General features: G+C 34.6%; 8 protein-coding genes across 9 annotated transcripts in view; 2 read left to right on the forward strand and 6 right to left on the reverse strand.

Annotated features, from left to right (window-relative positions):
• Positions 1 to 4,287: 4,287 nt before the first annotated feature.
• Positions 4,288 to 5,532, reverse strand: LOC111915234 (uncharacterized). Its single transcript, XM_023910912.2, has one exon. It carries the CDS (start codon positions 5,530 to 5,532, stop codon positions 4,288 to 4,290), a length of 1,245 nt encoding a protein of 414 aa, XP_023766680.2.
• Positions 5,533 to 6,440: 908 nt separating this feature from the next.
• LOC111918022 (uncharacterized) lies at positions 6,441 to 9,237 on the reverse strand. 2 transcript variants are annotated; one of them, XM_023913672.3, is made up of 2 exons: positions 9,081 to 9,237; positions 6,441 to 8,486 (listed from the first exon to the last, which is right to left on the reverse strand). In XM_023913672.3, exon 2 carries the CDS (start codon positions 8,343 to 8,345, stop codon positions 6,654 to 6,656), a length of 1,692 nt encoding a protein of 563 aa, XP_023769440.2. In that variant the 5' UTR covers positions 8,346 to 8,486; positions 9,081 to 9,237; the 3' UTR covers positions 6,441 to 6,653. The 2 variants fall into 2 exon arrangements, with proteins under 2 accessions (XP_023769440.2, XP_023769441.2); XM_023913673.3 differs by lacking the exon at positions 9,081 to 9,237 and adding an exon at positions 8,610 to 8,848.
• A 1,609-nt stretch (positions 9,238 to 10,846) lies between these two features.
• On the forward strand, positions 10,847 to 25,273 carry LOC111918021 (uncharacterized). The gene is made up of 25 exons (XM_023913671.3): positions 10,847 to 11,014; positions 12,965 to 13,149; positions 13,250 to 14,812; positions 14,909 to 14,984; positions 15,073 to 15,195; positions 15,272 to 15,521; positions 15,624 to 16,028; positions 16,185 to 16,370; positions 16,446 to 16,724; positions 16,803 to 17,450; positions 18,495 to 18,873; positions 18,950 to 19,092; positions 19,293 to 19,460; positions 19,547 to 19,756; positions 19,838 to 20,410; positions 20,493 to 20,830; positions 20,946 to 21,369; positions 21,453 to 21,908; positions 21,997 to 22,113; positions 22,275 to 22,396; positions 22,489 to 23,125; positions 23,306 to 23,560; positions 23,634 to 23,816; positions 23,918 to 24,259; positions 24,321 to 25,273. The coding sequence occupies exons 2-25, from the start codon at positions 12,975 to 12,977 to the stop codon at positions 25,068 to 25,070; spliced, it is 8,802 nt and encodes a 2,933-aa protein (XP_023769439.1). The 5' UTR covers positions 10,847 to 11,014; positions 12,965 to 12,974; the 3' UTR covers positions 25,071 to 25,273.
• Positions 25,274 to 29,977: 4,704 nt separating this feature from the next.
• On the reverse strand, positions 29,978 to 30,983 carry LOC111918020 (hevamine-A). The gene has a single exon (XM_023913670.3). It carries the CDS (start codon positions 30,964 to 30,966, stop codon positions 30,052 to 30,054), a length of 915 nt encoding a protein of 304 aa, XP_023769438.1. The 5' UTR covers positions 30,967 to 30,983; the 3' UTR covers positions 29,978 to 30,051.
• Positions 30,984 to 49,135: 18,152 nt separating this feature from the next.
• On the reverse strand, positions 49,136 to 50,877 carry LOC111918018 (protein CURVATURE THYLAKOID 1A, chloroplastic). Its single transcript, XM_023913669.3, has 5 exons — positions 50,438 to 50,877; positions 49,915 to 50,012; positions 49,695 to 49,802; positions 49,496 to 49,567; positions 49,136 to 49,413 (listed from the first exon to the last, which is right to left on the reverse strand). The coding sequence occupies exons 1-5, from the start codon at positions 50,595 to 50,597 to the stop codon at positions 49,348 to 49,350; spliced, it is 504 nt and encodes a 167-aa protein (XP_023769437.1). The 5' UTR covers positions 50,598 to 50,877; the 3' UTR covers positions 49,136 to 49,347.
• Positions 50,878 to 53,299: 2,422 nt separating this feature from the next.
• LOC111918061 (uncharacterized) lies at positions 53,300 to 59,177 on the reverse strand. Its single transcript, XM_052767731.1, has 11 exons — positions 58,679 to 59,177; positions 55,745 to 58,523; positions 55,187 to 55,328; positions 54,852 to 55,113; positions 54,660 to 54,744; positions 54,459 to 54,592; positions 54,281 to 54,362; positions 54,120 to 54,210; positions 53,925 to 54,037; positions 53,418 to 53,806; positions 53,300 to 53,349 (listed from the first exon to the last, which is right to left on the reverse strand). Exons 1-11 carry the CDS (start codon positions 59,175 to 59,177, stop codon positions 53,300 to 53,302), a joined length of 4,626 nt encoding a protein of 1,541 aa, XP_052623691.1.
• A 5,116-nt stretch (positions 59,178 to 64,293) lies between these two features.
• On the forward strand, positions 64,294 to 65,306 carry LOC111918017 (uncharacterized). Its single transcript, XM_023913668.2, has 2 exons — positions 64,294 to 64,819; positions 65,099 to 65,306. Exons 1-2 carry the CDS (start codon positions 64,434 to 64,436, stop codon positions 65,202 to 65,204), a joined length of 492 nt encoding a protein of 163 aa, XP_023769436.1. The 5' UTR covers positions 64,294 to 64,433; the 3' UTR covers positions 65,205 to 65,306.
• A 4,356-nt stretch (positions 65,307 to 69,662) lies between these two features.
• Positions 69,663 to 71,310, reverse strand: part of LOC128129017 (uncharacterized) — a 2,940-nt gene continuing 1,292 nt past the window's right edge. Inside the window, exons 3-4 of the mRNA XM_052767732.1 lie at positions 69,976 to 70,257; positions 69,663 to 69,912 (exon numbers count right to left, since the gene is read on the reverse strand). Coding sequence (XP_052623692.1) covers positions 69,729 to 69,912; positions 69,976 to 70,257 — 466 coding nt within the window. The 3' untranslated portion in view covers positions 69,663 to 69,728. The remainder of the gene's footprint in view (positions 69,913 to 69,975; positions 70,258 to 71,310) is intronic.

Raw genomic sequence — 71,310 nt, forward strand, 5'->3', positions numbered from 1 at the left:
TATTACCTTATATAATCATAAATTACTAAACATTTGAGCATCTTATTTTTTAATTTAGAGTAAAATACAAAAGTGGTCCATATGATTAGTACAGCTTCACAATTTCAATGCACGTTTGAAAATTTTGGCACACTCAATCTTTATTGTAGTATATTCTTACATAGTTGGTAATTCAGTCTAGGGATGGAGATGAAGGTCTCGGTAAAAACCCAAATAAAGAAGACGAGCATGATCTATTGATACTTATTTTTCCTTGAGTTTGATCTTTTTGTTTTAGTTAATCGATGTTGATTAACGTTTTGTAGTTGGTTTAGTTCATCATCATGCTTTTCAGTTTAGTTCTTTTTCATGTATGTTGGTTTTTCTTATAAGTGTTCATTATGTCCATTCTTTTTAGGTTTCCATAAACTCCTTGGCACAATACAAGTTGTAAAATCGTAAAACTAATGAAGTCTAGCGATCAACAAAGTCCTTAAGGAAGAAGTAACACTTTCTCGAACTTGATGAAATTAACGAACATTCACCGAGTGAATGATCTTCAAATGTCGATTAAGGATGAACTTGATTATTTATCGCCTTGAATTCGGACTAAAATGAAATGAATGTGCATTAGGAAGTGTTTCCAGGGGTTTGGATGCCTCATAAACACAGGAAAAAGTTCTAAAATTTGAAAGTGGGAACCCTAAAAACGGATGTCCTAAGTCCTTATATATAAGGCAAAATTAGGCAATGTGGGATGCTAGACGTCTTTGGGGATGTCCTAGATGTGGTGAAGGATGCCTAGGCATCCTTGAGGGTGTTCTACAAGCTCTCTATCGTCTTTCATTTATACTGAAATGGATAAAGATGGATTTCTGTCCTTGAGGCGTCCTAGACGCATGAGGGATGTCCTACATGGTTTCTTATGTGTTTCATAAATGGTTGTTGCACGTCGAGACGAGGCTAAAACACTTGGGCGTCCTAGATGTTTGTGGGCTTCCTTGAGCGTTGAACTATCTTCTTATCTCTTTTGATGGTGCTACTATCAAAATTGGAAGAAGCGTAAAACATAAAAGTTGTGGAAAATGTTGTCTAGTTTTCGAAGCATCCGATTTACGTCAACCGAAGCACAATAAATTTGAGATATGATTAAAGACATTGGAGCATGGTCAACTTTCTAACAACATTTTTCTTCATAACTTTGTGTAGTCCATCCCACATGTTCTTTAGCCATTCTTTGTCTATTTTCCTTGTAGATTCATCCCACTTCAACTATATTTGATTACCTGCATATAATGTTTAACAATTCATCAAAGTATGGAAATTATTGGGCAAAATCACAATTCAACTCATTTAATAAAGTTTATTATGTTCTGAAAATTGTTCGAGTGTACATCTCTATGCCAAATAAGCACTGAAGTTGTCAGAAAAAAGATTAGGCTATCATGAATGGGAACTACATCTCAACTCCAAAAGTGTTGCCACCTCAGCTCCACCACCACACCACAAACCTTAAGTTATGATGTATGCCTCTAAGAGCATCCATAATGCTCAGTTTAGTTGTAGAGTTGAATGAGGTGGCACGTCTAGTTGTCATTAAATGGATAAAGTTTTATCATTATGAGATGTCATATTGACATTAAATGAATTTTGAGTTAATGGTCATTGAACTCTTCAATGAAAAAAAGAAAAGTTCTCTAATTCTTAAATAAATACTATAAATTAGCTTTTTGTAATTTTATATTGAACTTTGTAGAGTTTAATGTATTGTAGGAAAAAATTGTTAGAATTGTATAGAATGTTGAAAGATGATATAACAATGCATTGAACTCTATAGATTTCAATGCATTATAGATGTCCTAATGTACACTATGTTATGCTTTTGTGACATGTATTATAGCATGTGAACACCCCCCTATGTTATTCTGATGTGGAATGGAGGTGGGTTAAGCTGGTAATATGGTTTAACGTCATTTTCTTTCATTCTTTCTTTCTCTTATTCTCTTTTATATTATTTTTACATTAAAATGTTAGGAGAATTTGGGGTGGTTGAGTGGTAGCTAGGTATTTCTTAGGGTAAGTGGTTAGAAAGTGATGTTGATGTGCTATTGAGATGTGAAACTTTTTGTGTTATAGTGTTATGAGTACATCCGTTAGCCTTGGGAAATACTCATCATTAACATTTTATATAAAATAAAAAATTCCTAAAACTTAATAAAAACTTCATTAATAAAAAAAAAACTACTAGTAAAAGTATTTTTACACGTAACTTAAACACCACCTTAATCTAAAAGTAAAAAATACTTTAATAAAAGTAAATAAAATTACTAATCATCATATTTTCTTGAATTTTCCGTTTAAGCTTTAAAAACCTTAGGAGGTCTTCTGTGAAAGATCCGGTTGGGATCTTGTGTTCAAAATTTGCATATCAGGAAAAAAACATTTGTTGTTCCCGTCTCGCTTCAGGTTTTTTTTTTTTTTTTTTTTTTTTCTTTAGTAAAAGAATACGTTCATTGAACTTTTCCGAAAGTGATTGCATGACATTTCCTACGGATACATTTTTATGAAGATGATGTCGCCCGTTTTTCTTTGTCCCTTCCAATCGGTAGTTGAAGGGTGACTTATGGTGGATCCTTGTTGATGTCATTGATGAGTTCGATTCGTGTACCTGCATGCAAAATATTTGTGTAGTTGTTTGATTCAGTTTGTTGGAGCCAGTGGATTGCAAAAGACCTTCCGGATTAAGCATCCATTTTGGACCTTCTCGCATAACTAGCCATGCTTTTTGATGATCAAATGTTTTAACACTGTGGGTGCCTAATATTATTGAAGCGAGGTAACTAAAATGTTAAATTTGTTGGATCCACTTTTATGCATTTTTGTAAGATAGGTAAACATGTCGTTAAAGTTGATGCAACTAGCTCTTAAATCGCACAATTTTCCATTTATACATTTGAAAGTATGATATTCACAATTTCATATTTTGGCATGGAATTTCGCTAAAACACGGTTCCAAAAAGTCTTCGTAGATTGGTGGTTGCTGCTACGTTGGTCTTCAGATATAAATATCCAAACTCGTGTTAATGTCACTTCCTCTTCTTTGCTCCAACTCGCAGTACCTTTGTTTGTCTTTGTTTTATTTTTTTCTTCTTGGATGTTTTGGTTGCAATTCCGATACCAATTCGTCATCGTTGTGGGAAGGTTACGTCTGAGATGGTTAGGCCGGAGAAGGTTGAACTTGAGAATGTTGACAATAAGAAGGATGATTTGTTGTTGAAATTGTTGGGGGTAAGTGTTTGCTTGAAATTGATTTGGTTGTTAGAAGTAATTTTGTTGAAATGATGAGCATTGTAACATATCCATGAACACACCAATGGATGAACAATATAGATTTAAGAGTATAATAGTGGATGTGTATAAACCGCTCTTAAAAAAAGAATTGGTGGTTGTAGTGTAGAAATATGTATATAATTTCTTAGTATTTATAGTTAAAAATTAGATTTTTTTTTCTTTAATTTTAAACACTTGAACGGTCAAAAAATGGTTGTCTTTCCCTCTCTCCTTTGTGATGTGATGGCCCCTAGTAGACTCCACTCCACACCACCACCACAAGACACGAGGGCGGTGTTCATGCGTAGACATGCCCTCCATGTCATCCTTACGCGTCTTCCGTAGGATGCATGCCTTTGGTCTTATAGTTGGTAATATTGGTAGTTTTCGAACAAGAATGGTAAGTTTAAGGTCCTAGATGGGAAAAAACATATTGATAATCTAGAGTGAAGAAAAATGACACACTTCGCTACCGTGACATTAACATTTTGGTTGTTATAGCTGATTATCTGCTTCTGATTATTTACTTATTTAGTATTATATTCCCATTTTCCAAATACACGTCCAAACATCCATGCAATAAACAACAACTAGTAGTTATTACTTAGACCATCCGTTATACCCACCACATACCACATATGTGGTGGGTGCCACATCAGCACCACATTCCATTACCACTAACATGAGATACTTACCACTAACACACCACTCCACATCATTATTTTTATTTTTTTTTAATTCAAAAATACAATAAAATAACTTTTTTTTTTAAATCAAAAATACAATAACATTACTTTTTTTTAATCCAAAAATTAAAATAAAATTAGAATTTTTAAAAGTAAAAAGCATTTATTTTTTTAAAACTATTTTTTCATTAATTATAAAAATAAAATAACAATTTTAAACTACATTACTTAGTTAATCTAGAAAACAAACATTACATTAATAAGAAAACGAACAAATATACATATAAAAATCCTAATCGTCGTTCATGCTATGTGGGTACAAATGTTCCGCGACATCTTCTCGAAGATTGAAACACGTTTCACTGTTATGGATTTCGACAACTCGCTCCAAAAAAGCATTCGTTCCGGGTACGAACTCCTCAATTGGAACGACAACGTCGTTCGGATCATACGTGCAAATCGCTCGACCTTCATTTTCAATAATCATATTATGCATTATAATACATGCTAGGACCATTCGCTTAATTCTTTCTTTATCCCAAAGTCGTGTAGCATATTTCACTACATGCCATGTTTGCTTAAGGACTCCAAATGCCCTCTCGATATCCTTTCTTGCTGATTCCTGTTTTTTTGTAAACAATTTTGCTTTTTCATTTCGAGGAACTGAGTATGCCTTCATCAATGTAGAATAATCCGGGTATATCCCATCACCAAGGTAGTAACCATATTTGTACGCGTGCCCGTTTACCGTGAACGTCATATAAGGTGCTTTGCCGGTCCAAATATCGTTGAAAAGTGGAGACTGACCAAGAACATTAAGGTCGTTGTTGGACCCCGCTACTCCAAAAAAGGCATGCCATATCCACAAATCTTGAGATGCAACAGCTTCTAGGATGATAGTTGGTTCACCTATATCTCCTCGAGTGAACTGACCACGCCATGCAGTTGGATATTTTTCCCAAGCCACATGCGTACAATCTAGACTGCCAAGCATACCGGGAAATCCATGCCTCTCTTCATGAGCCGAATATAATCTCTCAATATCACGTTGAGTAGGTTTACGCAAATATTCTTTGTGAAAAACCTCATAAACACATGCAGAAAACCAATCTACACATTCAACCGCGGTCCTCTCGGATATTTTCAAGTATTCGTCAGATGCATCAAATGCTATACCGTATCCCAAATACCTAAGAGCAGCCGCACATTTTTGTATACTACTAAAACCCATTCTTCCTCTAGCGTCGGGTTTTTGTTTGAAAAAATCATAACGAGATTCTAAAGCATTACTAATACGTAAAAATATAGCCTTATTCAGATGAAAACGACGTTCGAACGAGTCGTCATTATAAAGACAATTATCGGCAAAGTAATCACGTACCAATAAGTCGTGTGCGGCTTGGCGATCACGATTGACGACCGTCCTTGTACGCGCTACATTCGAACTTTCTTCGGCGTGAACGTGTTGCACAACATTGAAGAATGTCTCGACGAATTCAACGTCGTCATCCGAGTCAAAACTTTTTAAAAATTCCATATTTATCGAGGGATCCATAGGTGTAATTGAGTGTAGAATGTATATGTATGTGTATGTGTTTTGGTATTGAGTTTTGTAATTGAGTTTTTATAATTGAGTTTGAAAAAAAAAAAAAAAAAGGAACGGCCACAAAATAGCCGTTCAACGGCTCAAAATATTCGATCAATAGCAATCCTCGTTTCATTTCGTTGTCCCGAGCACATTTTGCAACGACCACGGTCGACCTCGAACCACCGGGACGGTGTGCACGTCCGTGGTTCGTGGCCAACTAGACCACGGACGTTTACGTGATACCCACACCGGTTGGCCTTATTTGCAAGCAAAGCATGAACCAAACAGAGAATGTGGCTTTATGGGCTTCAAGTTCAACTACCATGGGTTTTATTCTTTCCAACTCTAGACTAGTTCTAGTCATTGACGAAGGGAGTTTATCACGCCGAACTTTGTCAAGAAGCCCATACCAATACTATTCACAATTTACATCCTTCTTTGCTATTAATTTTGACTATATATTTGCGTATTTAATTTTATTTTAATATAAAACAACTTTATAACAGGTATACAACGACCAACATAATGAATGGAATTATAACTCGCATAAATTTAACTTGAATCGAACCTTAGACTTGTTTGCAATTCTACTACCAAAAAATCAACTATGCTATCACCTTAAGATTATATTTGACGTACATAAACTATTTTATGTTTTGAGTTTATTGCAATAGAAGGGTTGGTAATACCACTAAAGTAATTTATTAACGAACCTTTTAAAAATATCAAGACATTAATACTTCTCCACAAGTTTTCCAATTAAAATATAGTTTATCTCTTATATCATTTTACATTTAGCATCCAGTTTATCATCTATATTTTACCAGATGCTATCACTTTAAGACAAAAAAAATAACTTTTTCCAATTCCAAATGATGAATATATTATGCACTTAAAGATTTTAACAGGAACAAACCTACCAAACATAACCAACTATTCACACTATGTTTACACCAAGTACACATGAACCACAGCCAATATCTAACACTAACCTGTATACATCACTCTAACCTTATGTTCAACAACACATTACAACTAAACCAAATGGAGGAGACTTCACAAGTTTCACTTTACAACCACCTACCACCATTAATAGGCTGACTTCCCCCCGGTTCCGATTGGCCACCGGTGCATCCTCTAAGCATAGCCATCAAACTGCCGCCATGAACCCTGCCTTCTGGTAGCACGTAGCCACCGTATTCCGCCATAACCGGCTGAGGTTGGTCCACCATGAGTCCAGGAATCCGGTCATCTTGAACCAACTGACTATGTGAAGCACAAAGACCGGTTTTCCCTCTAGCAAACTTGTCACAAGGAGTTGAGGTTTGACCACCGGATTGTTCCGGTTGGCCCCACGAACACCGCCTTCCGCCGCCATGTGCCTTACAGAAATCCGTTCGGCCTTGCGCGCTCTTCCCACACCCCTCATATTTACATCTTTTGCCACCACCATGACGAACACAAAAACTAGTCCGGCCTCTAGCACTTTTTGTACACTCAGCCACTGCGCACCGCTTTCCACCACCATGATTCACACAAAAAAGAGTCCCACCATGGACACTCTTCGTACAACCGCCTTCAAACGTGCACCGCTTCCCACCACCATGGCCTTTACAAAAATTCGTACTACCTTCCGCCCCTTTCGTACACCCTAAAAAAGTACACCGCTTCCCACCACCATGAGCTTTACAAAACATCGTGCTCCCCTGAGCACCTTTCGAGCACGCCGGAAATTGGCACCTCCGGCCACCACCATGGGAGATGCACAGACCGGTAACACCCTCGGCGCTTTTCGTACACCCTTCCGCTTTACACCGCTTCCCGCCACCATGGCGTATACATAACCCTGATTTTCCCCTGGCGGCATGGGTGCAGCCTTCGTGGCTGCATCGCCTGCCGCCACCGTGGCCGATACAGTAGTCTGTACGGCCTTCGGCGCTTTTGGTGCAGCCGAGAAACTCGCACCGGCGACCACCGCCGTGGGCTTTACAGAACACTGTTTTACCTTCGGCTCCTTTTTGACAGCCGCCTCGCTGGCACCGCCTGCCGCCGCCATGGGAGATGCAGAATCCGGAAGCTCCTCTTGCGCCACGTGTGCATCCGGTGAACCGGCAGTCTTTCACGTTACCTGTACGTCGATTTTGTTGTTGGGGTAATACAGAATCTAATGAAGGTGATGCGGTATGAATAACTAAATTTGGACCGTTATACCCTTGAATATTGAGAAGAAGCGGTGTAGGGTCTTTAGTAAGAAACGGGGGCAAAAGAGGTAATTTCCATTTGGATGACGTGGAGCCTTCATCAACAAGTTGAACTCCGGCAGAGGTCATGGTGCTGCTAGTATTCATGAACGGAAAAGATGGTTGACTAACAGCAGTTACATCAGATTCAATTGAACCACCTGCGAGACTTAATTCAAGATCAACTTCGGTTCTTTCAATTCTTGATGGTTTGACTTGGTCAACGTTCTGTGTGTTGAGGTTCATTGTAAGATCAAGATTGCCGGAAGAATTTTCTTCAGTTTCTTTGCCGGAAAACATGGTGAGACCGGAGGTTATAGAGCAACCCAGCCCAAGAGACAAGGAAGACGCAGCTTGCAAATCCAAATACCCGTCAATGAAGCTACGTTTTCTCTTGCTTTGAGTGGAGTCCAGTGAGTGAAAGCTTGAGGGGAAATTAATTCCGCCATTAACGACTTTTTGAATACATTTGCATGCGTTTGAAGGCGAGCTGGAAGGAAAATATGAAGGGGTGTCAGCCATTGGACTTTCTTCAATCAACACTTTGAACCGCTGCTAACAAATCCTGATGTGTCGCATCGATCCATTAAAGGAATTACGTGAAGACACTGATCATATATAAAAATGGAAGCTTTATTGATCAAATAACCTCCAATTAGCCTCCTGTACCATAAAAATAAGCTTATCAGGTGGTGATAATGTCGTATCAAAGCATTGAATGACTGACAGTTATGACATAAAAGAATCATTTAATGACAATTATGACGAATAATAGCAAAATCTCACCGAAATTAAGAATCGAAATCAGCTTCTCACAAAGAAAAAGAACAGACTGAAAAGGATGTTTCATAGAACTAAACTACTGAAAATCGGCAGCTTAATTGACCATATAACCAACAAAATAAACTTTTCACCCTTCAAGAATTGTAAGACGATTAGAAGAAACAGAAAATAATTTATATATCAATTCAGTAAAACAAACACTTGACGATTTTCAAACCAATTCATCAGTTCACGGATGCAATTTTCTGAGGGCAGCAACAAGAACATACCCAATTCATAGAGACAGTTATTTAGCCTAATTTCGTTATTGAGTGACACCAAATCGAATGAGTTGACAATAACACCATCAAAAGATCAGGAATTGCAGCAAGACGAAACCCGAGTCAATTACAACAACGAAGGAAGATAATCGGATTAAAAAAAACAGAGTACAAGAGTGTAAATGAACAAAAAGACAGAGAATTGCGAAAATACCTAAAAAAAGGTCGATGAAATTGATGGTGGGCGATGGCGAGTTAGGGTTTGGCGATTGGAAGGGATGGGAAGAGATTTGTGGGAGTGAGTTTGGTCTTTTGGAGGTGGAAATTATGAGGAAAAAGGAAATTAAGGAAGGACGCGCATGTTAAGAAAGAGGTGCACGGTGGTTTCCACGTGTGTTTTATCCTTGTGAGTTTCCTCGTGTCCCCACTCCCCTTCTATGCTCTCACGTGTTCCTACCTCCTCCTAGTAAAAATCTTCCACTCCAATTAAAATTTTTTTTGGCTAATAATATAAAAAGACAAAATTACATAAATAGTCCCTATAGTTTACTAAAGGTCCTAAAATCAGTCCTTACTAAATGTTCTACGAAAATTGTCCTCATGGGTTGCAAAACTTGCATGGAAGGTTATTTTAGCTCACGCTGTCCATTTTCAACCGTTAGGCATATTAGGTGCCTAACATGAAATGATATTTTGGTTTTTTCAAGTATAATATATAGATTGAATTCGTAACATTTGATAAACTATTAGAATCTTTTTTTTGTAATTTATCTAAAAACAGAAGAAATACAAGAAAATAAAGGGATAAAGATTCGAACTTGGGACCTCCTTCCCTCCTACACATCAGCCAACACCGTAACGTCTGGTTCTCGAGTTTAACAAAAAATAGAAATAAAAGAAGGGAAACATAAGGAGAGAAAAGAAGAGAAATAAAAAAAAAGAAATTTATATTTTGTGTTCTCGAGTTAAAGATAAATAAAAAAAAAATTAAATATTTTGTTTAAATCCTTCCAAATTGAAAGGAAAATTATTAGAGAAAATGATCATTTTGTTTCCTTCCACTTATTTTTTTTAATGAAACCCAAAAACACAATTTTTTTTCACTTTCTTCTCATTCCCATCTATTTCTTTTCTTTTCGTTCGTTAAGTTGAATTCGAGAACAAGATGTTTAGTTTATATTTCTGAAAACTAATTTATATTATGTAAAATCGTAAGAACGTAAATAATAAAAAAATCACAAAGAAACATATTTTTACATAAAACTTTTTTTAATAAGAAAATATACATTTACGTATTGTAAGAAAACATATATAAAAAAAATTTATATGTTTTTTTTTTACTTAAAATATTGTTTTATGTATTTTAAACTTTTTCATATAATATGTTATTATATTCCTATCATCCTAAAACATATTTTCAGGTTATATATATATATATATATATATATATATATATATATATATATTATTTTCAGTTATTCTTTTTATGTTATTATTTTATATAAAATATGTTTTTTTTTTATGTATTTATTATGATCAGTAAATAACTATGTTATTAAAGGTAAACAAAACCAAAAAAAACCAAAACCATCAATTTTGGGCTCGGATTTTAAAAACCAAAAAAAGTTAGTTTCAATTAATACTTTAGAAACCAACCTATTGAAAACCAAACCGACCCATAAAATACATTTTTGAAATATTTGATATGTTTGATATTTAATATACTATAATTGTGTTTGGCTAAACTTACAAAAAATCATAAACATTTAGTTTATAAGGTGGTAAGCTAGGAGTGTTTTACTTATGAATTTTGATTTATTACCAATATGACATGGATATAAGTATTTCTATAAAAACTTCAATTTTAGTTTATGTCATTGTAAAACCGGTAAGTTAAAAACTAGCTTTTGAGACGGTAATAAGTTAAAAAGCAACTTTTGAGAGTAACAGCCCCTTCAAAAAAAAAAAACCAAACCCAACCCTCTAATCCCCTTTTGTTTGCTATACGACGTCTGACTCTCAGCTTTTCCTTCTCATCGAAGAGACGAAGATCGAACCATAAGCGATGAAGCTCTATTGAATCAACGAAGTGAAGTGAGTCTCGTTTCTCTTAGGGATTTTGTCTCGGCAATCGGCATCACAGCGCAGGTGAGTCTCGTCTGCAACATCTCCATCTTGGTCTATTTTAGAGTAACGACGTTCATCTCCAATCCTACACAGTACACACACCACCATAACAGTTTATGACTTTATGTTGCTTCTTGCCGATTTAGGAACTCCGATTTGCTTAATCTGATTTTTCATTCTTGCTATTTGCTTATCCCAGTTTAATTGAGAGTTCATGTTTAATCTGAAATGTCAATTCTCATGCTACAGTTCTTATATTTAGATTTATAATTGGTTTACCTACTTCTCAAAGTGATTTATTGCATTATAAGCTGTTGGATGAAATTCCTGTTAGAACTGGTAATGAAATCGGCATGACCTGACCAAATTAGTTGGGCTCTTACTGGTGTTACTGCCTCTTTATAAGCAAAGACACAGTTTCAAGTAATTAATTGCTTGAAACTTATACAGATCAAGACTGTTAAGATGAATTGAAGTTATTAGTTCCAATATTTCTTTATTTGAACAAACAAAGTGGTATGGTGCTTACAATCATACAGATTTGAATACTGTTAATTAAAATCCAACTCAATAATAGACTGAGATTTTGATGATATTCATTTCTGCAACTTTGAATCCTAAATCATAATTTTTTCTCTTCAATTCTTTCTGTTTAACCTACATGCTTTTTCAAGCATTTTAAGGTTATGGGCTTATGGCATCTGCTTACATGGTTTCTTTTAGTTAAGATTCTATGTCTAACCTCCGACCACCCTCATCTTCACATTCATCCCTAGCTCTGATCACCACCATCGTCATCTGGTGTAACAGCCATTGTACATAAGCATATGCAATTCCTTCATATGTGACTGATGATCATTTATTCCTTCTTATTTTCTTAAGGTTTCTCTCATATGTGATGAAATTTTTTCCTGTTTCTTTCATTACTGTAATTTCACTAGAGTAAAGACTAAAGAGTTATTGATGAAACAATAATGCTGGTTCTGTTTCTTCCCTTTTTCCTCCTTTAGAAATAAATCTATTGTTAATCTGATATCATCTACTAGTGTACTGCACTTATTTTAGATCATCAATATTTGCTACTTATATCTTATATTCATATTTTCTATCTATATAGTGTCTTATTAAGTATTGTTTTAGTTGGTGATCATATATAATGCATTCTACTTCACTAGTGACTACTTGTACGCCTCACGTTTGTTGGCTTTGAGTGTGTGCAATAACATATTTCATTGCTAGGAAAATAGTGAATTTTGTCATATGTTTGATCAGTGATGAATCCTACAATATCTGGGAACCATATGAACTGTTTGCACATCCTTTTGTTGGTTTTGTCCCCAAACAACAATTGTGCAGACTTATGAATGCTGCTCTAACGACTTCTGGTTTAACACAATTTATACAAGTCTAAGAATAGATAGAATATTAGAAGGTCCCAACTCCTACATATAGCAGAACTAGTGGAAATGAAAGAAGCTAACAAATCTTTAACACATCCCCAAGCAGATGATTTGAAATTAAACCTAGTGATTCCCAAATATGTAAATGAAAAGGATATAATAGCAAGCTCATCACCATAACTCTTCTACTTGTCAAATTTCTTATAAGTTTAACATGTAAGAAATTTTACAAACAAGATGAATTAAACTTATGCAAATAATTAAATTACCATTTCAGTAGAACATTAGATTTGGTTTCTGTCAAGTATTCAACAACCCTGAGATTATAGCTTATCGGTTAGATAGTTTCATTTGTACAGTTAATGAGAGTATATTAATGCACAATATATGTTGGATTTATGTAATGAATATAACACAGAAATAATACCATCCTTACAAAAAACACAAACCTCATATAATTTCCAGATTTAACCACTTCAAGTTCTGCTGCATAATGGTCTTTAAGAAAATGTAAAAACCTGATTACATCCACTTCTCTTTTTAAGTTGATTTATGTTCTTTGCTTCTGTAGTATAAGCACCATGACTTATAGCTTTGGTGAAGAGGGCCCTGCCATTGTGCAGTTGCAAAAATGGGAATCTTCTCGATTGCAAGCAAACCTGACACAGTTCCGTGAAGCTTTCCTTTCCCCAACCAGGGAACTTATACTATTGCTTTCATATCACCATGAAGGGATACTTCTTCCTCTAGTCAAAGGTGAACATCCAATCTAACAATCTTGATTGCTTATGCTATGATCAAACCTGGTTTATGTTGATTTTAAGATGCGAGTTATTTATATGAATCTTCTGTGCAGGTGAAGCTGTAAGTAGTATTGTAAGCTATCCCATGCTTTCTGATATAAATTCACTTGCTTGGGGTATATGTGAAGATTCAAATAGTCAACATGAGGGGGCTTTATTTAGAGAACTTCTCTTTGTGGTTGGAGATCATGGGCTGACTGCTCATGCATTTTGTCAATCCATTGAGTGTAGTGAATCCCTTGAACCTATGCCAGATGTAAATAGTGGAGAATGGGTTGAATGGGGCCCATCTAATGATGCAATGCATATAAATAAACCGGAAAATGATGATGAACAAAGGAGATGGTTGAGAACTTTCCTTACTAAAGCCAAAACAGTCAAATCCGAAGGCAAGCTTTGTAGTAGATTCCCAGATAAGTCTCAATTCCCATCTTCCACTACAGTTGTTTCCTTCAACATTTTTGAGAATGATTCTACACTTCTGAGAGACCTATTTCATGGAGATGATTTGAACAACATTTCATACAAATGCTGTAGCGTGTTTGTTAATAATTCACATGACCTGATTGGGTTTTCCTTAATCTTTTCTCCTGTGAACACCAATGATGAATCTGAAAGGAAACAAAGAAAAAAAGTAGTAGTTGTTGGTAGGATAGTCAGCTGGGGCATACAGTGGGTTTGCTCAGTGAAGCTTGATGAAGATGTATATAAAGTTCCTGTGGATCAATGGGTGGACTTCAAATTTTCTGATAGATATCTTATATGCCTTAATTCTGCTGGTGTAATATTCTTTTTTGGTGATATAAATGGTGAATACATAGGATCTGTCAATCTGCTAGAGATATATAATGGAGGTGAAAGTGAAAGTAGGTCTTGTACAGTATCTACTGGTCAAAGTCAAACTAGTAGTAATTTTATTGGTCTTCTTGTTGCTTCACATACATCACTGATGGCTGCAGTTGATGAGCATGGTATAGTTTATGTAGTTCGTGGTAGTGACCATATTCCAGGCATAAATAACTCAGTTGAGAAGTCTCTTCCACAGTTTCAACAATTAAGGCACCAGACTTTGGTTGGGTGGGAGGTTGGTGGTGCTGATATCAGCCACCAGAGAAGCTTTTCCAAGGACAAAATGGGAAGTAAAGAGTTATTACCTACTTTGAGAAGTGTATTTCTTCCAACAGATAAATATAGTAAAGATGATATTATATGTCTTTCCCCATTTGGAATCACCAGGCTTAGTAAAAAATATAGTACAGTTGTCCATTTCAACTACCATGTAGACTCGGCTATGATTATGAATGATGGTGGTCAGGAAGAGGAAGTCACTGTAGGAGATGCAGTTGGATGTGTGTTTCATGGGTGTTTTTATCTGGTCACATCGGAGGGTATTTCTGTAATTCTACCCTCTATTTCATTGGAATTAGCTTCTGGTTGTATTCCTGTTGAAGCTATTGGATACCGACAGAATAATATCTGCTCTATGGATCAAACTGTGAACCTAATTGAAATAAAAGGATTGAAGCAGCCATGGCCAACTTGGAAAACTGAGGTTTTAGATAGAGTTCTTTTGTATGAAGGATATGAAGAAGCAGATCATTTATGCTTGGAAAACGGTAATTTTTTTTATAATTCTAAGTGGAATTAAGATAAACATATGATTAAAAATTTGTTTTTCCTTGTTAATGTTTAATGTTGATATCTATCTGTAGGGTGGGACCTGAAGGTTTCCCGGATTCGTCGGTTGCAATTGGCACTGGATTACTTGAACTTTCAGGAGATTGAGATGTAAGATTTATTATTTATAAACTTCAGTTTGATTGATACATAACCAAATATGACATTATCTCATGTTTTTTTTTTAATGGATAATTAGTTCGTTAGAGATGCTTGCTGGTGTGAGTTTGGCAGAAGAAGGCGTCCTGAGATTGGTCTTTGCTGCTGTTTATTTGTCATTGAATAAAGGTGGAAATGATAATGATGTATCATCTGCATCAAGGTATGATTCTTTTTATGCATCTTATATTTTTTTATATGGTGTATGTTCTTATAGAATATATATGTTTATGATTCAGGCTTCTGTCATTGGGCACCCATTTCTCTACAAAAATGATACGTAGATATGGATCATTGCAGCATATTCAAAATGGAAATGGATCATTTACAGACAACATGGAAAGTTCTCGTCCTTTGCTTTTAGCAGATAAAGAACATAATGAAACTGAAAATTCAAAAAGACTGGAGGAAATGGCCCGTTTGCTGGAAATCATACGAAACATGCAACGTCGTCTTGCTACCAAATTTAACAAATCTGTTACACGAATGGTTGGTTTTATTAAAATTCAATTCATGCAAATTTGATATAGCTGGCTTTTATATATTTGTATGAGTAATTAAATTGCGTATGTGTTGTGTGTTATGTAACAGGGGGAGAGTTTGAAGCCATTGGAATTTATGGATTCAGAGTTATCACACGATGATTCCACACATGTTTCTTCAATGGAACCAACAAATGAGCAGGAAACAACCAATGGTTTGATGTCGGTTGACTCAGTTGACTCTAGATTCTATTCAGAGTTGGAGAGATCTGTTTCTCAAGTAGAAACAAGAGCTATTCCATTTGAAAATCCTAAGGATATGATCGCACGTTGGGAACATTTGGACCAAAAAAATGTTGTGAAAGATGCCTTACTTTCTGGGCGTCTTCCATTAGCAGTTCTTAAATTGCATCTTCATAATCAAGAAGGTATGGATGGTAACAATGAGCCTCACAATACTTTTGAGAAAGTCCGTGATATTGGAAGGGCCATTGCTTATGACCTATTTCTAAAGGTAACCGGTTGCTCTTAACACATTCTAATAAATATATATATCAAGGGAAAAAAACAGCCATGTATCACTGTCCAGATTAAGCACTTCATTAAGTTAAAAGAAACATCCCCTCACTCTAATGCTATTATGCGATTTTCTGCCTATTATGATGAATAGGGTGAAACTGAAGTTGGTGTAGCCACACTGCAAAAGCTAGGAGAGGATGTGGAAAGTTGCCTAAGGCAGCTGGTTTTTGGCACTGTTAGGAGATCCCTTCGAAACCAAATAACTGAAGTGATGAGAAGTCAGGGGTATTTTGGACCATACGAGTCGAAGATATTGGAAGGGTTATCATTTGTTGAGGTACATGTGTTTTCTCAATCCTATTATCAACAGTTGCTATTGATTCTGATCCTGCAACTTATTGTTTTGTGATAGAGGGTCTACTCTTGCAGTAGTTTTCATGCAACATTTCTTTCCCGGCGAAAGGACTTAATTGTCAATTCACCAGAAGACATCAAGCTGCCTGTGTTGCATATACTATCTAACAACCTTACTATTGAATGTGGTGAAGTTGATGGAGCTGTTTTAGGTTTATGGAGAGATGTGAGCAAATATTCAGAGATTCCTGTGGTTGATGATGATGACACTCATGCTTGTTATTGGGCTTCTGCTGCAGTCTGGTCTGATGCTTGGGATCAGAGAACCATAGATCGTGTAAGTTTGTTTATATCTTATTTTTCAAACATGCTTGAAAAAAACTAAAAAGTAATTTATATGTTTGTCATTGTGCAGATAGTGTTAGACAGGCTTTCTCTTGTTGATTTTGATGTATCATGGGAGTCACAATTTGAGTACCACATAAGCCACAGTAATTGGGAGGAAGCTTCTAGACTCATTGACATAATTCCATCATACTCATCACAACATGGAAACCTTCGAATCAGTTTAGATGGTTTACCAAGTGCTTCTACTGAAGCCAAAACTGATTTCAACGATTATGGAAACTACATATATTCTATACAAGACTTAGATGCTGTATGCATGGATGTCCAAGATATAAAAATACTAAGGTTCCCATCGATTAATACATCCTCCATGTGGCTAAAATCACTTGTGGAATCACATCTTGCTAAAAAGTTCATATTTCTTAAAGAATTCTGGGATGGCACTGAGGAAATAGTATGTCTTCTCGCAAAGTCAAACTTTGTCACAAATTCCAGTGATGCAGCTTCTGTTGACCAGTCAACAGGAGGAGATTCAACAGATCTTTATTTCCCAAATATTGATAAAGACATGAGTGGTGGTTGTTTCCAGGGTCTTCATAAGCTTTTTCTGCATCATTGTATTCAACATAACTTGCCACACCTACTTGATCTTTACCTTGATCACCATAAGTTGGGTACAGATCGTGAACTTCTTTCTGCCTTGCTAGAAGCTGCTGTAAGTTCTCATTAATTTTTGTCATTGTTTCCAGTTGTTTTTCTTTATTTATGCATTTCTCATCAACATTAATTAACTTGTACTTTTATGAGCAGACTACAAGAGAACCACTATACTTTTGGCAGTCTTGTGGTTTAACCACTAATACTTTTTTTTTTTCCCAATCAAACCATAAAAGTTTCATTTTGATCTTTTATATTAGGTTTCACCATCAATTTTGCTTATGTGTCATTTTTATAAAAAGTGAAAATGGCATGCCATGTGTTATTAACAATAATATATACAGCAGTTTAAATCTTGTGGTTTAACATATTTTATTTTTTTTCAATCAAACCATGGAAGCCCCAGACATTAAAACAAATTAACCATTTGAACTGTTGTTATATCTGTTTTCACCTGTAATTTTGCTTATGAGGCATTTTAAAAAAGAAAAGAAAATGACATGTCAATTATTATTAGGGTAAATTACAGAAAAAAACATTGTATATTTAGCAGTTTTGCAGTTTACCCAGTACTTGAATTTTTTTTTTTTTTTTTTTTTTTTTTTTTTTTTTTTTTTTTTCAATCAAACCATTATATTTTTAGTATTAGTAGTTAAACCGCAGAACTGCCTATTTTTTTTTTTTTTTTTGTAATTTGCCCTAATATTAACTAACATGTCAATTTCTTTTATTTTTCTTAAAATGCCACATAAGCAAAAACCAAAAGTACTGGTGAAACATGAAATAACATAGCAGGTTAAAATGGTTTGATTGGAAAAAATAAAGTATTAGTGGTTAAATTAAACTGCACATCTGCCCAAAATGTAATGGTGATTTTATAACTTTTCCTAATAATAATAATTGACATTTCATTTTCTTCTCTTTTTTTAAAAAATGCCACATAAGCAAAGTAACCGGTGAAACCTATTTGGAAACATGTCTTAAACCTCTATGGTTTGACCAGAAAAAACAAAGTATTATTGGTTAGACTGCAATGTGATTCACCCCAACTTTAAGGTTATGAAGCAATTCTTAATTTAATTTTGGGAGAAATGATTCACAGGGAGATTGTCAATGGGCAAAATGGTTGGTGTTATCAAGGGTTAAAGGGAACGAATACGAGGCATCATTTTCAAATGCTAGGTCAATTGCATCACGTCCTGGGAATCTGGAAATAGAGGAGGATATAATTCATACAGTTGATGACATTGCTGAAGGAGCAGGAGAAATGGCAGCAATAGCAACATTGATATACGCACCTCTTCCTATTCAAGACTGTTTAAGCACTGGTAGTGTAAATAGAAACCGCAGCTCTTCAGCTCAGTGTACTTTAGAAAATCTAAGGCCAGCCATGCAACGATTTCCTACACTATGGCGCACGTTAGTTGCAGTGTGTTTCGGACAAGATCCAACTTCCAACTATTTTACCTCCAGATCAAAAGGCAAGTTTTATTTATTTATTTATTAAAATGTGTTAATTTTTGACATGATTGATTGTTTTTTTTGTTTTAAATACAGCATTCAGAAATTCTGCTTTATCAGACTATCTTAACTGGCGTGACAATATCTTTTACTCTGCTGGACATGATACTTCACTTGAACAAATGCTCCCTGGATGGTTCTCTAAGGCTGTCCGCAGACTTGTTCAGCTTTATGTGCAGGTTATATTTGATTGCATTTATTTTGATTTTGAAGGGTTATTGTTAAAATTAAAAAGCCCTTACTCTTTTCCAAAAAAGGCACCTTTTTCTTGTCAGTGGCTTTTGTGAAAAAAAATGTGGCCTTTTTTTGCAAAAAGAAAGAAAGTGGATTCTTTTTTGATCAGTTAGGAAAATCATAAGAGAGAATAAGTTTTTTGCAGGGTCCTCTTGGTGGGCAATCTGTACCGGGGTTACAAGTGGAAGAATCTTATCTTCTTAGAGATATTGATTATGAAGATAATGGTAATGAACAATCAAAGATCAGCACATTGTCTTGGGAAGCTGCTATCCATAGGCATGTAGAGGAATTATATGGGCCTTCAGCAGAGGTCAGTGACATGACATTTTTCATATTTAATCAGTTAGTGACATTTTCTCATATTTACCCTTACCCTTTCCAATGGAATGGTTTTAGGGATCAAGACTTGGACATGAGCATCACCTACACCGTGGACGCCCCTTGGCGGCTTTTATACATCTCCTATCTTTAAGACTAAAAAAATTGAAATTGGAATTTGAGACACGCAGAATGCAGTCAGATGTAAACGGGCAATCAAATATTCAATCTGATGTTCACACTCTACTTTCTCCAATAACACAAGAGGAAGAATCTCTTCTTTCATCTGTAAGATCAATCATATATACTCTTTTCACACTACCCTAACCTAATGTCTCAATCTTTCATGTTTGTACTGTATGCACCTAGGTTATGCCCCTTGCAGTCATGCATTTTGAAGATTCCGTATTAGTGGCTTCCTGTGCTTTTCTTTTGGAGCTCTGTGGCATATCTCCTACTATGCTTCAAGTGGACATTTCTGCCCTCAGGCGGATATCTTCCTTCTTTAAATCTATTGATCAAAATCTTGAAGGTGATATTAGTGGCTCTCTGGCCCGAGCATTGGCTGAATACTATTTGAAAAATTACAACACTGGCAGTGGCATTGTCAAGGAAAAAGATAATAATAGTAAACAAAAACAAGCCACTCGAGCACTTGTGATTGTCCTTCAGAATTTGGAAAAAGCAAGTCTTCCATCAATGGATACTACTGGAGATACATGTGGATCTTGGCTAATGACTGGAAATGGTGATGGAACAGAATTGAGATCACAACAGAAAGCTGCAAGTCAACACTGGAGTTTAGTTACTGAATTTTGTAGAATGCATCAGATATCCATCAGTACTAAATATCTTACTGTGTTAGCTAAAGACAATGACTGGGTTGGATTTTTGTCAGAGGCTCAGATCGAAGGGCAACCTTTTGACACCGTATTCCAAGTGGTACACTTTTTGTCCCTTGCTATGAATTTGTCTTTGTTTTAAAACATTTAATTATTATTATATATTTCTATTACATTTACAGGCTTCAAAGGAGTTCAGTGATCCATGTCTAAAGGTTCACATTTCAACAGTTCTTAAAGGAATGCAGTCAAAGAAAAACGCCCCTTCATCTTCAAACTTCAATAACCCGAACAAAAAGAACGAATCTTCTTCCTTCCTGGATGATAACATTAACAATTACATTCCTGTTGAACTTTTTGGTATAATAGCCGATTGTGAGAAGCAGAAAAACCCTGGAGAGACTCTCTTGTTAAAAGCAAAAGATTTGTGCTGGTCAGTTTTAGCAATGGTTGCTTCATGTTTTCCAGATGTATCTCCTTTATGCTGCCTCACTGTTTGGCTAGAGATAACAGCAGCAAGGTTAGTAAAATATATAGTATATTTTTAAAATATATACAGAACTTATTAGGAAAAAGAAGAAGCAACCCCTTAGAGATATGCTGGATAATTGTATACTGGTGGTTATCCTTCTCAGGGAGACAACATCCATTAAAGTGAACGACATTGCTTCCCAAATATCTACAAATGTTGCAGCAGCTGTGGAAGCTAACAATTTCTTACCAGTAACTGCTAGAGCCCAAACACTTCATTACAACCGCCGGAATCCCAAACGAAGGCGGCTTATGGATTCCATTCCGGTTGACACATTAACTTCAAAGGATTCTGATGTATCTACTGCTTCCAGTAGCATATTTCTTGATCAAGGAATTATTTTTGGAGGCGAAAACAAAGAAATGGCTGATGAAAATAAAGTTTCAACTGAATCTGATAAAGTACTCGATTCTTTATCTAAAATGGTGGCAGTGCTTTGTGAGCAACGTCTCTTTCTTCCTTTGCTAAGAGCTTTTGAAATGTTTCTCCCTTCATGTGCCCTACTTCCCTTCATCCGTGCTCTTCAGGTTTTTAATACAACTTTAACCTAATTATTTATAGGGGAAAAGAAAAAGTATTTTGTAAAAAATTAACCATCTCTGGTGTCCAGGCATTCTCTCAGATGCGTCTATCAGAAGCTTCTGTTCATCTAGGATCCTTTTCAGCCAGAATCAAAGAAGAACATTTGAACATGCAAAGAGACGGGTGTATGAACACTTCATGGGTGAGTTCAATTGCTGAGAAAGCTTCTGAATCCATGCTTATGACATGTCCATCGCCTTATGAAAAAAGATGCTTATTGCAACTATTATCCGCTACTGATTTTGGTGATGGGGGATCTGCCATGGCACACTACCGGAGGTTGTATTGGAAGATAAACTTAGCAGAGCCTTTGTTGCGAAAAGATGATGTGTTACATTTAGGAAATGAAACTTTGGATGATGCTTCACTTTTAACTGCACTAGAAGAAAATGGACACTGGGAACAGGCGCGTAATTGGACAAAACAGTTGGAGGCAACTGGTGGGCCATGGAAGTCAGCTGTACACCATGTCACTGAAACACAGGTAGGCATTGTTGACTACTTGACCAAAAAACCCTATCTTACATGTAGAGTTAATGGTATGTATCTAAAGGTAAATTTGTATTATATAGGCTGAATCAATGGTGGCAGAGTGGAAAGAGTTTCTTTGGGATGTTCCGGAAGAAAGGGTTGCATTGTGGGGTCACTGCCAGATGCTTTTTCTCAGATATTCTTTTCCTCCATTACAGGTAACTGTTACTTTTATGGTTTGTTTGGTATGATGGAATGGAATGAACAATGTAATGGAATGGATCATTACATTCCAGTGTCGTGTTTGGTTGGCTTGAAGGAATGGAATGATATATTATTAAATATAGATAACTTTTAAACAAGTTTTTTTGGTTTGTAGGCTGGATTATTCTTCCTGAAACATGCAGAAGCTGTAGACAAAGATCTTCCACCAAAGGAACTACATGAATTGTTGCTTCTTTCTCTCCAGTGGTTAAGTGGGACCATAACTCAAACTCCTCCGTATGTCCACTCATTTTTACAAATTCTTTAAATTTTACCACTTTTCGTAATTTAAATAAAAGTTTTTTTTATATTTGTTGTAATTTTTTCAGAGTTTATCCATTGCATCTTCTTCGGGAACTTGAAACAAGAGTTTGGCTTCTAGCAGTAGAATCAGAAGCTGAGGTCAAAACTGAAGGAGAGTTGACCCTAAATAGTCAAAGTAGGGAAACTGGATATGGAAATGGAAAGGGATCAAGTATTGTAGACCATACTGCAAGCATCGTGTCAAAAATGGACAATCATATTAACACAATCAAGACTAGAAATGACCTGTCACATCACAGGGGGGGCCCACAGGTCATAGATAAGTCAAAACGTAGAGCTAAAGGCATTGTGACATCAAGAAAGGCTTTTGTTGATGTTGAAAAGGCTGCTGAGGTTTCTTTGGACACAGAAGAAAATTTATCTTTTTCAAGATGGGAGGAAAGTATTGGACCCGCTGAGCTGGAAAGGGCGGTTTTGTCTTTGTTGGAATTTGGACAAATAACAGCTGCTCGACAGCTTCAACATAAGCTATCTCCTTCACATTTTCCTTCAGAATTTGTTCTTGTGGATGCAGCTTTGAAGCTTGCTGAGATCTCAACTCCTGGAAATAAAGTAGCAATTTCCATGTTGGATGATGATGTGCGTTCTGTAATTCAGTCGCATAATCTGCCAACTCACCATCAATTTATTGATCCTATTCAGGTATTGGTTCATAGTGTTTATCCTTATCAAAAATAAGATCATGTTAATAAGCTGTTTGACTGCTGATGGATGCGAAAATACTTTCCTGTGTTGTAACACTTGTCATTTCCTCATTTAAATGATTACCCCAGTTATGCGATTTGCTTTGATATTAATTTTTAAAAAAAAAATGATTTTTAGGTATTGGAGAGTTTGACAGGCTTCTTTGTAGATGGAAGAGGACGTGGGTTATGTAAAAGATTGGTCTCTGTTGTAAAAGCTGCAAATGTGTTGGGTGTTACATTTTCAGAGGCATTTGATAAACATCCAATTGAACTCCTACAACTTCTTTCTCTCAAAGCACAAGATTCTTTCGAGGAAGCTAGTCTTTTAATTCAAACTCATTCCATGCCAGCTGCTAGTATTGCTCAGATTCTTGCAGAATCCTTTTTAAAGGTACATTTTTTTTTTAACTATTATTATATATAAGATTAGCATATGTGGATGTTTATTTTGTTTTTCAATTCAGGGATTATTAGCTGCACATCGTGGTGGATATATGGATTCTCAAAAGGAGGAAGGTCCTGCTCCTTTGTTATGGAGATTTTCAGATTTTTTGAAATGGGCTGAGCTGTGTCCTTCAGAATCAGAAATTGGTCATGCTTTGATGCGTTTAGTGATTACAGGACAGGAAATACCACATGCCTGTGAGGTACTTTTATCAAGTCGAAAAGAAACACTCATGTTATGTGTTTGATGAAATGCCTGAGAGAGCTCTTCCGTTAAGATGTTATTATATAACTTATTTTTCAGGTTGAGCTGCTAATTCTGTCGCACCATTTCTACAAATCATCTGCTTGTCTGGATGGTGTTGATGTTCTTGTAGCCCTGGCAGCAACAAGAGTGGATGCTTACGTGTCAGAAGGCGACTTCGCATGTTTGGCTCGCCTAATAACCGGAGTTGGAAACTTCCATGCCCTTAATTTCATACTTGGAATCCTTATCGAAAACGGACAGCTGGAACTTCTTCTTCAAAAATACTCCGCCGCAGCCGACACTCACACCGGAACAGCCCAGGCCGTCCGCGGTTTCCGCATGGCCGTCCTTACATCACTCAAGCAATTTAACCCCAAAGATCTCGATTCTTTCGCTATGGTATGTCTCTGGTAAATAAACTAACTGATTCAGACTGTTTGATACCACAATTACTGCACAGGTGTACAATCACTTTGACATGAAGCATGAAACAGCATCACTCCTGGAATCACGTGCCGAACAGTCATACCAAATGTGGTTCCTACGTTACAACAAAGACCACACGGAAGACCTTCTGGAATCCATGCGGTACTTCATCGAAGCCGCGCAAGTCCACTCCTCCATAGACGCCGGAAACAAAACCCGCGCCGCTTGCGCCAGCGCATCACTCGTTTCCCTCCAAATCCGCATGCCCGATTTCCAATGGCTGACACTCTCCGCCACCAAAGCCCGCCGCGCCTTGGTGGACCAGTCCCGCTTCCAGGAAGCGTTAATTGTGGCGGAAGCCTACAACCTCAATCAGCCCGGCGAGTGGGCCCTCGTGCTCTGGAACCAAATGTTGAAACCGGAGCTAACCGAACAGTTTGTGGCGGAGTTTGTGGCGGTGTTGCCGCTCCACCCCACCATGCTGGCGGAGATCGCCAGGTTTTATAGGGCGGAGGTGGCGGCGCGTGGGGACCAGTCGCAGTTTTCGGTTTGGTTGACAGGTGGCGGGTTGCCGGCTGAGTGGGCCAAGTATTTGGAGAGGTCGTTTAGGTGTTTGTTGAAGAGGACTAGGGATTTGAGGTTGAGGTTACAGCTGGCGACGGTTGCCACCGGGTTTAGTGATGTCATTGATGGGTGTTTGAAAGCGTTGGATCGGGTTCCGGATAATGGTGGGCCCCTTGTCTTGAGGAAAGGCCATGGTGGGGCCTACCTTCCTCTAATGTAAACCTAAGTGTAATGTTTCTCATGATTGGTTTTTGTGTTGTTTTTGGCTTGAGGGGTTGTGTTTATTTATTATTTCTACTTATTTTTTTTGTAGCAAATGTAGATTTGAGAAATGAGATGTATAATGATATATATAGGCTGGGTGTAGAAACTTGAAAAGATACACAATTTTAGGGTTCCACATCAATATAGAAATGTTCAATATACCACTTTTTATTTTTCTTTTATCTGATACCTTTTCAAAATACTTGTACCTTATAAGACTCAATTTTGGTACTCGTATCAAATTCATCTAAACTTTGATGCTTTCAAACAAATTTGTTAACCAAAAAATTTTCAAAGTGAAAAACTGGATGAATTACTTGAAATCTTTTTTAAAGAATTTGTAAATCAATCTCACTATTAACTAACCTTTTGATCTTCAAACAGTAAAACCTCATTTTTTGACATGAAGAGATTAATCATTTGTTATCATACTGATGTATGAATAAATGAAGTACTTACGAATATATCAAAGTACTTGTTTGTTGATGTAATCTTTATGATCACTTTTTAGATTTGGCTTGATAACTTGTTAAAAATCGATATATAATTCTTCTTGAAATCGACTTTTTGAAGAGGGATATGAAGATCCGACAACTAATGTAAACTTTGATGTTTTGACGAGAGAGAAAATAGATCCTTAGTTTAGTTTTTAGTATAAATGAGAATCCTCCTTTATTTATGTGAGTTTGAATCCTGGATTTGCCACTGTTCCTAAGTATATCCACTGTTCCTAAGTAATTATTTTGTACCTGCTTTACTTGGATTATGGATATGGTGAATGTTTAATGTTTATATGGATTATGGATATGGTTAAGGTTAATATTAGTTGTAATTCAAACTTAGATTATACCATTGATTAATTTTGGATGTACTTTGAATTTGTCTTTTTAAATCAACATCTTTAGCTTTTTATTACGGAAAATAACTTATTAAGATAATTAACTTTTCGGTATGTTTATATCTGGGTGACTCTTTTTTTTTTGCACATCTAGGTAACAAACTTGTTGGAAGTGTTTACATATGACCATTATGAGTTATGACCTGCTATAGCAGGTTGAATCCTAGATGTGAACGCTTTCAACAAGTTCATTACATAGATGTGTACAAAAAAATAGTTATCCAAATATAAACAAAACGAAAAGTAAAAGTAAATTACACGAATGGTCCCTGTGGGTTGGGGAAATTTGTGTTTTTGGTCCCTAACTTAATTTTTTAACTTGGATGGTCCCTACTGTTTATTTTTGTTGCGTTTGGTCCCTGTATTACCTAAAAAGTCTATTGTGCCCTTATTAATTTATTTTTTAATTAATTTTCTTATTTATGTATTTATTTTTTATATGTTTAAAAAAATTAATAGACCTCGCATATTTGTATCTCCTCGAATGATCCATACTGTTTATTTTTTAAATTAATTTATTTTTTTAACTCGGATGATCCCTACTGTTTAATTTTGTTACGAGCTTTGGTCTCTGTCTTACCTAAAAACACTATTGTGCACTTATTAAAGTAATGATGTGCGTTTTCATAGATTAGCATACAAGTTCACATTTTTCCTAAGTAACCAGAGTGGGATTTTTTTATGTTCTAGTACTTTATGTTATACTTTTAACATGATTAATGTCATATCAGAACTCTTTCGGTCAATGCCAATTCACTACACAAAGAAAAGGTGACTGAAAAGGATACTTATTCAATGGTCATTTATAACATAGAACTTCTTTTATAACATAGTTTCATGAATGAGGCCTAGTCATGGTTTGACTGAAACATTATTAATCTTTTACATATAATATTATATACTCTTTTATATATATATATATATATATATATATATATATATATATATATATATATATATATATAATTTTTAAAAATACGAGGTTCGAATCCGATTAATTAATTTAAAATTTAAATTATTAACATTCAAATGATTAAGATTAATTATATTTTATGAATTTAAAATATCTTAATTAAACTATTAATTAAATAATATTAATTCCATATTTATCTCCCTTTGATTTTTGAATTAGGATTTATCTAGTTACATAATTAAAATTTCATATTTTAAGTGTTTAAAATAACTATTAAATATCAAGAAATTATCCTAAAAACGAAAAAGGCAAGAAAATCTCAGATCTGGCAGAATACAAAAGCGCGGGGCGCCAAGCAAAAGGGTCACATGGTGCTTGATAATCAGAAGGGATTTTCGGTTTTTCAGCTTTTGATTCCAGTTTCAGTTATGCACATATAATAGTTTCAGTTATGCACATATAGTAGAAAGAACCCTAAGCTCTAATACCACTAATGGGTTTCTAGGTTGCATTAAACTTAATTGCATAGTGAAAACATCATAAAATCTAACTATGAGTACATGCAACCTAAAGATCTATGTCTTTTCTCATTATAGAAACATACTTTTGAAACAATCATAAAACATATCCATAATCAAAATTGATAGATTATAATACATACCTTTAGTGTTACAATTGTATGTAGCACTCTTGAATCCTTATATCCGCTTCAAAATGCTAGCACCAAAAGTATGGCTTCCTCTAATATCTCAAACCCAATACCGTAGAACACTAGAAATCAAGATGATAGATGGGAGATAAAGAGAAATTTGTTCTCCACCTTGTGAGAGGTAAAAGCCATGAAATTTATGAGCTAAAGGGTCCTATTTATGGTTAGGGAATCACAAGGATAAACTCTAATTTGAATAATTAAATATTAGATTTAATCTATTCAATACAGTTATCCTTATCAACTATAAAAAGATTTCATAACGTTTCAAAAAAAATAAGAAGATTCCATAAACCCTAAAATGCTTCATAAGATCCTCCACAACCATGAAACTTCTAGAATTGCTTCTTTTGTTCAATTATTGAACAATTACAATTCAACCATTGCACCTTTAATTAATTCCAATTAATTCTGATTTAATTTCAGATTAATTTTGATTAATAATTAATTGAATCTAACAATTTATAATCTATTTATTAATCATATAAAAAATCAACAAATCATTTTATCTCTCTTTAAGTCATTTCTAGATATTTGTAGTTATTGAGGGCATCCCCAAAAGAACTTTACTTGTATTCCATAAATCTATACCAATTTAGTTTTGACTTTTGCCAATTTAGTTATGACCATGGACACCTATTCCAACAACTCCTTCGGTCAGTTCTCTTGCAACTCAGTCGTAAGTTTTCCATGACACATAATGGTGATCTAACCAACTTCTTAGGTATCTCTACCACTCGGTCATTATATGGTATTTTTCTTTCTCAAAGAAAGTAGGCTACTGACATCCTCAAGAGGGCCCACATGCTTCAATGCAATCCAGCTTGTACACCAATTGATACCACTCACAAGCGGCCACACCCTTGACGAAGCTTTACAATATCTCACATTTACTCTCCCCGACATTGCGTTTACTGTTCAGTAGATTTGGCTTTACATGCATGCTCCTAGAAAGCCTTATCTCCACACTTTGAAGCGCATTATGTGATACATTTGCGGGACTCTATATCATGGTCTTCAAATTCATGTCTCCTTTTCCTCTCTTCATCAGACCTTATTTCTTAGACCTTGTTTCTTATTCAGATGCCGATTGGGGAGGGTGTCCCGCGTCACAACACTACACCTCTGGTTACCATATTTTTTATTAGGAGGCAACCTCCTATACTGGTCCTCTAAATGTCAGTGAGTCATATCTCGTTTGAATGTCGAGGCTTAGTATCGGGGCATTGCATACACCTGCATTGAAATTTACTTCGTGAGCTACGTTGTCGGCCTGTCAAAGCCAAAATTGTTTATTGTGACAAAGTTGGTGCAATTTATATATCCTTTAACTCGGTTCAACACTAACGCACCAAACAAAACGAGATTAACATTCATTTTGTCCGAGATCAAGTTGCCATGGGTCTCATTCACGTTCTCCATGTTCTGTCTCCCGCTCAATACGCTTACATCTTCACTAAGGGCCTTTTGACACCACTCTTCAACGATTTCACATCCAGTTTGAAGGTTCAGAATTGTTCTCCCGATGAAAGTGCGAAAGCATGTTATTGGTGTATTTATTATATGGAAGATGTTAGCTGGTGTGTTTATTATCTTGTACAGTACATTTGTGTTGTCACTTATGTAGCCCATATATAGCTTTAATATGTATTGGCCCATGGCCCTATTGTATGTATTTATTCAAACTTAGAATGCAAAAACTATGTAGGAAAATATTAATTACCTTTACATAATTACCAAAAGGTTGCTTTACTATTTCCATTGGAATTTGATAATTCTACAAAAATCTAAAATCAGTAATAAAGCTTTTTCCGCTTTTAAGTAGTACCTTCTCATTTCAAATATTTCCAACATTATTTATCTCTTATCATGAGGAACAAAATTTGAAGGATGTTACATCTACAATCCAAAGAAAATCTATATATAATATTTCACAAACAATGATAGCAGTATTTGGGTTTGAAATCATTGTAAAATGGACTATAGTATCTTTTATAATGTAAATAAATTACGATTCAAAAAAGAAAATCATACAAATGTTACTATCACAAAGTATCAAAACTTTGTCACAGTAATTAAAAACATAGTTGTTTGATATCATGATATGCATGAATACCTAATGAGTTTAATTAAAGTAATAACTACAAACAAATATTTTTTGATGTAATTAATAAGTTGTGATTCAAACAGAAGATTGTCTGTGGGTGTTGCATATAGCATAGCAAATTAGCAATATTACATGTTCATTGTGAAATAATATATTTGAACAATTAATAAGTAACTAAAAACATATTAATTTATCCAACATTAAGAAACTTAAGGGAAAAAAAGAGAGAGAGAGAATGAAAAACGTATACAGAGGTAGTGTTATTGTTCCAAGTATACCTCTGATACAAAAGTAGTGTTATTCCAATTACTTATACACTTGATACAATTGCTGAGCTATATCCACTTTGGTCATCCCAAAACTTTGACCAAAACATTACTCCTCCATACTTAGGGGACTTCTTAATCACCGGAAGGATTTGAGACCTCAACACCTCCACCGGAATAAACCCACTTCCGGCTGCTTGTGTTGCCGCCGGTAGCCCTAAAAACAACTTTTTTATACTTGACGATTTTGACCAAACATTCCATGAGTTGATCAAATTTGTAATGTTACCATTATATTGGCATGGAGGGTTATTATAAAATTGTACCCATACATAGTCAAAAAGTCCGGTATTTAAAGCGGACCCCATTAGCCTATCCGGAAATGGGCATTGTGGGGCCCCAGTTATATACACTTTTTGACCTTTTCCACAATAAGATTTCAAATATCGAACCAGATCATCATAGAACTGTGATGATCCTAGTTCGATATCAAAATCAATGCCGTCCAATGCAGCATCGCCAAGTGGGCGAAACACAGATGGTGATTTGCCACCTAGGAAAGTGTTCCATAAGTACAAGGAAACATTTTTGGCGTCTAGCTTTGAAGATAGGGAATATCTACCGATGCCACCACCAATAGCTAACATGAGCTTAACACCTTGTTTTTGGCAACTACGGATGTCGCTGCTTAAAGATACGCATCCACCACTTGCTGGATCACAGTGTCCGGCGAGGTTAAGGCTTGGGGTTGACCCGTTACCGAATACATTAAGAAAGGCTAGGTTTACATAAGGGAATTTTCCGGTGGCACATGTTTGGGCTAGAGTTCCTTCATTGCCATTTTGGCCCCAGTAGATGGCGATGCCACCTTTTTTGCTGGCGGAGATTGGGGTGGTGTATAGGCTGAGGAGGAGGAGGAGGAGGATAAGGGGGATGAATTTAAGAGACTTTGAAGCCATTTTTGTTGCAAGAAAATGGATGGTGGTGGTGGTGTTTATATAATAGGATTAGAAAGTGGACACGTTGACTTCTTTAATGTAAATAAAAGAGGACCACCGCCGGCCGCCTGTGGGAACTGGGAAGTGCGTGTAATCACCATGCCAACATAAAGCTCATGCAATTGGTCGACGAGAAGTAGTCAATATTTGCTTCTTTTAACATATAAAAAACCACATATATAATAAGTAATAAGTGATATTAATATTTAAGTAATTAAGTATGGGATAGATACGAATAACAATTGTTTTTCTTAATACAAACTACATGTAAAATGAACATGCTTTAAGTTAAATTATATATTAGGAAAAGTATGTTCAAAATAATATTTAATAACTATATGTTATAAGTTTAGAATAAAATGAAAAGAACTCATTATATAGTTAATAATTACAGTACGAAATTAATTTATTGCAACTAGCTAAACAATAAGCTTGCCCTATATTTGTCAGCGAACTTATGCTAATAATGGTACGCATGTAATTTCTTTGGAAACTAATTGTTATATTGGTTACAATATTCAACTGAGAATGTCAGAACAGATTTTGAATGATTATTATATTAAAACTACAAATATTTTGACAAATTCTCTTAGTTTATTAATTATTAGGTTCGTGGTTTGAAGGAGTCGCCCATTTATATGTATAATAATATCAAATTTATGCTTTTTAGCCCATCATCTAAATGTATAGTCAACCATTAAGCAAGTTGCCATTTTTCTATATATAACTTTCTAGAATAATATATATATATATATATATATATATATATATATATATATATATATAATATTAATTTTTATCGTACAAAGTCATAATAATTTATTTTATATAAATTATTAATTTATAAATTTATGTTTTTTTATTTATGTAAATTAAAATTTTATTATTCAAATAAATATATGAAATTATTTTTCAAGATATATTGTTTAGCTAATGAAAAAAATAATAATATTGTATAATATAATGTTAAATTGATTATAAAAATAACTTTACAAAAATTCCAATCTAACCTTTTAAGTCATGGTCACGACATATATACTTCTTAAACTAACTAATGATCGGTTTTTGTTTTAATGAAATTAAGAAATATATTAGTCCTTAAATGAAGTATAATATATATTTCAATATAGTTAAATACATGGATTTTGAGATAAGTAAGTGGTTGATTGGCTACAGACAACTTTTACCAAGCATACCATCAATATAATTTCTAAAGAATCAAGATTTCACAAAAGTGCAAATTTCATATCAGATAAAGAAATACACCAAGCATGAAAACACAAAGGTGGTCCATTTCTCAGGTTGATATTGTATATAATATATAAAGGGTCTTGTCCAAAAACAATAACACTCACTGGTACCTTATTCATATAAAAAAATTAAAATCAAATAATATTTCCAAAATTCAAATGAACTAAACCCAAAAATATACATCATTTCTTAAAATTCTTGAAAGAATACTTACCACAAAGACATAAATTTGAGTTGCAGAATGAAGGGCATCACCCAAAGTTATATCCTACAGTTATGAAATATTAACACAATACATAATCAAAATAAAGGTGATTAATTTATGTGGTTTATATTTAATTCATAAACCTCTTGTGGGAAAACACTAAATTTCAAAAGATGGAAAAAAAGGAAAAAAGAATACCAGTTTGTTGTTGAAAGCATAGATGGTTGCTCCAGCATGCTCAACTGCATTTCCAACAATTCGTAGCACGACGATGCTAATAAAGCTCACTGATATGCCCCATAAAGTTGAGGCTTCCTATCAATCTAAATTATTATTTTATTAAACTAAATTATATGAATTTATGAAATTATAGTATCATTCCAAATGATGTTGCTGGTAGATGAGATGTTTTTAGTAATTCCAACCTTGAATCTCTCTTTGTGTTTCAGTAGATGGAGGCTGCAAATTTAAGCAGATATTAGTACAGGTAACCACCATTCTATAACCATCTCATGCAGAGTGATGGTCTGAAATGCAAATATGAATAGCATTTACTAATCAACAGATGTCAAATTGCTTTAGTTCCTTGCAAAAGACACTATTATAATGAATGAACATGATAATCAGTTAAAGAAAATGCTAACAGAACAATCACTATTGGAACTTGATTGTTTCTTACTTAGGTAACATGCTTAAAAAGAATGAAATTGTACTAAAGTAACCAGGTTTTTATATGCACGATCCTTTTAACTTGCAAAAGAGCAAACTATTTATGTAATTTAGTCAAAACATTTTTCAGTTTTACCATATTTTCAACTTCATATATTTAAAAAAAAATATGGTATTAAGCTGATGAAATGCACAATAATGTTAACATGCTAAAGACAAAGCATGTGTGCTTTATTTATTAGAAATGAGAATCATCAGAAATCAAAAAAATGATAATAATTAAACTATTGTCAAACAGTTAGAGTAAAATATAATTCAAATAGTTAGGAAAAATAGTAATATAACATAACTGAAGGGCATAGTTGGGAAAGGATAACAATTTTAGCAGATACATAAAAGACTTTCAGATTATCGATTAGTTGCACTTGTCCATTTGAAATGCACTTTGGTTGGGGATTTTTATCAAACACATGGTATGTATCCCGTGGCTCATGCCTACGACTTATGTTCCTATATCAACCAAATCATCCCACTCCAAAACCCTATCATTGTTGTTTCATCTTCACTTACATCATCGTCTTCATTCCCTAAATGATAAAAAACAAAATAGAAATATATTTTAGGGAATAACATACCTTATAAGCACCAACCTAGAATTCTTTACACAACATGTCTTCTACTAAAACAAAATTACATGCGATTTTTGGTACCTTCTCTGAAGCTGCTCTTGAATTAATGCTTTGAGTATTATACATGAAGTAGACGCAAGTTAAAAAAAATACAATGTTTTGATAGAACTAACCTTGGTATAATGAAAAACTCAAGAAATTGATGTCAATTACCTTCGTTGCAGATAAATTTGTAATCAATAATATGGTGTGTTTGGAGGTATATATGAATTCAACAGAATGCATAGGATATCAGATTCAAATTTGGAAAAGATTAGGTTCCTGATTTCTGGCTAGTTACTTTCTGATTTTTGAAGCAGTACATTCGTTATTCATTTATGAATAAAACGTATGCTTAACTTTTTTTATAGTTTGAGTATCGTTCATATATGAATATAACACGTAATAAAGTTTTCTTATTTCAAATATATTTTTTACATCATCTTTCGTTATATATTATATTTATATATGAATAAAACGTGTATTAGTTGTTGTCATATTTTATATTCATATATAAATAAAACATTTATCATATTTTTGTTACAGTTAATTTGTTATTCATATATGAATAAGTAGTATAAATGATACTTAAACTGTAAAAAAAGTTAGTCATATTTTTTTTATTCATAAGTGGATAACGAATGTACTGTAGTAAAAATCTGATAGATTTTTATTCACTTATGAATAACGATAGCTGAAACTATAAAAAATAAAATTTTAATTTATCTTAAAACTATATTAATGTGGATGTCTATTTATAGAGAATAAAAAAATTATGAATTTTGATATATTTAAAATTATTTTTCGATAAAAATAATTTCTTAAAAATTAAAAAACCATGTTTTTGTATATATTAAAGTAATGATTAGCATAGTTTAAGGAAACATGTTTTGTTGGAAAACACATATGTATTCTTTTCCTATTTCCACTGGTACGATGGAGGTTTTTGCGGCAAAAATAAATGAGTGGCTGAGAATGATTCCCCCGTATCTCAAATTTTTTTATTTTTTCAATTAAACTTATATATATATATATATATATATATATATATATATATATATATATATATATATATATATATATACTACTAATTTATGTTATTAAACTTATATATATATATATATATATATATATATATATATATATATTGAAATCAATACAATGCCATCACACAAGGCAATTCATTAAATTCCTTATAGTGTGGAATGTTAGAATATTTAGGGTTTGTGGTGGAGATATGGATACCAACTTGGATCGTGAGAACACTTTCCGAACTGATATTTTTACTCTATGTCTGGGTTGCAAGAAATTCAGCCTAGGATAATCCATGGGACACTTACGATTCTAGGCACAGAAATCGTAAGCCAATTTGCTAAAAAGATTATGTGAGAGTTTTGAAGTAAACGAGAGCTAATTTTCGGATTTAACTTCACAACAGGAAGAGTCGTTTATATAATAAACGAAATTAGGGTTTCATGAGGGTTGAGCCGTTATTAGTTGCTTTGGAGGCAAGTTAGGGTAATCCGGATTAATGGGGATTTAGGTTACCAAAACTAACGAGTTTCGTTAGTTTTACCATAATCACCCTCAAGAATCTGAATTTTCCACTATGTTCTCATATGTAAAATCCGGTGAGGTTTTGGGGCGCTGCCCTCGACCTCGCCAATGGGACGCCGCTCCTTTGGAAACCTCGGACCCAGGGACGCTGGCCCCGGACCCCCGACTTGACATTGAACCGGCTTTTAATTTGATCTTATACATGTGTGCACTCCGCACCAACCCGTACTTATATTATAGTACAAATTAAGAAGCCATTTAGCTCACATGTTAGTCCAGTTACATAAAATGACATGGTGACATTAAAATAATCACCAACATGGAACCGGTAATAAGCTAATAAACTTTGCCAAACAACCCTAAAAAAAATTCCGATTTGAAGGCTAAATCGCTTTCGGTGGGTGGTAGATTGCTTATACTCATGTCGGTTATGGGCGGTATGTGGATATATTATATGTTCCTACTTAAAACTCCAAAAATATAAAATTTTTGGAGTATCTTGGAAACCTGTTTTGTTGGTAGGTGATTTGGGTGAAAGGAGATTACGGTGGATTAGTTGGACAATAAGTCTCGGATATCTATCCGAAGATAAAAGTTTTGCCATTGGTAGTTTGTTTGCCTTCTTTTTAAATGGATATGTCGCTTTCGTGAAGGTGGTTATGCATTTGTGGAATCGGGTTATTAAAATGATTTATGAAGATAATGATTACTTTAAGCAATCGATTACTAGATTTTTTATAATGGTCCGCGGTTGACATTGTACGAGATTCCATGCATCTTCGAACTAAAGGTATAGATCTTTTTGTTTGTCAAAAAAGATGGGTAATGGCCAAAGAACTAAACTTTAGAGAGACGTTTGGTTGGGAGATTTGGCATTAAAGATTGGTTTAATTTCTACGGAATTTTGAGTTAGATTTCAATAAAGATGGCGTAGTTTTTTAGCACGTTCCAAATCATTTTTAGCCTATATGTTTATGTTGAGGTCTGAAGTGTTATAGAATAGATTGTTTGATTAATAGTGAGGGTTAGACTTAATATAAATAGAGATACATAAGGATCTTTGGCCTAACCTAAACTCTAAAGGTCTTGGGCCTAACCCTAGATGCTAACTAGCTAACATGTAGGGGGAAGCAATGGTCGGAACGAATGATATTCTTTAATTGGTGATCCTTTCTAATCAAAACGACAATGGCACTAGGAATTTGATGTTTCTAGAGATTAATTGTTTTTTTTTGGTATGGAAAATTAGTGATAATGATACTTTGGTAATGGAGGATATTATGATATTCCAACTAGATGAAATAGTTTTGTTCATGTCAAGTTGCTAATAGGGTGTCTGCTGGGGTAAATCCGGATAAAAAGAGATTGGGTGGATTACATTCTCTGCCCGATTTGTGATTGTAGTTAAAGGGTTAACCATCTCTTAATGTAGTATGAAAGATTCTACGCTGATGAAGCGATATTTTTTGGGGAATGGAACATTGATAGTATCAAAAACTTATCTAGAATTCTCAAAAGCTTTCATATATCATCAGGGTTAAAAGTAAACTTTTTTAAATCTCGTATCTTTGGTGTGGGGGTCTCAAAGACAGAACTGTCAAAAACAGCGCAGGTGCTGGATTGTCTGCAAGGTGATTTGCCATTCACATATTTGGGAGTCCCAGTTGGGGCTAACATGGCGTTAAAGAAGAACTGGAAACCAATTCTGGATAAATTTTCCTCCAAATTATCGAGCTGGAAAGCCAAATCCTTATCATTTGGAGGTCGTCTCACCCTCATAAAATCAGTTCTTGACTGCCTCCCTACGTATTACATGTCCCTCTTCAAGGCTCCTCAAGGAATCATTGATCAACTTGACAAGATCAGGTGTAGATTCTTATGGGGAGGTGGAGAACTCAAAAAAAGAATACACTGGGTTGATTGGAAAACTGTTACTGCACCAAAATCGGAAGGAGGTCTCGGTGTTGGTTCCCTACTTGCTCAAAATATCGCCCTATTGATCAAATGGTGGTGGAGGTTCATGAACGACAAAGGCAGTTTCTGGAAAGATGTCATCATGAGCATACATAACTTATACAACAAACCTGCAATATATATTGCAAAGAAAACAACACATGGGGTTTGGTGCAATATTTCGAAGGCGGTGAAATCCATTGAAAAGCTACATATCGACCATAAGGATATTTTTGCTCTCACTCCTGGGTTGCAAAGTAACATTTTGTTTTGGAAAGACATTTGGTGCAGTAATATTCCATTTCATATCAAATTTCCTCACCTGTTTGCGCTAGAAACGGTTAAAAACTGTCGATTGGAGGATAGATTTTCTGGTATCGGGTTTTCATGGATGTGGAGACACGAACCAACAGGCGATATTGAACTGAAGGGACTGCTGGAATTATATTTGGATATTGGTAATATGACCATTGAGAAAAATTCCAAATATAGTTTCAGATTCATCCTCAACCCCACAGGTGAATATATTGTGAAATTAATGAGAAAACTATTGGAATCAAAATTGATTCCATTCAAAGGGCCGACAATTTGGTGTTCTAAGCTAATTCCTTTGAAAGTAAGTGGTTTCATATGGAGAGCTGTGTTAGGAAGGATTCCAGTGGAAGATACTTTGGCAACTAGGGGAATTATCATCCCTAATAATCTTTGTCCCTTGTGTAATAAGGAGACAGAAACGGTGGATCATATACTTGTTACATGTGAGTATTCTAGGGAGGTACAATATTGGATACTTAAATGGTGTGGAATTGAAAAGAGTGGGTTCAAAAATGTGAAGGAATTCACAAATTACACGGCTACCTGGGGAAGTTGTCCTAGGAAGAAGTTAATACTAAACATGGTGTTTCAATGCCTCATATGGAATTTATGGCTATCTAGAAATGATAAGATTTTCAAAGGAATTGGTGTGCATCCGGCGAAAATTGCAGACAATATTATCTCTCTCTCGCATGTTTGGTGCAAGCACAGAGGTGGACTTGGTTGTGGGAATTGGATCGAATGGAGTGTATCGCCTTTCGCTCATCTCTCAACTTAATTTAGTCTTTTTTCCCTTGCTTTGTTTTTCCTTTTCTTGCTCTGTTTGTTCGTATTGTTAACTTTTGGCTTGTTGTAGCTTCTTGCTATTTGCCTCCTATAATGTTATTTGCCTTTTCTAAAAAAGGTTGAGAGGTCATGTGAAGATTAAAGCTACTCAAATGAAATGTTTGGACATCTCGATTCAACGTTTTCTTGAGCGATCAAACCAAGGAAAGCAATATGATTAGATAACATTAGTTCACACTGTTACTTCGGGTTTTTTAATAGAAACATTAAATGTAAAGATTACTTTGGTTGCAACTTGCATGGCTTCACAACCGTTTTCTTTTTAAAAACAAATTTTATTAAACACTAGCAAAAAGCTAGAAATAAGAATTTACAAATTATACAACCAACATACTCAATTATATTTACATATTTTGCTCTTATTTGTAATTCCTTTTTGTAGTTGTTTTTTTTTTTTTTTTTTTTTTTTTTTTTTTTTTTTTTTTTGAACAAACATAATAAATGATCATTGTGGTTTTCCCAGATCTGAAGTTTAGTCCTCGTGGTTTAAAAATATAATAGATGGTCCATGTGTTTTCAAAACTTTTGACGATTGGTCCTTATTGCTAACTCCATTAAGTTTTGTCCATTAACTGAAGGGGATTTTTATCATTTTACTACCACAGGAACCATTTATGATGTTTTCTCTTATTTTTTAAAAAAAGAAAAAAAATAAATATAATTATTTGTTATGTAAAATGTCTCTCTCTCCTCCTCCTCCTCCTCCTCTCTCTCTCTCTCTCTCTCATTGCGTTTTTACCATCTTTTGAGCTGTCAATTTTCATGAACCGATTTACTGTGAGGACAATCGATTGCTTGCTAATAATCAGAATCGAAAACTGAATGGTTCCTGATATGCTTGTTGAAAATCAAATTGCTATTGAAAATCTTTGCATTCAATTCGTAAACCAGTCACCAACAACAACAATGTTTCTAGATTTTGTAATTTGGTGTTTCTCTTTCTCTAAATCCCAACAAGAACAAGAACGTCAACATATTTCTTGCTTTCATCCACATATGTGATTCCTCTACTTGTTGAATTGAGTATCTGAAGACAGGGATGGGTTTATATATGTTCAGTTGTAGAAACTTAACAAAGGTTTTAGAAAAAAGAGGAAAATGAATCCCTAAGATTAAGGTTGAAGAGTCAAGACCCACGAGGGTATGATAACACTAAATGGCATCACTTCAAGTGCTTCTTTTCTTTGGATTCCATTCCGGCTTCTTCAGCCGAGACGTTCGAAGGGTTTTCTGAACTGAAGGTAAACCTTAAATTGATTCACTTCCTTTGTTTGGCTTTCTATTACTCCCCCAATTTTTATGATGTATAAAACGAAGAGCATTCCTATTTACTCCCTCAATCGATCATATTTCATCTTAGAAGTTCAGATGAAGAAAAAACCCAAATTGTATCTCGATACTCGGATGAAGAAATAACCCTCCTTGTATATGTGTCAATCGGCACCTCCAGTTCTAGATTTTGCCATCGATTTTGGGCCTTTCGGATTTAGAGTCCATCAAGTTTAAGCCTTCTTGCTTTAAGGTTCATCGAGTTTGCTGGTAACCGGTGACACAACCCCAAAGCTCTTGGGGTAAAAAAAATTGTTGTGAGTGTCCCTTTCCCATTCTGATTTGATATAATTTTAGGAAAGAAAGTGGGGATATGAAGTATCGCAACTTTAAAAATCATCTAGATCTTATTTCCAATAACATTCCCTTTAAAAATCAGCTTTAAAGGGAACGATTCTTAAAGTGTAGGAACTAGCGAACATGAATATCAAGATGAAGAGGAATAAATTGTGGTAGAATCATGGCTCCAGCTACTACAAAATTTACCCAACTTGTGAATATTATTGCCAGTGATTCTAAATATGGGCTCAAATAACCCAGCTTGAGATGACTGTCTGTTGAGAGAGAGAGAGAGAGAGAGAGAGAGAGAGAGAGAGAGAGAGAGAGAGAGAGAGAGAGAGAGAGAGAGAGAGAGAGAGAGAGAGAGAGAGAGAGAGAGAGAGAGAGAGAGAGAGAGAGAGAGAGAGAGAGAGCATTTTACATATTAAATAATTATATTTAATATTTTCTTTTTTAAAAAGTAAGAAAAAACATCATAAATGGTTCCTGTGGTAGTGAAATGACGAAAATACCCTTCAGTTAACGGACAAAACTTAACGGAGTTTGCAATAAGGACCAATCGTCAAAAGTTTTGAAAGCACAGGGATCATCTATGATGTTTTTAAACCACGAGGACTAAACTTCAGATTTAAGGAAACCACAAGGACCATTTATGATTTTTTTTTTGTTTGTCAAGTTTCTGGTTAGCAAATAATTTTTTTTCCAAAGATTCGCATGCTATTTTTCATATTATATTAGAATTCATTAAATCATTAAATTTGTTGGATTATCGATTGTATATCAATGCTGACATAAATGTTACAAGCTATAATCCATACACACCCGTCAAATTTCATGGAGTGTATACTACCAATTTATGTTATTATTTGATAAAAAAATATATCGTCAAATTTCATGGAGTGTATACTACCAATTTATGTTATTATTTGATAAAAAAATATATAAAATAGATAGTGTTGTCTCTCGAGTCTTGACCTTCAAATCTTCAATTACATAGTTTACTAATCAAATTTGTTAAGATGCCATTACACATGCAAGTCAAGAGCTCAAGTCCCTCGCTTGCGCCATACTTTACGGGATAGGTATCAAATAAAACATTAGTATAAGCCACAACTTTTGATTATTGTATTTATGAATAGTATATTATTAACAGTTTGTGTTTGTATTTGTTTAAGTTGTTTTGTTTTCTTCGATTTAATAGAAAGTTTGATGGCACCACATTATTATCGTTTAATGAGAAAATTAATAACAAATTTTTTTTTTTTTTTTAAGTTTTTCCAAAATTAACTAAAACTTTAGGAAAAAATTTCAATAACCACTAATGTTGTAATGACAATGGCAATGAATGACATAACGCGAAATAATGAATGACACTACAAAACCCAAAAAATATCGTTTTGTATGTAACCGGGACACCACCCAAGAAACCCGAATAACACAATAAAGCGATGACCGGATATACTCGATCCGGATAAGAAGAATGAATATCGAATATCAAAAGGATGACAGATGCGCACACACATGACAACGCAAACAAGTCAGACAAACCTAATCAGTAGAGAATCCCACCAAAGATACTTAAATCCCACAAATCTAGCACAAAGAATTAAAGCCAACTTTAATTAATAAAGAACCCACAACTCTCTAGGGGCGAACTCCACCTATAAACAAATACTAACCATGGTACTATATGTCTCATCTCATGCAAACCCATGAGCCTATAAAAGGAGCTAGGAAGGATACAAGACAAATTCACAAGCAAGATATTCATTCCGACTCTTTTACATAGTAATATCATCATCCGATTGTTCTAACTTAGGCATTGGAGAGTATTACCAGAAGTCATTATGGTAGTACTCCTGACCCTTTTTTGCTCTATCATATCGATTCTCCATCGACCTTACCAACTTTAGATTACCATTACTTGACAAAGTCGACTCGTAGCATCATTATGGTCCCCACTAACAAAAAATGATTGCAAAACACCGTTCGTGCAAAATCAAAAGAAAACAAATAGTACTATTGAATTTACTATGTGTTCTGCGAAATTGCTCCTTGTAATGAGAAATTGTCAATACTTTTACAAAAATATTGATATTTTTCAAGAAAATATGTTTCTAAAACTTTATTTTTTTGTGGTATGGTTCTTCAAATATAATTTTCACAGCAAAAGGAAGATTTATATTGTGAAAATGAAGTCTACCTAAAGTCTCGTTTTCGCAATATGAATCTTTTTTTATAATGAATATGCTCCTTGAAGTTTGAACAACAAAAAAACCCCAAAAAATGTTTTCTTAAAAATATGTTCGTAATAAACATGGTAATTTTTGCAATACCAAATTTCTTTTATCTTGTAGTAATTTTTTTATGGGACCATACAAATTCGTAGTGTTTTTCACCATCTCAAAGTTAGCATAACTAGTTGCATCTATACTACAAAAAGGTAAGAGTAAAGTGCATCTTAGGATGGCCCATGCCATATTTGCCTTAATGTCTACTATGAGGGTAAATTGCTAAACATTAACAATATTTGGACGTTTAATGTTTGAACAGTGAACATTGAACCTTTTTATAAAATTTTACACCAAAAGATTGCATTTATGCTAACAACACTCTTTGACACACTTACACTAGACATTTGATCCGCTCATTAAACAAATACAGCTGCAAACACCTAATATCCTACAGTGAAAAAAATTCTCCCTCAACTCCTTAGACGTTTAGCAATTAATAAAAAAATGTTACACTATCTTAATGTCCATATCACATATAGGACAAAGCAATGAAATTTATATCAATTCATTATTTATCCATATTTTTCCAAGTAGGCATCCGATCCAAGTTCATTCTCGATGCTAGAATATTAATCTTTATTGGGTTAATTTATTCTAGCATGTGATAAACCCAGAAGTACCAAGAGTTCGGTCATCCACCAACTGACGCAAAGAAGCAACAAAATTATCTCTTGAAAAAGAAAGGTCCCAAACTCATGTGTCATTTATGTATGAGAAAACAAACCTTCAATATGGTTATAGAAAGCATCCAATTCGGCTTCATCTCCCCCCAATTATAGTTGTCGCTACCCCAAGACCAATTTCTTAAATTAAAACGATCAAAAATAGATAATATTTGACCGTCTCAAGGGCATAAAGTCTAGGGACATATGAGGAGGTCTATCCCCAACCCAACCACTCCTCCCAAAAATGCATACTATACCTATTATTAAGCTCCATTTACATAAAAGAAGCAACATCAACCTCTTTTGATTGAAGCCGGTTAATCATGTTTAGAGTAAATTACATGATTCGTCTCTCATCTAAGTGCTGAATTGCTCGTTTAGTCATTATTTTCAAAAATTAACTCGCACAGTCCTTAAATCACTAACCATACATAAAATATCTATTTTTCTCTTATTCATTTATTTTTTTATTTATTTTTAGATTGTTATTATTATTAATTATAATTTTAAAGAAATCATTAAATAATTGGGCCCCACCTTCTTATATCCTTTTTCTTTCATGAACCACCACCCCACCACCCACCTGAATCACCGCCGGTGCTCCACCACCACCACATAACCGTTGTTCCGCAACCAATAAAGACACCATCTGGCGTTGCCTCCCTCTTTCTCACCCACTCCGAACTGGAATCCAAAACCCTAGCCAACCAACGACGCCACCGACCTTCCGTTCCTACCTCCTTCACCCTAGAACGTCGGCGATACCACTTTTGACCTCCTTTACCTATATCATCACTAAACACTGCCTGAGATCTGCAAGTAATCGTCACCTCCAAGCCTTTGTACGCTAGGTTTTGTCATATTTACGTCGTCATCTTCGTCGGCTAGGGTTTATCTCATTAGTAACAGATGTGTTAAAACCACATGAAATAACCGTCCATCTCCACCCGATCTGTTGGGTTACCACCGGATACGTTGGGATGTACATTAGTGAAGATGGATTTAGGTGAAGAAGATGAAGTTACCTTCAACAACCACCACCTGGAGTTTGGAGTTTGGATTTCCGAACAAGTGACGATGGCGGGGTGGCGATGGCGGCTCTATCTTCGTCTCTCTTGCTCTCTCTTTATCTGTATTGCAACAATAAACAAAAAAATGTGTGTTTGTGTTCCTCTGCTCCACCTCCACCTGGTGTTTCTACAGACCTGGTGGTCGACGGTGGTGGCTTAAGGACTAACTGGGAAGAAGAACGAGGGAAGAAAGGGCAGTCGACGGTGTTTCTGAGATAAATAGAGGCGGTGGTCCAGTGGTGTTGCACGGTGGTCCGACGGTGTTGCATTGTGGTCCGGTGGTGTTTTGTGGTGGTCCAGCAGTAGAAGATGAACTCATGAAGATAAACTTATGATAAATGATTGAAGGGTGTGAGTGGGGTTAGTGTAGATGATAAGTGTTTGTAGTGGTGGACCCTTTTTTGTTTTCTTTATTTTTTATTTTTCTTTTAAATTTTTAATAACAAACAAATCATATATATATATATATATATATATATATATATATATATATATATAAGAAAAAAAAGTAAAATAGTCATTTTATGTTCGTCAGGGACGGTCCGAGTGAGAAACAAGTTAATTTTTGAAATTAATGACTAAACGAGCAATTTAACACTTGGTCGAGGGACAAATCGTATAATTTACTCTCATGTTTACTACACCTTCTCACATGGTTGTCGAAAGCGATCCCAAGTAGCGTTATTTGAACCTACCTTTCAAAACCATAAATAACTTTAATAACTCGCCCAAAACGCATAGAATTCGTATGAAACCATCATCTCTATTAAGATAACAGAGCTTTATTAGACACATACAAATTACCAATCTCGAGGCCTCTTTTATCTATAGATGTAAGCACATGATCTCATTTAATGCAACGCGTTTTTTGATAATCCATGCATGTCACCTCCCTATAAAAAAATATAAAATAAAATAAAATAAAATAATGTAACGATCCAAAATACAACCCAAAAATTTTTGTTTTAATATTACTAAAATTCGCAACATCAACTATTAGATAATAAAACCATGAATCGTATGCCTCAACATGCCATAGTAGAAGTATCAATTCAAAACTGAAATTAATATCATATCAAAATATCTAAATGAAACTCCCAGGAATAAACTGCAACTGTGGTGTGTGTCATGCCATCAATCCGAGCTCTTCCCCTTGCTTGTGGAAGTACCTGAAACCAAAACTGAAACTGTAAGCACAAAGCTTAGTGAGCTCCCCCAAACTACCACATACCATACAATAACATATAAAGCACATACTAGGCCTTGCCCACATCATCAGATCAAAATCCGGACTAACTGAGGCCTTGTCCCCTGCATCGGACCATAGTCCGAAAACTGCATTGGACCGGAGTCCGGACTAACTGGGGCCTTACCCCTTGCATCGTACCGAAGTCCAGCTAACTGCATCAGATCGAAGTCCGGACTAACTGGGTCCTTGCGCCCTGCATCGGACCGAAGTCCGGACTAATTGGCTGAACATGGCATAGCATAATCATAACTACTAACATAAACACATATACTGCATACTGCATCGGACCGAGGTCCGGAACACATAACACAAAAGCATGCTTGAATCACAAAGACATCAAGCACACTGAACTACTGCATCGGACCGAAGTCCGGAAACTACTGCTATCTAGACGGGTCGGCATTGTGGCCATAGACCCGTTCCTACTGGAAGGAAAACTCACCTGAACTGCTGAACTCAGATGATAACCCTCTGGCTGCTAACCGGCAACTCTCTGAAATGCTGCTCCTCTAGCTCCCTGAGCAACCAATACCAATATCAACACTTAGACTAAACTGTCCTCCCAGGGTCAACTAAGTCAACTTTGGTCAAAGTCAACCTTCCTATTTGACTCTACTCGCCGAGTCAACCCGTCGAATCATCGAGTTCTTATACTCAGAAAACTCCCATAACACGACTCAACTCGCCGAGTCGCCCCAGAACTCGTCGAGTTGAACGATCTCAGAATTCCGTCTTGACCAACTAACTGAGTCGCCAACCGACTCACAGATCCAAGCTTAACCAAAAGGGGTTGGAGTTCTGCGACCTGACTCGCCGAGTCCAAGAACAGAATTGCCGAGTCCAAGGCAATCTTCAACAGACTCACCGAGTTGTTCTTCCAACTCGTCGAGTTCCTGCCCATCTTCATACAACTCGCCGAGTCCACCTATGTGACTCGCTGAGTCGCTTCAGATCTTAATCCATATAGTGGCTTTTCGAGCCATGCAGGGGATCCAAACTGTAGATCCACTCTTCTATGGCCCACCCTTCGCGTAAAGTTGCAAACTTTACGTGAAACCAAGGAGCTATAGGCTTAAAACACTCTAGGGCTAGGGTTTAAGACAAATATGCTTCACCAACACACCAAGGGCTGATACTTTACGGGTTTTTGGACCAAGGCAAGCCTAGATCTGAAGTAGCAACCTCAGATCTGGACTTCTAACTCGAAATGGCTCCTTAACATGCCAAAATGGCCCCAAAACATCATCCAAGAAAAGATCTAGAAGTAACAAAGGCAAAGTGACAGATTGTTACCTTCAAACTGATGCTCACAACCAAAGAGTTGAATCCTCTAGCTCCTTAGTGGTCAAATCCTCCAAATCTTTCTCTTGTAAAAGCCCCAAGCTCACTTTCCTCCTCCTCTTACTCAAATTTGGGTTTGGAATCACTTAAAGAAGCTTCTGGCCGACAAGGGGGCTGAGGAGAGGACATAAGGTCCTTTAAATAGGGTGCAAACCCTAAGATTAGGGCTTTTCTCGTCCAGACCAGACTCGCCGAGTCCACTCACCGACTCGCCGAGTCGGTCACTTATTTTATAACCTGGATCCAGCTCCGACTCGGCGAGTAAGTATACCTACTCGTCGAGTCCCTTCTTCAATCTACACTTTAAGCTCTTAACTCAAACTTCTGAAATTTGGGATGTTACAAATAAACTATCACCTTCCATCTTCAAAACCAATATATGGGCACTCGAAAAATGGAGAAAATAACAAACTCCTAAACTTCCCAAAATCGCTACAAGAAGGGTAAGACGACCCCCGATTGAAAAAGATTTAACTTCCATCACAAAAGTTTTTGATTAAACTTTTCAAGGACCAGTAGCCAGGCTTCCATCTTGCACATATGACACCAAACCGGTAATCCCCAAGTGCTCAAAAGGTAATTTTTATACAAAATCATTGACTTTTACCAATGTAATAGTCACTCCATAGACTACTTTTTGATAAATTCATTCGAAGACCATAATGTAAATAAAAATACACAAAATTCACCCCTTACTATGAGCATTTTCAATAGACCACTCTCCTAAGGGATAATGACTCGTTAGAGTAACTAACTTTTGCGTTTGTTTTCATTTGATCCCTTTCCTTTTTTGTACTCAATATACCATCGAACTTGTTGTTTGTGTTCACCATAACCCTTTTGACCAGCTTTTGACCTGTGATAGTCGGTCAAAGGGTTATGGTGAACATAAAAAACAAGTACGATGGTATATTGAGTACAAAAAAAGGACCAAATGAGAACAAACTCAATAGTTGGTTACCCTTCCGAGTCATTTACCCCGAAAAGTTAAATGAATTAAAGTTGCAAAATTATCAAAGACTGCAACCTTTTGTGGCCATAACGTATATGCAGAGCGTTTCAGAGGGTAACTTCGTTAAAACATGGTCTATGCTATGCTTACTGTGGTTAGCTGTCAACATCTCTCTGCAAAAGGATATGACTGTGTATGAGAGGTATATTTATCAGCATAAACGTTTACCTTAAGGTATATTATGGTGATGTGTCTGCAAAAGTTGCATGAATATTGTACATATTAATGTTGTATCTTATCCCATGAATTCGATCTTAAAGCTAAGTAAACTAAAAAATCACAACACTTGTGATTTCACTCATTTGTAGACTTGTCTAGAATTCATGATACGATAAATCATTTGATTGGAAATGTAAATGTAGTCATGAAATGCACCTGCTTAGTCAAGATTCCCCTAACAAATATTCAAGTGCATTACGAAGTTGTACATGTATGAATAATGTTCTTTCGTGGGTTATGTTTTGAAGAGAAACAATAATGAATCTCATAAAGTCATTAATATCAGCATGAGATAATGTGAGATTTGTTGTAAATAAGTAAAGGGAAAAATGATTCAGGAGGGTAACCAACTATTGCATTTGTTATCATTTGGTCCCTTTCCTTTTTTTGTACTCAATATACCATCGAACTTGTTGTTTGTGTTCACCATAACCCTTTGACCGGCTATCACAGGTCAAAAGCCGGTCAAAAGGGTTATGGTAAACACAAACAAGTTCGATGGTATATTGAGTAAAAAAAAGTATCCAAATAAAAACAAACGCAATAGTTAGTTACCCTAAAGAGTCGTTATCCCCCTCCTAAAATAATAGCATAAGCCAAAACAAAGATTGAGAAGTTAGTTGATTTTGTTGTATACCACATTGGTGGGAAATTGAACCCAAAGTGGATATATCTTACATTATCCACACTAAGATAATTTACTTTTGAAGTGGCATGGTGGAGGCTATAAAGGTTACTTTAATAAGTTTAATGTTGAAGAGGAATAATGAGTGTTACAAAGGTTACGCATGCCTTGAGTGTTATATAATTCTTTGATGTTGAACTTTGCATCAATTAATTTTTTAATAAAAAATGAGCTCACTTCGTTTACATCCAAGTTTTATATGATTTAGTAGTTATCCTCATATAAATAAAAGTGTTGGCGTTTACTTTTTATAAACACATAAAGCCCATATACAAGGGGGGCATTTCTTGACTCTTCAAAAAGGGAATCAAATACCAAGAAATAGCAACGTATATTCATTTATTTCTTTATTTTAGCATCTTCTTTTATTTCTTTTTATTATAACATACTTTCAAAAAAAATCTAAATTATAAAGATATATAGCGCACGTGTTGTAGCAAAAAGTCATAGTTTTAGTCATTGTATTTACTATTTAATAAGAGTTCAAATGTGCAATTCAAGTAATAGTATCAATTCATAAACATCATCAAGTTGTTAATTTATTTCCAATAAAAGTTAGCCAAAATACAACAGGAACAAATACATGAAAACAATTGATACAACATATTAAAACACTTCACACTACACAATGTGCACATTATCAAGCATCATGGTGGAAGGATGCATATAAATAACTTTAAAATTAATAATATAAACTAAATATGGACATAGAAACATGTTACCAATTACAATCCTCTATTCGCTTCCAACAATCTTCTTCTTCAATGCTTCAATATCATCAGCTAGTTCTTTTCTAGTTGACTGTAGACAAAGGCCCAATTTTTAAAAAAGAAATAAAATTAACGAAATTACACTTATACCCATGTCAAATATAAATATTCACCTTAAAGAGAAGATAACGATAGATAAACCATCCAGTGTATCCAAATCCTACAAGTTCCAAGAACTTTGGGATCTGCTTGCACAATTTAGTTGATATATTTATAAAACTAAAACATATCATTAAAGATTTACAAGAGTTTAAATAAAGTCTATATATTTTGATGTAGATGAAGTTTAGTTTATATTTATATATGACTTACCACAGGAACCTCATTGATGGCATTAAGAACTGTGGAAGATAACCAAACACCAACAACTGCTCCTCCTCCATAGACAAGAGCAATGGGTTTGTTTTCAAGTGCATTCCACTGTTAAAAGATGCAAAATATAATCAAGTTCAAGAGCATGAAGAAACAAGAATTTCAAGGAGCATTCAGATTCACAAGGTTGGGATTTAATGAAGGGTAAATAGTGACTCACCTTTTCCTTTAATCCCGAGAATACCTCCCCAATTTCTGAAGTTTCAGATGTATCCTCTGAAGATGCCTTGATGCGATATGATAATGATCTCTTGGATGCTGTTTCAAAGAGATTTTGATGAATATCAGGCATAGAAGTGATCATTCATCGTTATGTAATACCCTGGTCTCCATTAATCTCAATCGTCTGATTGAGAGAAGCCATTTAACATCAGCTATTGGGCCTAACTCAAGTCTAATCACTAATTTACTATGATCATATATGCTCTATTGGTCCATTTTGTAAACATGTATGATGAAATCCTTAATGTAAACGAGACCTGTGTGAAGTCTCCAACGAAGAGGGTAATAATTTAGATTATTCAGAACGATGAAGACGCGTCAACAAGTTTAGGGCACCAAAACATCCAATCAAAGCAATTTCGACAAATTGAAACACATAAAAACTCCTCGTGGATCTGATCATATCAGTTGTATTTTTGTTGGAAGTAAAAGAGGAAAAAAAATACGTTGTTGTATTGTACCTGAGGTTTGGAGCTTAGAAGAATGTGTCAACGGAGAAGAAGCTGAACGAGGTAGAAGATGAAGATGAGGCAAAGAAGAACGGAGACTAAACGGCGCCATCGATGATCGAGGTGCAAGCATAGCTTGCGCCATTGAAGAAGAAGCCGCTACTGCTGCCATGTCTCGCCGGGCGGTTGGTGATCGGAGTTGACCTGCCTGTAGAATCGGAGAATCAGCCAACTTTCAAACAGAGCGGAAGAAAATGAAAATGTGCTTCACGCAATTGCAGCTTCCCTTATTTTTGTTATTTAATCAAGAAGCGAGCAATTATTTACACGTTTTTATTTTATTTAATAGTTCTGTCTTATTCAAAACACATATTATATTATAATAATAATAATAAACATCAAAGAGCTTACCATCCAAAATACATGTAAAAGTTGTTGGATAGACTTATTTACCCCAAAAAAAAAAAAAAAAAAAAAAAAAAAAAAAAAAAAAAAAAAAAAAAAAAAGAACAAACGATATTGCTTTCAAATATGCTTCGGTTACATCGAATCCAACCCAAATGACCAAAATATCCTATATTTTACTTGTTTAATGGTAAAACAATGTAAACTCAAGCTAGAAAAATTTTGACAGTAAAAAATAGTCAATTCGACGTAATTAGACCGAATGCAGTGACACATAGAATGTTATAGTAACTAGGAAAAGGCCCGTGCGTTGCACGGGTGATGAAAGTTGTTGACATAGAAGTACATGTTAACATGTTTACACAGATATTTGTACGTATGGTAATATAGATAAACAACTGCTTTTATAACAAAAACTGGATGATGAACTGCTTTGCTTGACTTGGTTTTTGGTTATATGTTTCTAGCCTGCAAAATTTGGACCATGTCTTGGAGCATAGTGATATTTCTCCGTAAGTGTGATGGAGTGATTTAAGCTTTCCTTCATGAGCTGGTCTGAAGAACTGCAGGAGAGCAGAGTTCTTAAGGTGAAGGATTTGAAGGTTGAGTCTGGATCGTTGTTCAGGCTGTTGATTGTTTGCAGTCTGGTGTGAAGGTCGTTTGTCAAGTTGGTGTGGGTTATTTTGAGGTCGTCAAGTCTTACCTGTTCTTGGTGTAGCATTCTTGTGACAATTGATTGCATCTTCCTTCTAGCCTCTTCTTTTTGGATCAAGGTTGTGGTTCTTGTGTCCATTTGTCCTTTGTTTTGATTTTGTTTGATATGATTTCGGATGTTGCTTGTTATATAGTGACTAAGATGTGGCTAGTTGGTGTCATTTATGACGCTTACATTTTGTAGGTATCTATTGTCTGAGCACTGCATGGATAAGGACAGGGTTTGTAATGATGAGTTTCTAATTTTCGTATTTACTTTTGAGGGAGAATATACTTCAGTGTTTTGTATATACATATGTGGGTTCGTATATTATAAAAGTAAGTAAGAATAATAAGGTTAAAAGATAGTAACACTAATATTCCATTTATTTATATATTACTATGGAACTGATTGTATCTCTTAAAATATGAACATGGTTTTACTGGGCAAAAACGTAATTACAAGGTATCTGAGTCTTTCATTGTACGTTTATATTTTCCAATCCTTTTATGGATCGATCCAAGCATGAAGGAGATGTTGTCCTCCATGGACTGGTCCTCGACTGTGGCATCTTGAAGGATGTTTTTTAGGATTTTCGAATTGGGGTGGTCTGCATGTGTGGAGATTATGGTATGAGAGCTATCTTCCATGGTGAATCCCTCTTGTAATTTGGTTTGAGCTGCTTCTATAATGTCTGCTATCTCACGGAGGTAAGCGATAAGTGCGAGGAGGACGTTGTTTACTTCTTCGTTCTTCATTTGCTCTGTTTTTAGATTGGAATTACTAATTTGCTTAGTGAATGTGTTTTGTAGGCTGTGTTTGTTATTATATAGTACGGTAAAATGACAACTATTATTTTTATTAACGTGCACATATGTATGTTTCTCTACGTGGCATTCTTGTTGGCATTCTTGTTATAGTAGCTTACATTAGTCATGCCATGTAACTCTATTTAGGTGATGAGGTGCCTTGTTTTAAATTTTTTTTGTAATACTGTGTATGGTAGGCAATGATGGTCTACATATATGACAAAGTAATTAAGATTAACCTGAGGGAAAAAAGAGATAACATTTGTGTAGTTGGGGATATTTTATTATCACTTTTGTTTATATATTATTATTTTTGTAGATGAGATACGTGTAAGTTATGGTACAACTATTGTTGGTGTTTCTCATGGTTTTACTTTTTGTTTTATCTTTGAAATTTGTTTTTCTTCTTTAATTAGTTTATTATTGTTCCACAAACGTTTGGCTTTCTTCTATTTTGTGTTTTAGTTACATTTTTTATTTTTAATTTTAAATGTGTATTAAAATATTTGGAATGGAGGTTTGTTTATCTTTATTGTAATATTTTGTTTATTATGGATCTGTGTATCTTTATTTTGTTGTTATTTGAGTATGTTATATTTTGTTAGTCTGGTTATTCTAAGTGGAATTGTAATTTTTAATGTTATTTTCTCATACTGACGGGTTGTTGTGAGCCAGGAAAAACAGCTACATAATATAAATAATTTTTTTACAAGTGAACGTGTAACTGGAGCAAATTTGGTTGTTGGATTTCGTTCTTCATGGTTGTATACTTCTATGTTGGGTGCATGAAATACACAGTTAAAGATACATATATTTAAGAGTTTGTGTTCGTTTTACACTGATGTGTGATGTGGGTTACACAGGACGTGAAGGTTAAGTAGTACTTATGTACATACAACTACTCATGTAAGTAGACACTTATGGAGAAAAGTAGTGACGATTGATGTGAGTGCTGGAATACTCTTCTTAGTGAGGATGGCGTGGATGTTTTGCTGATGGTGGTGTTTCCTTCTGATCTGTTATTCAATAAAAACGTATTAGCTTTCTTATTTTAAGGGTGTTTCAATTGTGTTTTGTCAGTTACCTGGATGTTCATATGTCAGATTTCTTCTAACTTTTGACTGGGGTGGGTTAGATGAGGATGTAGGGTGGTTATCGGTTGTTTTGGAGGGCAGTCCTATTGTTGGAGGTGGTGTTGTTGGTATTGCTGACTTATGGATGTTATTTCCTTCAACGTCGGTAACTATGAAGCGAATGTTGTTTGTAGTAGATGTTTTCATCATTTGGATGGCCATTTTTTTAGTGACGCCTTTCTTTTCGTTGATGATGGATGGTATTGTTTTTCTGTTATCTGGTTCATTTTCGTTTATTAGCTTGTCTGATGTTGTGGCCGTTTGTTTTTGCACAGTGTTATCTAATAGAGTGACATTCATTGAATGAGTCGGGTCCGTGATGGCTGCAGAAAGTTTGTACCTGTATAAATTGGTTATGTTTTTTTAGTTAATGTAAAGTTCATGTGTATTATCTATCTTAAAGTAGAGTTACATACACGTAAGTTGGGTCATTGGCTACTCCGTGTGATGGGCAGAACCAGTTATTCCCCTGCTTCAATGTTGGTCTTCTGCATTGGGGACAGAGTACGCTGTACCAGGTGTCTGTGAATTTGAAATCAACGATTGATGCTGTCACTGTAAATGTTCTTTCCTGTAAGAGGATGTAAACGTTATGATATAGATGTGTTGGGATATTGTAAGTATATTTGGGTAATAATAGATTAGTGATATACCAGAAGATCAGAGTGACTTTTGTTCTTCATGTCAAATAGTGATATTGGTGGTGCGGATATTGTGGTTAAGGAAGTAGGATTTGTTGCGAAACTGTCATTTTTTTGTAATGGTTAGTGTAAATGTATATAAGAATGGTTTGTATAACGTGTATTTTGATTACCTGTTGAGTAATGTGGTTGTTTCTGCGATTGGTGGGTTGATGTAAACATAACTTGCACTCGTTGTTCCTAGCATTAGTGAACCTATAAGATAAAATTGTATTAATGTTTTACTTAATTTGTTTTGTATAATTATATGTCATGGTTTGGGTATCATATAGGATGTTATTCTATGTGTACCAACAACCGGTGCGATTTTAACATTTGTTACAGCTATTACTGTAGGCCCGACTGTGTTTTCAATGGCTGCACGGTCAAACTTGTCTGACACATCTGTGCACTCTCTCCAAAGACTTATAGCAATTTCTTGACCACTGATATGGACAGGTATCATACATGTTAGAAATGTTAAAAATGTATTTGGAAACACAAATTACTTACGAATCATTTCTCAGAATTAGTAGGAGGAAAGGGTCTTTGTTTTTCTTAAGGCAATCTCTGAACCTGACAAATATTCCTACAAAGTCTGCACAAGTAACAATAAGTTACGTAGGTAAGATTATTGGGTTTCATGTAGCTGTACGACATGAGGTGTTTGGGTATCATGTAATTAGTGTTGGTGTGAAGTCATACCTGGGGATTGGTCAACAAAGTCTGGTATCTGTTGTTTAGATATGAAATGAAACCAATTTTGGGGGATTGTGCTGGTGTCTGAGAGAGACGTGATAGAAGAAGCTGTCCCAACAGCAATATATATTTCATTGTCTATCCATTTTTGAAAGGAATCTGGCTCTGCACATCCATATTTGGAGAGTGTGTAACACTTAGAAACTTTAAGGACGGATTCTACATATCCCTGGTCTTTTCTTTGTCCTAATATTTGGATTGCATCACCCTGGGGAGTTAAATGACAGTGTAAGTTAGATAATCCACTATGCACAATTCTGTAAAATTGATCACCCACTTACGTATTTGTCAACTGCTAGATACCAGGTTTCATACGTACGCTGTTGTGGTTTCCATGTGCGCAGAATACGTACTTCAAGTTTCGTCCCGGGAGACCCATACTGTAACTCCGAAATGGTTGTGAATGTTTCAGACATGTTCTTGCTGTTACAGTTAAACAAAGAATAGACATGATAATTTTTTTATAATAGTGTAAATCGTTTTCATATATGAAATCAGTGTAATGACAGTTAATAAGAGATAAATATCATAAGATTGTCTCAATTTAGACAAGTAAACCCTGTTACAGTTAAACAAAGAATAAACATGATAATTTTTTTATAATAGTGTAAATTGTTTTCATATATGCAATCAGTGTAATGACAGGTAATAAGAGATAAATATGATAAGATTGTCTCAATTTAGAGAAGTAAACAATGATTTCGACCTCAGTAGTATCTATTCTGCGTAAGAGGTCTTTAAAAACAATATTCTTTGTCCTGTTTTGTGGTGTGTTGGCATGAGATTCTATTAGAATTCTGATTGAATCTGGTGACGTCGCACGGGATAATGCAACATACAATTGACCGTGGGCAAACACAGGTTCGGGTAAGTAAATGCCAATTTTTTTCAGAGATTGACCCTGGCTTTTGTTAATTGTCATGGCATAGCAAACCTTAATTGGATACTGTTTTCTAATGAAAGTGAAAGGCAAATCAGAGCTTTTGTAGATAAACTTTATGCGTGGCAGATATACTCGCTTTCCAATGGATATTCCAGTTATTATAGTTGCTTCTATTAGCAGTGGTAATAAGTGCGACACCATTAAGCGTGTTCCATTGCATAAACCTTCTCGTTGGTTTAGGTTCCTGACTAACATAATGGGCGTGTTAACTTTGAGTAAGAGTATGTGTGGAGGCATGCCAGAGAAATTCAGTTCATTGAGATATTCAGGTGGGTAAAAACTTTCAAATTGTAATGTTTGATTCCCATTTGATTCAATCGAATCAACACTTTTATAAGTTGTTGCGCTTCCAGGAGAAATGTTAAGGATGAAGTCATTTATATGATGTGTTGTCTTGTTTTTTGGGCATATAATTGCCCTTTCTGACAAAGCAGTTAGGGATGGTTCTGTAAGGATGTCATTTCCATATACAAAACATATAAGACTTTGTAAGGCTGCTTCTCCTGGAGGAATGATGAGTGAGGATGGTATGTCAATCGATTTTGTGTTTGCTGTGTCAGTTACATCTGAATGTCCTAATTCTCCATCTCCAACTTTCAATAACCATGATGCAAATGTTGATATAGAAAAGTCTGAAGTGAAGTGACTGTTACCACCGAGTAACCTCATGTTATGGTTCAATTTGTAGACTGTGAAACATTGCCATAGATATGAGTTTGGTAAGGTTAAAGAAACAATTTGTGACCTGCTGCTTTTTGGAGAGATAGGTAAAGTCTGTCGGAAATCACCACCTAATAAGATTGACATTCCACCAAACAACTTACTGTCACATTCAAGTATATCTCTTAATGAACGGTCCAAGCATTCAAAGCAACGTTTGTCACTCATTGAGGCTTCATCCCATATGAGAATTGTTGTTTGTTCCAAGAGGGTAGCCAATAAACTTTTCTTTTTAATGTCACATGTTGACCTTTCTGACAAGTCGATCGGTATGTTAAATCTGGAATGAGCAGTCCTTCCTGAAGGTAAGAGTAATGATGCTATACCTGAAGCAGCAACTGCTAGAGCAATTTTTCCAAGTGAACGAAAATACGACAGTATGGTAGTCCAAAGGAACGTTTTCCCGGTTCCCCCATGCCCATAAACGAAGAGTAAAATTTGTTTTCTAGTATTGTTTGCTGATACAACAAAGTTGTAAATCTGAAGCTGATCAGAGTTTAATTGAGATACCATTAGTTGATGTTGCTTGTATAACTCTTCTCTATTATAACTTGTTTCCTCTAAAATCAAACGATTTTCAAAAACCAGCTGAACCTCTTCTGATGGCGGTGGCAAATGAAAATCAGTTACTGACTTTGATGGAGTGCATGAGCGTAGAAGTTTTTCTAACTCCAACAAAGTCAATTGTTGTAGATGATTGTCGGTTACGTGTAATTCTGTGTTAGAATTGTTCTTTTTCAGATTATACAGTATATCGTCACTCATCTTACACCATCCAGCCTCCCATAATGACATAGGGTTACTCACTTCACAAAAAATGAGTAAATGGCAGAATAGAGAGCGTAATTGCGCGGAAGTCGCCCATTCTGATGCCTGTGTAAAAGCAGCTAGCCACTCTTTGTCTTCCCCAATTAGACCTAATGCCTCACATGCGCTTCGAAAATTTGGGTGGAGTCGATTAGAAACAGTGCGTACATCTTCATATGACTTACAACCCTTCTGATAGCAAAGTAGCATTCGGAGGTAAAACAACTCTCCTGCAGATGGATGTACAAACACGAGTCGACCTATTGCATGTGATGTTTCAAGATGTCTTCGCTTCCACCTCTTCATTCTCTTCTCCCACACGTATTTTGAAGGGTAGGTTACATAAGTCAGATCTAGTCCATTTTTGTCCCATTTATTACTTTCAAACCATCCCAAAAGCAGACTATTACCAAAAGATGGTTTTTCTACAATATCACGGATGTGACTGTCTTCTCTGAAATAAACTGTCTGCATGTTTGCCAAATGAACTGGTAGTATAGTGACCGGTGGATTACGTTCATGAATTGGAAAATTCAAAATACGCCAGGCAGCCTCATGTGGACAGATATATCGACCATCAAGAAAACTTTTGATTTCATCAACTATAACAGCTTCTGAAGAAGTGCTAGTGTTATCAGTAAAAACATCCTTCTGAATAATGAACTTTTCCCGCTCCATACCTTTTGAAACATATTTGAATAAGTATTTTATCATCATGTTCCAACCGTAATATTCAACATTTATGTGTGCGTTAAAACGACTGCACAAGCGCTTGTTATATGGGACAACGTATCCATTGTCTATTTGAATACCACTCTGTAGCGTATGACGTGTCAAACAATTTCTTTTATAATGCGCGTAACCTTGTTTGTCAAACACAGTGGAATCTGAAAATGATTTTGGATAGTGTTTGCTACACTTGCCATCTTTCATGCAGGGAGACTTTAGATTTAGTAAACCACATGGTCCGTGAATCATACAACTTGTGATAGTCTGGTATAGTAAGGGCTCATAAATTGGATCTGGGATTTCAGCAGTGATGAACCTGTCAATATCACGGGGTTCCCGTAGTTTGTCCGAATCAGACACCCACAAAAGAGTGTGACAGTGTGGTAACCCCCTCTTTTGAAATTCGATCGTATACAAATCTGCAGAAAAATACAACATATTAAGTTGTGTAAGATGGGTGCAGAGGGAAGTTAGAAGGAAAATAAGATAACTAATAATAGATAACGAAGTAGGCAATTTACAAGGAAAAGAAGATAATTGATAATAAATAAGAAAGCAAATGCAAGTGACTTACGGGCCATCACATCTCCAAAGGTGTTATCCTCCTTTAAGAACTTAATAAATGCTTTGACTTTTATGTAGAACACACGACAAATGATATCGGCTCTACTATGGACATCCATTTGGTTATGAGCTATCATATAGCGTCTGATCTCGGGCCAATTGACATTACATGTAAAGGTGATAAAGTATTGTGGATTTCCATACTCCCTGCAAATCGACAATGCGTCTTGGTAGTGACTATACATGTAATGCGGACCACCAACGAATGATGGAGGCAAAAGAACACGTTTCCCAATATGACGACCCTCGACGTCTCCCCTAGAAAGTGCATCATAAATCCCGGTGATGTACTCTGATCTCATTTGTTCTTGGTTGTTTTGAAAATAGTCAAGTCGCCCTTGTTCAATGCAGGTGTATGCATCTACTAAGTATTGCTGGAATAATCTACACGCATTAAGTAGGAGGGAGTAAACACTGTAACGGGCGTGAATCTGGTAACTATAGTACATGTTTACCGTTAGGTTCTTTGCATCGACACCCGTTTCATTCGACTGTTTCAATTGTGGTGACTACCCATTCTCTCCATACGAGTACAACAAAGGATACTGTAACGCCATATAACTCGGATGAAGCTTGCTAACTCGTTGCGGTTTCCCAGACTTTGAATGTACAACAATGTCATACTTGTTTGTAACGCATTCATCTCCTAAAACAATACATCCAAGGGTACCACCTGTAGGCGGACCGTAACGCCTATCAGGAACCTCATTAAAAAGGCAAACCGTGTAACATTCCAACTCTTTTTCAGCAGCAAGGTCACGAGCAGTTTTGAAAGTACGAACGTACTCATTATGAACAGTTAACATGTTCATCAACATTGTAACAATTTTTTCGTCTAGCGGGGATTTTGATGGGTCATCAAAGGAAGACAGCCTGTTAGACACTTCGTTCTGTGTATCAACGATGTATAATTGTAAAAACCTAGGACGTTTATTATCTTAAGGGCAAAGGGAACCAAGCCAGTGACAGACCTGACCAGAAACCTTGAAAACATACGGACCAAGACCTTTGTTAATGTTCTCGTCAACCTGACCTCCAAATGACATCATTGCGAACATACTATTGTAAGCCCTAATGTTTTGCCTAAAAGTAGGAACATTATATAAGCTTGTCAACACATGAGGAGGCGTGACAGGAAAAGGGAGAATAACAGCACCCGACTTACAACAGTGATTATAACATGGTTGGTTCACAGTAGAAGTGGCGAGAACCCTTTCAGCATACCAGAAGAGAGCACCACAGAACTGACATATGAGCGAGCAGTCACCACAATCATCATAGGTTAGAGAGAGGAAGGTCGACAGTCGTCGACGTTTTCGAACAGGAGACGAAGACGACACAGAGGAAGAAAGCAACAGGTGAGACGAAGCAGGTCTCTCCGGTCGACAAGCCATGAAAGACAGGAGACAAAATAACAATCAGCAAACGGAAGTCGTCGATGACACAAGGAAGCAGGAGAATTATAAAACCCAATTACATAACCCTAAAGAAATATGAGAAAATAGAGACAAAAAAATTACCTAAGATGAGAAAATAGAGAAAAAAAATTACCTGTTGTAAGGAGAGTGACGAGGAAGAAACACGGAAAATGGGAATTTGTGAGGAAGATGCTCAGGAAGGAGTTGAGAGAAAACACGTGGAAAGGATAAGTGAGTAAGCATTTGGATAAAATTGGACAAATATTATAATATATGATAAAAAATATTGAGGCCAAAGTGTGAATTAGTTAAAGAAAGCGTGCAGTGTTAGGAATATATAAAAAAAGCTGATAAAATTGGACAAATATTATAATATATGATAAAAAATATTGAGGCGAAAGTGTGAATTAGTTAAAGAAAGCGTGCAGTGTTAGGAATATATAAAAAAAGCTGTGTCAAAAGTGAGAAATGAAAAAAGTCACTGTTAAAACATGCCATGGGCTTTAATATATATATAATGGTGGCATATAATTTTTTTTTCAAATAAATCTAAAATAATAGAGACTCATATTTTAAGTCGTTGCATTTAATAGGAAAAAAAATTACAATAACAACCAAAATTGGAGTGGTGGCCCGAGACCTCCAGGCACCACATAAGTCCGCCCCTATACTTAGGAACTATTTGATAGTTGTTGATCGAGTCAGTCTGAATCAAGGGTTGATTATATGTGAAGCTTTGACTATACCTGCTTCTGACTAAACTATATTGTTTGATTCTGGCTGACAACTGAAATGACAATTTTATATTTTTTAATTGTTTTGTGCCGCATAAAATGTATATATTTGATAAAATATTTGAATAAAAATGATGAATAGTCATATAAAATATACAAAATATTATACAAAATCCAAATTTAAATAAATAATTATAAAGTCTAAAAACAACAATGATTGCAAAGATGAAAGAACGGATACAATTTCTCAACTACTTCTAAAAACAGTAAGAACAATCAGTAGCAGATATTAGTGGAGCCCGAAGGTAACGGCCACTATTCAGATTCTGACACCTAATGTAATTTTTTTCTTATTAAATGCAACGTCTTGAAATACGAGTGAACTATTAATTTAGATTTATTCGGAATTTTTTTGGATGCTACCAATACTCAAATTTTCTATGTTCGCCACTCTCAACAACTCTAAAAATCACAATCAAACGTTTCTCAATAGATTTTAGCGTTGATCCTTGTTTTCCAATCAAGCTAATATATTCTTATTTTTCAACTTACTCTAATTATGTTTTCAATATCAATATAATTATAGCCGCTTTTTGGTGTTAATCTTTAATGGTTTGTAATTTCTCTAGTTTTGATTAGGGAAGTGATTCGTACAAAACAGTTTTTGTCATACACAACAATTCATGCATTATATAGTTGTACAATACAAATTGTTATGTATGAAGACAAATTGTTGTGTATGGATCACCTCCCTTTTGGTTATCATTGTTTAAGAGTTCCATTATATTTTAATTATCTTAAGTTATGGTAAAATATTATTTTATCCGTTAGTTTATATTTTTCACTTTATACTTTTCAATTGCTTGTTATAATTTTATTTTTAATTTCTTATTGTATTTCTAAATTTTTTTTCTTTTTATTCAATACTAATTCATTTAATCATTTTAATTATATCATAATTTAAATATTTTTATTTATATGTTAAGTAATTTATTTTAATTAATACTTAATAATATTTTTTTATAAAATATTAAATTTATAATACTTTTAAATATATATATATATATATATATATATATATATATATATATATATATATATATATATATATATATATATATATATACACACACACGAAAACTCAATATCACTATATTTAAATAAGAGAAATTTGTTAATTTAACCAAATTTGCAAATTATTTTGTTTAAAATAGCCTAAAAAAACAATATACACAAAATATCCACTAAAATTGTAGATGGTTAGATCACATATGTGATTTCGACATTTCATCTATTATTTGGTGAGGTCAATCTGCTATTTGGTGAGTCCGTCTATTATTCCCTCCATATCTATCTGCTATTTGCCGAAGGTTAAAAAAATGCCATTTTTTCGAAATTTATTCCACCATATCGCATATGGGTTTTGTTTCATCTACGATATGCTCTCATCTCATCTACGATTTTACGATGATTTTGTTCCATATGTGATACGCTCTCATCCCAAATCACATATGTCATCTACGATTTTACGATGATTTTGTTCCATATGTGATACGCTCTCATCCCAAATCACATATGGGTTTTGTTCAATTTGCGATATGCCATTTTTTTCGAAATTTATTCCACCAATACTTAGGTTTGACTATGAATTTGGTAAGGTTGACTATGCAATCTGAAATTGTTTACTATGAATTCGTACAAATTGGTAGGTTTTATATAAAAATTCGCCATAAAGCTTAGCTTACTAGTTATTTCTTTAGAAATATTGTTTAGGTTTTCTGTACTAAAATGAGTGAATATTTGATTGGTTTGAGAGAGTTTTCCCAAGTTGGAAGATGGAAAAATAAATGTTTTGCATATATATATATACACACACACACACACATGGGAGAAAAAAATTGCAGATGGACCTGGTCAAACTCGCATGAAGTCCATAAGTAAATATATAAGTCTTTGATGCATATGTGGTGTATAGGGACAAGATTTAGAACCGGAAAACCGGACCAGAATCGGAATCGGACCGGAACCAGAACCGTTAAAACCGGAATATATAAAATCGCTTCCGGTTTCGGGTTTAAAAATTAGCTTTATCCGGATTCCGGGTAATCTGGGTTTGGGTAAATCCGGTCCAGGTAAACCGGGTCAAAAAACCGGAACAGGTGTTTGGAACCGGAACCACTTTTATGGCCGGAATCGGTTTTTGTGAAACATTTAAAAGATGCATATCTCATTCGTTTCAACTCCGATTGACATGCAGTTTTTTCCAACATGTATTTTAGAGTTTGTACATGATTTTAGACTATAAATTTGCCATTTTTAGTTTTATATTCATTGACTTACAGTCCCCAAAGTCGAGATATCAAAGCTGGAAGCTTTTACTTTTTTTAGTTTTTTTGTATTCGGTGAAAGTTTTAAAACATGCATATCTAATTCGTTTGAAGTCGGATTGACATGTGGTTTTTTTCAACTTGTAGTTTACAGTTTGTACATGAGTTTAGACTATAATTTTGTCATTTTTGGTTTAATATTTAATGATTTATTTTCCTCCGAAATCGAGATATCAAAACTGAAAATTTTCAACTTTTTAGGTATTTGTTTTTGTACTTTGTATTCTGTGAAAATGTTAACACATTCATATCTCATTCGTTTAAAGTCGGATTGACATGCGGTTTTTTCTAGGGTATATTTTAGAGTTTGGACATGATCTTAGTCTATAATTTTGTTAATTTTGGTTTCATATTCAATGAGTTACTGTCCCCCAAAGTCGGGATATCAATATGAAAATTTTCAAAGTTCAACCCACTAAGTTGTAAGTAATTAGCAAAAAATTTCGTTTTTTTTGGGTTTTCCGGTTCTAAACTCACTTTATCTGATTCCAACCTATCCACTTTGATGTTTCCGGGTTTTCCAGTTCTAAACCCACTTTACCGTACCCGGAACCGAACCGGAACCGGTTCCTACATACCGGTCCGGTTTCCGGTTCTTCAAAATCCCATTAACCGGTTCCGGGTCCGGCTCTATCCGGTCCGGGTTTGGACCCACTTTCATCCCTAGTGGTGTATTAATGATTTGTACGTTTGCAGATGGAATTCCGATTTCATAGATGGTCCTAATTACCCACGATTTTAGTGGCAAAATTAGTAATTTGCTGATTTTTGGCTATTTTGTGCAAGGTAATAATAATTTTGACTATATTGCCAATTTCTCTTTAAATAATAATGCCGTGTTAATATTTTATAAAAATATTTCGATGTAAGCGAGTTCTTTTTTAGACATTGCATTTCTTTTTAAGTATATATGAATTTATGTCGGACTATTTTACATACATTATGAATTTATGTGAAGACTATTTTACATTTAATATTATCTTGGATTATAAACGCTTTTATCAAGTGTATAATAGTTGTTTTTATATCCGTAACCCCTTATCCTCAAACCACAACTTACACCGATACGACGTAGTTCCTTAGCCCGTCTTTCTTGCCCTTCATCATCGTTATCTGCAAATCTCCATTAAACAAGAAGTTCGTTTTTTCTGTATTTTGCAATAAAGATGGAAACTTTAATGGTTTCCTCAATCTCTTATTGTTGTTTAACTAAACTCAACTCAAGAAACTTCAATCTATCTTCTTTATTTTCTCCAAGTTTCCCCAATTCAATTTCCCCAAATTCATTTCCATGTTCTAATTTTTCAACACACAGAAGAGCCAGAACAAACAAAAGAACCCAAATTATTTCTAAATCCGCAACTCAAGACGAGTGGCTCAAGAGTTTGCCCGACAAGAAGAAGCCATTATACTCACACAGCTTACCTTGCGTCGAGGCGTGGTTGAAGCAATTAGGGTTTTTTCAGAGCAACGACGATAGAGCTGTTTGGTTTATTGAAAAACCAGATTGGCATGCGAAGCTCTCTCTTGATGTCACAGACCTTTATATCAGGTATCTTCTTAATCATATCCATTTCACTGTTTGCTTAATTGAGCTTGTTTACAGTTGATAACGCATAATTCTTCTGGGTTTCCGATGGAATTCGTTTCTTTCATTGCAACTTTCTAATTCATCATTTTTTATGGGTTTAATTGTAAAATGTCGATGCTTTCATAATCCAGACGAGTTCAAATCCAATATTGGGTATTGGTCATCGATGTCTACAGATTTCATTTGAATATTCATCATATCATTTGATGTTCATATGATCAATACGTTATTTGATTGCAGGTATCTAAAGAGCGGGCCTGGAAATCTGGATAAAGATATGGAGAGAAGATTTAGTTATGCATTAAGCAGAGAAGATATCGAGAATGCTATACTTGGAGGACCTTGATCTAGTTGAAAAAATGATTCCATAATTTCTGAGTTTTTAGTTGTTTGCAGATCGTTAATTGTCTGTTCATTGGGTTGAATGAATAATTATTTGTTGATGCTAGTTTCATAATGTTTATGGTTGCTGAAACATGATAAGTCATGGCATTACATCAATTCAGGATTGAGATTCCCATAACAAAGAAATGTTACATAAATGACGATTTTTTATATCAAAATTCAAAAGTCATACCGAATATCCTGCATAAAATTTTAAATTTGAAGAAATGATAAATTTATTTGTCTTTTAGATATTAAATAGTATTAGTCTAATCGATTATATCTCGCAAAATCAACCATCGGTGGCTTGCTTTTGTTTACTTCCTTTCTCAAAATTCGTAATACATTCATATTCTAATTTATGATTATGAGGTATTCTCGTTATATTTCATATTTCATACTCTCGATTCTTCAAATATTCTTGTTTCAGAAAATGACATTAATAAATGCCACGTTGCAATCTTCTGTCATTGAATGATGGTGAAGTCGTGATTTAAAAAAAGTTTGTCATTTGACCACTTTGATAACCTACGATTAACGAAGTTCATCCAAACAACCATTCAACCATGTTATTGTCATGTTAGTCTTTTATTACTCTTGAGATACAGCGAAAAGTTAAATGATTCAAGGTCTTGAAAAAATTGGAATATGAAGTAAATTAACATGCGATATTTGGACATCTTGACAAGGTTACCAGATATTAAATGACAAAATATAATATTTTTGAATTCTTTTGATAATATGTTAGAGTAATGGCAAGGACGTGCGACAAATAAAAATAAAATATAAATCGGCTTGCAACAAACAATGTTTTTTCATTGCACACGTCATAAACTTGGTCATGTTATACTAGACGGATTAAAATTTATTGAACCTATTAAAATTAGTTTAATTAGTTTTAAAGAGATGTAGTTATCATGTGGGCATCATAGATAGGGATATAAAATTTTGTAATTGGAAAAGTTATGTAGTGTTCCGTAAAACTAACTGGAGGTTGGTAGTTGGTAGCTGGAAACTGTAGCTTTTATATGTATATTAGTGTTTGAGAAAAATCACTGTAAGTTTTTAAAGCATGTAAAATTACATAAAATGTTATATCTAAACCATGACATTGATTTTAAATAAGAGTACCAAGTCAATTTGCAAAATCATAAATAAAGTTTTTGTTATGTGTTACTTGAAAGTTGAAATAATTGAAATTTTTTGTTTTAACTACCTCGGGCTGGTGAATAAAACTTTTTTTTTTCCGACCTTTTTTAAAATTAAAAACTACAAACTCCTAAAAATTGCATTCTGACGTCCTAAAAGTTTTAGCTAATAGGATCACAATGTGTCTCCTTTGACATGGCATAACTACTATAATAACTAACATACGAAAAAGTCAAAACCATGTTAATAAATAGTTCAAGTTCAAACACCTAACTGAAAATCTACTACTATTTTGATTTATAGGGTAATAAATTTAGTTTTTATCAATTTAAAGCCGATTATAAGTGTTTGTAAGCTAAAAGTTTTAATTGAATATATAGCCTACGGTTTGAGTTTACATGACCACATCATTAATTTGCGAGAAATAAAATATCCTCTTATTTTTTTCTTTCTATCATTTTTAGATGATGACAAATGTAATAAAAAATTATTAATTTTATTAAATCTGACAAGTGTTATAACTTGAAGTGTATAAGAAGATTGTAGGAAGAAAAAATAAAAGTAAATTTGATTTCTCTAAAATTTCAAAAAACGTAAAGGTAAATTTAATAATATTTTTACATACACAATTTGGCGTTTATGTAAGAAATAAGATTCAAACATAAACGAATTTCAAAATTTTGGTTTGATGAAAAAACACACACACAGAATTTCCAATTATCTACGCAATGACCCGTAACAAAAATTTAGTAACTTGACTATTAAGCGATAACTAATCATTTTTACTATTTCTATTTGATGTCATTTTTTGCATTTTATAAAGTTCAAAAATAATACATCTTTCAAACCGGTTCCTATCCTCTCAGTAAACGTTTATATAAATCTACTCTTTATTATTGGATCAAAACCTATTTCAATCTGATCCTGTTTTACCCAAAACCTATTTGTTCTTGTTGGAACTTGGAAGAAAAAAACCGATAAGAAATGGGTTATTTATCCAGTTTGCTCACCTCTAATTCCATAAAAACGAAGTGCGTCTAATATTACACTAAGAACTTCCAAAAACCTAAAAACAAAAACCAAAAACCAAATTCTGAAGCTCGAAATTACACTTATTGAACAAAATAAACATATTTATATTTATATTAATATTATTTTTAACATGAGAAGGTTTAATTAATGTTTGTAAGTTGTAAATTGTAACATTTGGGCTTGAACCCGATTCAGCCCAACGGTTTCAGTCCAGTTTGATTGGGTTTGATTTTGCTACCTGTGATTGTGATCGTTAATTTGATTATTTGATATTCAATAAATGCGTTTGTTTTTCAATTCTGATATAATCTGAACATTTAATTCTTCATAATACAACAATTAATATAATCTTTTTAACAAAATTCAACAAAAATCAGAGTGGCGCAGCGGAAGTGTGGTGGGCCCATAACCCACAGGTCACTGGATCGAAACCATTCTCTGATATTTTAGTTCTTTTCAAATATTTTCCCAATGTAGTCGTAACATTTTTTTTTTCTTAAATCTTATAAAAGGAAGTATTTTAATAAGAAATAAATTCAATTGCTCTAGTTCTAAGATTTAAACATAATGATTTCAACATGAAAACTGATATATAATTTCACTATAGGTATCATTTTTACTCTAAGATGGATTACATATTACAATCAAACTAACCACTTGGACAAATCGACGATTATAGCTAGCACAAAGAATGGTTACTTGAAAAATCTCTAAAATTTGGATTTATTTTGGGCCCAATGAAACATTGTTCGTTGTTCATACAAATTGAATCCAATATGCAACATTCTCCTTTCTCGAAAAAATAAAATCATTGTAAACAAAATTGATGGTATTTATTGGCTCACAAGGCATGTGTTTTTTGTTTTTCTTAATATATTTTAAAGAAACACCTTACAAGTAATTATATAATTTCTAGATACTTACCTATAAAAGATTTGTAACTTTTTGCAGGTTTAACCAAAATTAAAAATATTCATCTAAAATTACCACATTTCCTTAAAAGATATCTGACAAAATTTCTAATAAATAAATGATCATCAAGTTCGAAAATTGCAATTTTCAAAATAAACATTGATGATTTTACTTTCCTGACAAAAACAAAATTAAAAAAAAAAAAATTTGTTCGAAATTTCAAAGTACATAGATTTTCGAACCGAATTTTTCTCTGAAAGAAAATATATATTTCGAAATTTCCCCACCTTACCCCTTTTAAAATACATGAACTTTAATCGGAGGTGTAGCATTAGCGTTAGATTTCAAAAATTGGACAAAACTTGCGATATTGACAAAAACATAGGAGCAAATTCGTAATTTGCAAAAATGATCGTAACAAAATGATTTATATCTAAACTGCATTTTATATAAATATTCACATTAACAGAGATTCAATTCTGTCTACCCTAAACAAAACGACATTATCTATCAAAACATTTAGGTGCTGTTTGTTTTTTCGAAGCGAAAACTCATGAAGTCTGCGGACCATCTCTGCAATCCTCTGTAGCAGAAGAGGTGGAACAAACGGCTGCAACCTATAATAAGAAGCATGTTTGTTTTTTAACATCTGCAGACTGCTGCAATAAACTGAAATTTAAATAAACTGAAAATAATTATCAACACCGAAATTTAATAATTCTAGTCTTAGAACATTGAAATAATAATAAAAAGAGCATGTAAAAAAACAAAAATATAAAACTTTTTTTAAAAAAAAAAAAAAAAACTTAAAAAAATGTAAAATACGCTAATAGTTTTATTCTAGAAAAAAAACTAATTTTAAAAAACATTAAAAAAGAAAATAATAAAAAAATTAAGAAAGTATTGCAAACGTTATCTACAAAGTTCGTAAAAAATTACATACGTTAAAAAAGATGCAACTGAAATTGAAAATATTATTAATAAAACGGTAAAAAAAATTAAAAAAATCAAGTTAAAAAAAAATCGTGGAAATTATAAAAATAAATTGTATCACATTCATAAATAAAAATTTAAGAAAATCAAAGTTTTAAAAAAAATTAAAAAAAAAGTTATACAAAAATTCTTAAAAAAACACTTAGAAAAAATGAAAGTTGAAGAGGTTAGAAGAGGCAAGTCAAGTGTTGCGCCACGCGCGCAGAGGTTTTGTAGTCTGAAGTCTTCCAAAAAACAAACTGCTGCGAAAGGGAAAGTGCTGCGCGTGTGCTGCGCCGCACAGCAATAAGTGGTTTGAAGAGGTTTTTATAGAAAAACAAACAGCACCTTAGTGCTAGATATGATGATAATATTAACCGAATAAACAAGTGAAAATTAAACAGATTCACCTATTTTGTAATTAAGGCATGAAAAACGGATCTTCTTTGTTCTTGTAAATCTCAAACAACTGCTTTGAATATTTAAATGCAAGTGTCATGCATAATTCACTCCCCTTTGTGTCATATCTTCTCAACTCTTCAACTGTTTTGTTCAAATCACCACTTGAGTCTCCATCAGTAAAAATTTCAGCCACCTTACTAGCCCTATAAACATTATAAATCATAAATTATAAATTATCAATCTTTATTAAAAAAAAATAAACTCACGTTAATACATTAGTCTGACTAAACCCTCTTGCATTTTGATGTAGTGTTCCATTACATTCTTTCTCATCTTTTGTTTGTTGTTTATAAAGAACACAAACAGCCTTCATACACAATTCAGGATCCTTCTTAGAATCAGCTAACATATCTCCCTCTAAATCCCACTTCAAATTCAAATCCTTTTTGCTTCTAATCTTGTTTAAAGTTACTTTAAATTCATTTGATCCATTTGCAGAATCAAGAATGATGTCATCTAATTTTCTCAGCTTCTTTAAGGGTTGCCTACTTTGTTGGGTTAATCGGATTCAAGTCTAGTTTTAAGAAAGTTGCCTTTTATTAATTCTCAGTTTTAGATTAGGAGTCAAAGTGTTTTATTTTATTATTTTAGAAGTTTGAGTAGTTTTCAATTTCTTTAGTATAAATATAGGACGTGTCTTTTCTTAATTGTATTCAGAATTTAGTTTAGCTTATTAATAAAGCTTTGACAGCAAGTAACTTCCGTTGTTTGATTACCTTTAGTCTTACACTTGGTATCAGAGCAAGGTGAAGACGTTGCCGGTTTGAGAGTCGGTTTCAAGAAAACCGTAGCCTTTCACTGTGGGGCAGACGCAGTGGGGACCGGGTTCGGTTTAAGGGGGTGTGATTCGAGGTTGATTACAAAGCAACCCCGGTTTCTTATCGGGTTTGTGAGAGACTAACCGGAGGCGCGGAGTAAACGAACGGGAAGACGTTAAAGCGGGAGACTTTGAATCGGTTCGTTTTGCGGGTGACGGAAGACGGTAAAGGTGGTTGTGACCTTGTCTTGTTGTTCGGTGGAAAAGTGCTCTCGGAACAAGTTTGATTAGGTCGGGGTTGTCAAAAAAGGAGAATAAGTTCTTGATCGGTTTGTTCGTGATAAGGGGATACCGACGTAGGTGCGTGAAAAGCGGGCAGGAAGGATCCGTCAAAGCAGGTGGCTTTGGATTCAGTTCGTTTGACATGATTGAAAGAAAACGGTGAAGCGGGTAACTTTGTTTTCTTCGTGGGTGGAGTTGCCTCTTTGAAGAACGGTAATTGAAATAAAGGAAGAGATTGGACAAACAACATGGTGTGAACATTATGGCGGTGGAAGTTCAAATCGGGTGGCTTTGGATGTGGCTGGGGAGAGGTCGTGAATCCTAGAAAAGTCTAGATAGTAATGAACATGTCCAACGGGATGTCATGGTATATGTCACATGTGTTGTCACCAATTCAAATGGGTTGTTAGAAGACTTTTAACGTGACCAAGGTGAAGGTCGGGTGTCCGGGAAAGATCGAGAATCGGGGATGGTTCGAAAAGATGGTGATTAAACATTGTTT

The sequence above is a fragment of the Lactuca sativa genome, chromosome 9 (genome assembly GCF_002870075.4).
Source record: "Lactuca sativa cultivar Salinas chromosome 9, Lsat_Salinas_v11, whole genome shotgun sequence".
NCBI lineage: Eukaryota > Viridiplantae > Streptophyta > Magnoliopsida > Asterales > Asteraceae > Lactuca > Lactuca sativa.

What these genes read in the sequence shown, in the direction of transcription:
- LOC111918061 (XM_052767731.1), bottom strand. Translation starts at nt 59,177, where the DNA reads ATGTACTATAGTTACCAGATTCACGCCCGTTACAGTGTTTACTCCCTC. An exon ending in CTTTGGAGATGTGATGGCCC is followed by an intron (nt 58,524 to 58,678) that starts GTAAGTCACTTG and finishes ATTTTTCTGCAG; the next exon opens with ATTTGTATACGATCGAATTT. An exon ending in ATCTAGCAGTTGACAAATAC is followed by an intron (nt 55,114 to 55,186) that starts GTAAGTGGGTGA and finishes TTAACTCCCCAG; the next exon opens with GGTGATGCAATCCAAATATT.
- LOC111918018 (XM_023913669.3), bottom strand. Translation starts at nt 50,597, where the DNA reads ATGGCAGCAGTAGCGGCTTCTTCTTCAATGGCGCAAGCTATGCTTGCA. An exon ending in TTCTAAGCTCCAAACCTCAG is followed by an intron (nt 50,013 to 50,437) that starts GTACAATACAAC and finishes TCTTTGAAACAG; the next exon opens with CATCCAAGAGATCATTATCA. An exon ending in ATCGTTATCTTCTCTTTAAG is followed by an intron (nt 49,414 to 49,495) that starts GTGAATATTTAT and finishes CTTTGTCTACAG; the next exon opens with TCAACTAGAAAAGAACTAGC.
- LOC111918021 (XM_023913671.3), top strand. Translation starts at nt 12,975, where the DNA reads ATGACTTATAGCTTTGGTGAAGAGGGCCCTGCCATTGTGCAGTTGCAA. An exon ending in ATTCTTTTCCTCCATTACAG is followed by an intron (nt 22,114 to 22,274) that starts GTAACTGTTACT and finishes TTTGGTTTGTAG; the next exon opens with GCTGGATTATTCTTCCTGAA. An exon ending in ACCATAACTCAAACTCCTCC is followed by an intron (nt 22,397 to 22,488) that starts GTATGTCCACTC and finishes TAATTTTTTCAG; the next exon opens with AGTTTATCCATTGCATCTTC.
- LOC111918020 (XM_023913670.3), bottom strand. Translation starts at nt 30,966, where the DNA reads ATGGCTTCAAAGTCTCTTAAATTCATCCCCCTTATCCTCCTCCTCCTC.
- LOC111918022 (XM_023913672.3), bottom strand. Translation starts at nt 8,345, where the DNA reads ATGGCTGACACCCCTTCATATTTTCCTTCCAGCTCGCCTTCAAACGCA.
- LOC111915234 (XM_023910912.2), bottom strand. Translation starts at nt 5,532, where the DNA reads ATGGAATTTTTAAAAAGTTTTGACTCGGATGACGACGTTGAATTCGTC.
- LOC111918017 (XM_023913668.2), top strand. Translation starts at nt 64,434, where the DNA reads ATGGAAACTTTAATGGTTTCCTCAATCTCTTATTGTTGTTTAACTAAA. An exon ending in GTCACAGACCTTTATATCAG is followed by an intron (nt 64,820 to 65,098) that starts GTATCTTCTTAA and finishes ATTTGATTGCAG; the next exon opens with GTATCTAAAGAGCGGGCCTG.